Source organism: Drosophila bipectinata, chromosome 4 (genome assembly GCF_030179905.1).
Source record: "Drosophila bipectinata strain 14024-0381.07 chromosome 4, DbipHiC1v2, whole genome shotgun sequence".
NCBI lineage: Eukaryota > Metazoa > Arthropoda > Insecta > Diptera > Drosophilidae > Drosophila > Drosophila bipectinata.
In genome coordinates this window covers 13,288,995-13,361,083 of record NC_091740.1, presented here as the reverse complement: position 1 = coordinate 13,361,083, position 72,089 = coordinate 13,288,995, and the positions used below count along the sequence as shown (strand labels likewise).

The 72,089-nt window shown below is 40.8% G+C and overlaps 1 protein-coding gene and 1 long non-coding RNA gene across 10 annotated transcripts; both read right to left on the bottom strand.

Moving 5' to 3' along the window:
* Window positions 1-40,845: 40,845 nt before the first annotated feature.
* Window positions 40,846-43,817, bottom strand: LOC108128726 (uncharacterized). The gene is made up of 4 exons (XR_011443513.1): window positions 43,007-43,817; window positions 42,866-42,944; window positions 41,095-42,727; window positions 40,846-41,035 (listed from the first exon to the last, which is right to left on the bottom strand). It is a non-coding gene; the product is annotated as an uncharacterized lncRNA (long non-coding RNA).
* An 8,873-nt stretch (window positions 43,818-52,690) lies between these two features.
* On the bottom strand, window positions 52,691-65,422 carry Mitf (transcription factor Mitf). 9 transcript variants are annotated; one of them, XM_043213324.2, is made up of 10 exons: window positions 65,091-65,415; window positions 60,172-60,493; window positions 59,992-60,111; window positions 59,654-59,921; window positions 59,493-59,596; window positions 54,851-54,871; window positions 54,618-54,777; window positions 54,315-54,556; window positions 53,431-53,598; window positions 52,691-53,373 (listed from the first exon to the last, which is right to left on the bottom strand). In XM_043213324.2, the coding sequence occupies exons 1-10, from the start codon at window positions 65,261-65,263 to the stop codon at window positions 52,804-52,806; spliced, it is 2,148 nt and encodes a 715-aa protein (XP_043069259.1). In that variant the 5' UTR covers window positions 65,264-65,415; the 3' UTR covers window positions 52,691-52,803. The 9 variants fall into 9 exon arrangements, 8 of the variants coding, with proteins under 8 accessions (XP_043069259.1, XP_017088573.1, XP_043069258.1 ...); XM_017233084.3 differs by having other exon boundaries at window positions 59,493-59,921; XM_043213323.2 differs by having other exon boundaries at window positions 59,493-59,879; window positions 65,091-65,413.
* Between the last annotated feature and the right edge of the window lie 6,667 nt (window positions 65,423-72,089).

Sequence of the window (72,089 nt, the reverse complement as noted above, 5' to 3'; positions counted from 1 at the left end):
GCCGACAACTTAGAGATGCCTCTGTAGTTGGCAGCCTCGGACTTTTTCCCCTTTTTATGTAGGGGAATTATAAATGATTCCTTCCACTTAAGGGGAAAAATCGAGGTTTCCAAAGATAAGTTGAAAAGTCTTAGAAGAGGTTTGCACAGAGCCCTGGCGCAGTATTTTAGCACACAGCTTGGTACTCCATCGGGGCCTGGCGAATAAATGGGTTTGACCCTTAAAAGACCAGATAATAAGTTGTTCTCAGAAAAAGACGGACAGAAAATAAGATTTGCTGCTTGAATGTTATATGCGTAAGGCTGATCAGTCAATTTAGGAGGAGAATAAGTTGTTTGAAAAAATTCTGCGAATAGATCGGCAATGGCCTGATCCGAAGTCGCAGAAGAATTTTCAAACGTAAGCAGGGGTGAAAAAGATACGTGTATACGCTTAGTGTTTACAAAATTATAAAACTGCTTTGGATCCTGAGTAAATTGTATCCAGCAGCGGTCAATATAATTCCTATAACATTCAGCGTTATGCACGGTAAAATTCGACCGAGCTAGTAGGTATCTTGAGAAATCAACACTACTGCAGGTTTTTTTATATTTAAGTAAAAGCTTATATTTTTTATTTTTTTGGTTAGTGAGGCACCTTGTAAACCACGGAGAATTTGTTCCTGTTCCAAGGCACACATGAGTCAAAAAATGTATTTAAAGTACAATAAAATTTTTCTAAAGTGACATTAAGATACGTGCACGCCAGAATATCAGACCAGTCAAATGTATCGATAAGGCTATTAAGTTTCTGAAAATCAGCTTTACGGAAACAGCGAATCTTATTTACCACGCTCGGAGACATCTGATCGATACCAGGAGTGGTTTCGATTGAGACCTCCAGCGTGGGGTGATATGGATCCTCTGTGGTTGAAAGGGGAAAAGCTCTGGAGAGAGCAGTACAATCAGGATCAGATACAAAACATAAGTCTAAAAGCCTACCTAGCGAATTTTTAACATGATTGATCTGACCTAGGGACATGTCAAACATGCCCGCGGTGAAGTCATGGTAAGTTATAAGTGACAAAGATGGTGAGTTATCGACGTTGGACCACTTTAATTCTGGGATATTAAAGTCGCCCACCGCTACGAGTTAATCACGATCCGTCATAAGATTAGAGACGTATCGAATAGCGGACAAATGCTGCCAATATGTGGGCGGTTCAGACATAGGAGGTATATATGAACATGTAATGTATAAAGCTTTCACTGACATAGTGATTTTAACGCAAATAAATTCTATGTCACCAAACTCTTGGGATTTCACCTCTTCAGAAGCAAAAATAGAGTCTACCGAAATGAGGACTCCACCTCCTCTTCGCTGAGATCGATCCCGTCTAAAAGTGGTGTACTTACTTGGGAAAATATATATAGCTTGGGGGATATAGCTTGGGGAGTTTGCTACGTAGCCCCCTAGTATTCTGATAGGTAAGAGTTAGTGAGGAAACTAGTTTTTTGGGTTAGTGGCCAAAGAAGAGGTGGAGGGTTGGTCAGTGGTTCCGATATTGGGAAGTCGGGAGTGAGACTGGTTTATTAACTTTTTTTCACGAAACTAGGCTGATGTTCTTGGACGAAAAGATTCTCTGGCCAAAAACTGGGAGAACAAATCGTCTTAAATATCAGTGCGGGCACACGAATCTTGAAAGAAGACGTGCGCCTTGTATAATTATATTTAAATTTAGTTATGTCCTCCACCTTTATATCGGCTTTTGTTTTGGCTTTGATATAAGCCGAGATATCAATCTCTGAAGTATCAGGGGCAAGCCGAGAAACAAATATATGTTTCGATGGAGGATTCACCTGTAAGGGTTTTGGTGTCGCAGGTACAAGAACTGCAGCATCAGTCGGTGCCGGTGGTCCGGACTGTGGAATACCCTTTTGGGTGACCCTAATGGGGGTTTCGTTCCCTAGGACCTGTGGCATCACTTGAAGGGATGCCATGGCGGACATATCGGACAATTGCTCATTATCCCTGAGAAATTCTGACGAATTTTTCTCAGTTAAGGCCCTTGGGGTGGCCAGAGATATAAGCGGCTGCATTAATGTCGGCTGAGCAGGCTGAGGAGGATCAGAAACAGCGGATTTCTTACGCTTAGGGGACTCATTTAGCAGCTGAAGGCCACTAAATTGAGTGTCAAGCGCACAGAGCTGGTCATTGATTATACGAAAACCAGTGATCAGCTCTTTAAATCCATTTTTGGTCTGTCTCATGAACGACCTCATTTCGCCTTGCACAGCACGACAATTTTCGCAACAATAATGTATCCCAGACCTACGGGAAATGGCATCCGAAACTGATGCAGTGAAACCGGCACACTTGGCATGTACGACGTTCTCACATAGCCAGCAATGGATGGCAGGCTGGGATGAGGAAATTGTCTTGTTACAAGACTTAATGGCACAGACCAGTTTAAATTCCATTTTATTTATTTATTTATTTTTTTTTTATTTAATAAAACAAAAATTTATGTTTAAAAAGTGAAAAAACACTATACCTTGAATAGAGCTTTGAATAGTGCAAAAGAGAAATGCAGAAATAGAGATAAGCCGGGAAAGAAGCAGAGCTGAACTATGCTTGGAATAGAATTTAGACAAATTATTAATTCGACTCCAAATATACCACAGCACTCGCGAAGCGATACGGTTTAGGCTTTAAGATTGTTAAAATTCACAAGTTTTAATTCACAAAGTATGTAAACACCGGTTTACCAATATTTGTCATAAACGCAGTGCGCACAAAAAAAACACGACCGTTCGCTTTAAAGAAAGAGAGGGAAGTGTGGAACTCCAGCTTCGATGGTGTAGTCGTCCGAAGTAGCTGCGTTGCATCTCTCTGAGAATACCCTAGTGTAGAGGTATGATTCCAGTAGCTTGTGGGCGTTTTAATTTTGTGCATGAGTCCGATGAGCCAAACTCGGTCAAAAGCTTGAGATACGTCGAGGAAAATAGCGCTGCAGTATTCTCGCTGTTCGAAGGCTGAGCGTATTTCGGAAGTTAAGTTGTTCACTTGTTCGATGGTTCCGTGGTTTCTTCGGAAGCCAAATTGGTGTGCCGTGATAATATTGCAAGCTTCCATATGTGGTTTTATGCGAGTTAACAAGCATTTTTCAAACAATTTAGACAAACAAGATAGAAGGCTTATTGGTCTGTATGATGAGGGGATCATTATAATTGTTATGTTTGCGACTGCATTCTCTCGTGCGGCGATCTCGTTCGACTGAACGATTATAATAACCCCCAGTACTAATTGTTACTTCCATTTTCATTACTGAAATATATTGAATAAATTTAATATATGCTTGCGCATACATAAAATTGGCGACGAGGATGGGATTCTAATCCCTGAGCGTAAGCTAATTAAATTCAACAATTATCGTACAGGGAGAAAGAGAGACGGAATTGACGGTGACGAGTATTTACCGTACGTCCAATTGCGGTAGTCGTATTATTCTTGAAGCAAGCACATGGATAAGCGCCGAACTGTCGGTCAAGCTGAGAAAAGCTCCGGCGAAGAGGTAAAACAAGAAATAAGTGATAATCAATCAACTCCACGAGGGAGTCTCGCTGAGAGCGGCTGTACAGTTGAGCCAAATACTACGGCCAGTACGGATAAGCGGAAAGCGGTTTTCCAAACTTGCGGAGTCGCCATGGCGGGAGTTGGAACTCTGGAACCTTTCGACTTGCTAACCCCTGGGAAATGGAAGGCGTATCGAGATCGCTTCGAGCTGTACCTTTTAGCGAATGGCGTGGACCAGAACCGGAAGAAGGCGGCGTTTCTTACTCTAGCGGGCGCACCCCTTTATGAGTTACTAGTGTCTTTAGCATCACCCAGGCAAGTCAGTGATTTGGAATTAACAGAAGTCTATGATATATTAACCAGTCACTTGGCACCACGCCAATCGGAGATTGCTGCATTCTACCATTTCCACATGCGTGATCAGCAACCCGACGAGTCCGTCGGTAACTACATGGCCACATTAAGAAACCTGGCGGTAGGGTGCAATTTCAGACAGATGCTGGATCGCATGTTGCGGGACCGATTTGTATGTGGCATGCGCGACGAAGGTCTTCAGCGAAGCCTACTAGCCGACCCAGAATTGACGGTGCAGCGGGCCATGGAACGAGCCGTCACTAGTGAAGCAGCCGCTGCGAGTGCGTTGTCGATTCGAGGCGACAATATCCGACGCCTCGAGTCTTCGAGCACCGAGTCCATCCACGGAATAAGTTCGAGTTGTGCGGGTTGTGGGGGTCGGCACGTCCGTAAGAAGTGCCCGTTCCGCAACGCCACTTGTCATTCCTGTGGTCGAACTGGCCACATACGTAGGGTATGCCGCAGTAACAGTCAAGCTGGGTCAACAAAATTTTCATCTCCTACGCCCAGTAATATGCGTAACAACAGGCCATCGCACGGACGCGTTCATCAAATAGTTCCGGTGGTCAGCCCCAAGAAATCTGTGGCCGTGGTCATCAACGGTCGATCATGCCAGTTCGAAGTTGATTCCGGGTCGCCCGTCACCATCATGAAGGAGTCTTCATATCGATACATCTGGCCAAACGGTAATCCCGATCTCGTCAAGTGCCACCTAAGTCAAGTAAAGCTAAGCGACTATCAACGTAACCCCATTCCGGTCAAGGGAATCACAGACACGTCAATCCACTACAACAATCGCCGTATCTGCAATCTGCCATTGGTCGTCACGTCCGGCACCGGGTCAAACCTTCTAGGATGCAACTGGTTTGAACCCCTCGGAATCCGCATAGAAGGCATTCATGGCGTGCAGTGCGGAAATGATATCGCGGAAATTCTAAGAAAATTCGACCATTTGTTTTCATCAGAACTTGGCCGGTATACGGGGCCGCCAGTGGCCCTCAAAGTGGACCAGGAAGTTCTGCCGGTCAGACTACCACCGCGTCGAATTCCTTACGCACTCCTCAAGCCATATGAAGAAGAATTGGACCGTCTCTGTGCCCAAGGAATACTTGAGCCTGTAGAGTACTCTGAGTGGGCCACTCCGACTGTCCCCATAGTCAAGAATGATGGTTCCATTCGAATTTGTGGAGATTATAAGTCTACGCTTAACAGAGCGGTACAACCGCACTGCCATCAAATTCCTGCAATCAACACGCTATTAGCTTCGATAGAAGGAGGCTCAATTTTCGCAAAAATATATTTGTCCCAAGCGTATCAACAATTGGTAGTAGACGAGAAATCAGCTTTGATGCAAACAATCGCTACTCACAAAGGAGCATTTAAGGTAACAAGACTACAATTCGGAATTTCAGCTGCCCCAGGAATATTCCAAAGCTGCATTGAAAGAATACTGCAAAATATACCGGGCGTCCTTCCGTATTTTGACGATATTGTAATTATGGGTAAATCAGAAGAAGAACTTGCGAGTAGATTAGGCGAAGTTCTAGCCCGTATGGACCAGGCAGGATTACGTCTGCGCAAGGACAAATGTCAGTTTGGGGCATCTTCCATCGAATTTCTTGGATTCAAAGTTGACGCTCTCGGCATTAGGCCATCAGCCGACAAAGTTAGAGCCATCCATGAGGCGCCACCACCAAAAGAGAAAAAACAGTTGCAAGCGTTTCTGGGACTGACCAATTTTTATCACTCAATTTTGCCCCAGAAAGCCACCATTGCGGAGCCATTACATAAACTTCTAGACAAGAACGTACAATGGACATGGCGTCCAGAGCACCAAAAAGCATTCGCAGAACTAAAGAATCTGATCGCATCGGATGCGGTCCTAATTCATTACTCTCCGGACCGCCCACTGATCTTAACATGCGATGCGTCACCATACGGGTTAGGAGCAGTGCTTAGCCACGAAATAGAAGACGGAACACAGAAACCGATTGCGTTTTACTCTCGCACGCTGTCAAAGGCAGAGAGGAACTACTCCCAGATCGACAGAGAAGCGGTATCCTTAGTCGCAGGTGTCAAAAAATTCCATAACTATTTATATGGAAGAAAGTTCACGTTTATTACAGATCATCGCCCACTGCTTGGAATTTTTGCGACAGAAAAGCCAATCCCTCAAATTATTTCCAACCCGATGATGCGTCGAGCAATTTTTTTGAGAGCGTATAAATTCAAGTTGATTCATCAGCCGGGAACAAAAATAAGTAATGCAGATTTCCAAAGCCGCTGCCCAACGTCGGATATACACTATGAGCCTAGAACGGAAGAAGTTTTCATGATCGAATGGGCAACTGGTCCCACTGTCACCGCGAACACCCTAGCTACCAACACGTCTAAGGATTGCAGCCTCATAAAGGTGCTCAACTGGGTGTTAAGGGGATGGAGTAGTGCTAAAGTTCAGCGTAATGATGACCTGTAACCTTTCTTCGTTCGGGGAAACGAACTGACCAGTAATCAAGGAATATTATTTTGGGGTAATCGAACAGTTATTCCCTTGACGGACAGGCAGGAAATTCTCTCTGCGTTGCACGCGCACCATCCCGAAATCGTTAGAATGAAGGCTTTAGCCCGCAGTTACGTCTGGTGGCCCGGTCTGGATGCAGATATCGAGAAGGCGGTGAGTCAATGTTTAGCGTGCCAACATACGAGAAATTCCCCCCCACGATCGGACGTACATCACTGGGAGTCTGCCAAGAAACCATGGTCCCGCCTGCACATTGATTTTGCCGGACCTTTCCGAGGGAACACGTTTGTGTTAGTCGTCGACTCTTTTACCAAGTGGCTTGAAGTCTGCCTCGTAAAATCGACATCCGCGTCAGCTGCAATCACCTTCCTTCGGCAACTGTTCGCCACCCATGGCATTCCGGATGAAATCGTGTCCGACAACGGAACTGCTTTCACGTCCGAGGAGTTTATGTTGTTTATAAAAAACAATCGGATCCGTCATATCCGATCCGCGCCGTTCCACCCTGCAACCAACGGACGGGCTGAACGAATGGTTCAAACCACGAAAAGTTACCTGAAGAAACTAGATCGTCAAACAGATGTCAACTTAGCGTTAGCTCATTTCTTGTTTGATCAGCACACTACGCCCCATTCCGCTACGAAGCATTCGCCAGCGGAGTTACTATTCAATAGGGAGCTCCAGACATTCTTTGACAAATTAAGTCCAGGCGAAAGATCATATGGTAAGATCGGCGATGCCCAAACTAAAAAGTCTTTTGTTACAGGCAGCCCTGTTTGGGTCCGAAACTATGCAAGCGGTCCCAAGTGGCTTGAGGGCCACGTCTCGAAGCGAACGGGACCGATTTCCTATTCGGTGTATCTCGAGGACGACCGAACAGTCAGGCGACATCTGGATCAGCTGCGATTGCGCAGTTCTTCGCAGCAGCCAACACCAGAGCAGACAGCATCACCAACTTGCTGTTCCACTCCAACCCCAACTGACGCAGTAGCTGGCGGATCCTCAACTCCAGCTGGGCCACAGCGCTTGCCTGAGCAAGACGGGACTGAAGGACCGCCACGCAGATCGGCCCGTGACCGTCGTCGGCCCCAGTTCTACGATCCGTCTGGGTGTTAATGGGTGTTATGTATGCGACTGCATTCTCTCGTGCGGCGACTTCGTTCGACTGAAGTCAGTCTTCACTCAATCGTGAGCCACTGCAGATCGAGCTGCAGTCACGGCCATCCATCATTCCCCGTCATTATAATAACCCCCAGTACTAATTGTTACTTCCATTTTCATTACTGAAATATATTGAATAAATTTAATATATGCTTGCGCATACATAAAACTAATGATGGATTTCTTCCACTTTTTTGGGAAATAGCCAAGAATAATGATTCCATTAAATAGTTTTCAGACGACCTCTATAGCGCATTTTGGAAGTTTGATCAGCATCTTTGGGGTCAATAGGTCACCACCGGAGCCTTTTTTGTTTTTAGCCCTTTTATGACTTTGTCGATTTTGTTCGGCCGGAATGAAGGTGCAGCTGGCTGAGGGGAGGACTCTGGCTGAATTACTGGCAGGAGGAATGAATTTGAGGCTGGGTTTGGCTGGAAGACACTTTGGAGATGTGTGGCGAATGTTTCAGCTCGGTCTTCGTCGCTGCGAACCCAGCATCCCGAAGAGTTTCAATTGGGTCGCTACACAATTGGGCGCAAGTACCTCCACAGGGCGTACTTTGTGCTTGTTGGCGAGAGATTCTGGATGTAGCAGCTGTGCATTTTCTTCCTGTTGGTGAAGAGTCTGGTCGAGTGATCGGGTTGCTTCCTTAAGGCGTTGTTTTGAAGCTGGTGATCTGCTGTTTTGACAATCACGACGTGTGTGCCTCTTTTCTCGCACGAGCTGTTCGATTTGCTGATTAGATTTGAAGTGTTTGTTTCGGTCTACTTCTTTCCCATGAGGAGTAGAGATTTTAGCTGCCGCAACGAGTACTTCTTCCAGGGCGCTCGTAGTGTAGTCGATGTCCGATTCCATGTAAAATTTCGGGGCGAGTTCTATGTGGGCACTCACGTCCTTTTTGTATTTTAGCCAGTTCGTTTTTGGCGTCGTCAGGCTGAAGGGGTGTTCGGTTATTTCTAGGCTTTGAAGCGTTAGAAGCACAGGCGAGTGGTCTGATAATAAGAGCGAGACTGCTTTGGCACTTATTAGATTCCGAAGTATGTTTTTTGTCACCAAAATCAATACGGTCTGGGAGCTTTCTTGAGTCTGTTGGCCAGTATGTGGGACTTCCAGGGGAAACGTAGTCCAGTTTATTTTTCACATTTATAATTGCATTGTACAATTGCCTTCCTTTGGGAGTCACTAGACGTGATCCCCAGTGCGTATGTTTGGCGTTATAGTCTCCTGCGGCTATAAAACGATCCCCAAGTGAATTGTAGAAGTCCATAAATTGTCCTTCCGAAATTGAGAAACGAGGAAGGCAGTAAACGGCAGCGATTGAAAGGATTTCGTTGCTTGACTGAATTTGTATCGATATGGCCTGCAAGAAGTTTGTCGCAAACCTTTTGTGAAAATGGTGCTTAATGCGTTCTCCGATTAGAACTCTAGTTTCGCCGTGGCCTTTTCCATCTGGATGATCTGTGCGGTAGATTGTGTAGCCTCTTATTTGAAAGTTGTCTTTGCTTGTAAGATGTGTTTCCACCAGTAGCATAATGTCAATATGGTTTTCGGTCAAGAATTGTGACATTTCAAGTTTATGCCGTGAGACACCATTGGCGTTCCACATTGATATTCGTAGAGCCTGCATAGATTATTTAGACTGTTGCGCTAGGAGCAGCTGTATCACCATGTTCAGCTGCTCGTTTTAACAAGGTTTTAAACAAGCGTTTGCATGGTCGTTTTCATGAATGACATAAGCTCCATCATACTTTGTTGGAGGGTAAGCATCATAGTATCCGTTTTGCTGTGTGGCTGTCCTGGGGTCTGTTGAGCGCTTTGAGAGTTAGCCTGAATTGGAATTTCCCTTCCAGATCGTAGAGCATCGGCATAGGAGAAGACGTTGGTGGTGTTTAGTGAATGAGGATCTCGCAGCTTTGGTGAAGAAGACTTCTGGCGCAGTTTTTGACGCAATGTATGCATTCTTTGGATTTTTGTTGCGCGTTGCGATCGCTTGACGCTTGACTCTTTAACTCCTTATACACCATACATCCTCTATAGTTTGCGAACGGGACCGATTTCCTATTCGGTGTATCTCGAGGACGACCGAACAGTCAGGCGACATCTGGATCAGCTGCGATTGCGCAGTTCTTCGCAGCAGCCAACACCAGAGCAGACAGCATCACCAACTTGCTGTTCCACTCCAACCCCAACTGACGCAGTAGCTGGCGGATCCTCAACTCCAGCTGGGCCACAGCGCTTGCCTGAGCAAGACGGGACTGAAGGACCGCCACGCAGATCGGCCCGTGACCGTCGTCGGCCCCAGTTCTACGATCCGTCTGGGTGTTAATGGTAATGCAGATCGAGCTGCAGTCACGGCCATCCATCATTCCCCGTCATTATAATAACCCCCAGTACTAATTGTTACTTCCATTTTCATTACTGAAATATATTGAATAAATTTAATATATGCTTGCGCATACATAAAACTAATGATGGATTTCTTCCACTTTTTTGGGAAATAGCCAAGAATAATGATTCCATTAAATAGTTTTCAGACGACCTCTATAGCGCATTTTGGAAGTTTGATCAGCATCTTTGGGGTCAATAGGTCACCACCGGAGCCTTTTTTGTTTTTAGCCCTTTTATGACTTTGTCGATTTTGTTCGGCCGGAATGAAGGTGCAGCTGGCTGAGGGGAGGACTCTGGCTGAATTACTGGCAGGAGGAATGAATTTGAGGCTGGGTTTGGCTGGAAGACACTTTGGAGATGTGTGGCGAATGTTTCAGCTCGGTCTTCGTCGCTGCGAACCCAGCATCCCGAAGAGTTTCAATTGGGTCGCTACACAATTGGGCGCAAGTACCTCCACAGGGCGTACTTTGTGCTTGTTGGCGAGAGATTCTGGATGTAGCAGCTGTGCATTTTCTTCCTGTTGGTGAAGAGTCTGGTCGAGTGATCGGGTTGCTTCCTTAAGGCGTTGTTTTGAAGCTGGTGATCTGCTGTTTTGACAATCACGACGTGTGTGCCTCTTTTCTCGCACGAGCTGTTCGATTTGCTGATTAGATTTGAAGTGTTTGTTTCGGTCTACTTCTTTCCCATGAGGAGTAGAGATTTTAGCTGCCGCAACGAGTACTTCTTCCAGGGCGCTCGTAGTGTAGTCGATGTCCGATTCCATGTAAAATTTCGGGGCGAGTTCTATGTGGGCACTCACGTCCTTTTTGTATTTTAGCCAGTTCGTTTTTGGCGTCGTCAGGCTGAAGGGGTGTTCGGTTATTTCTAGGCTTTGAAGCGTTAGAAGCACAGGCGAGTGGTCTGATAATAAGAGCGAGACTGCTTTGGCACTTATTAGATTCCGAAGTATGTTTTTTGTCACCAAAATCAATACGGTCTGGGAGCTTTCTTGAGTCTGTTGGCCAGTATGTGGGACTTCCAGGGGAAACGTAGTCCAGTTTATTTTTCACATTTATAATTGCATTGTACAATTGCCTTCCTTTGGGAGTCACTAGACGTGATCCCCAGTGCGTATGTTTGGCGTTATAGTCTCCTGCGGCTATAAAACGATCCCCAAGTGAATTGTAGAAGTCCATAAATTGTCCTTCCGAAATTGAGAAACGAGGAAGGCAGTAAACGGCAGCGATTGAAAGGATTTCGTTGCTTGACTGAATTTGTATCGATATGGCCTGCAAGAAGTTTGTCGCAAACCTTTTGTGAAAATGGTGCTTAATGCGTTCTCCGATTAGAACTCTAGTTTCGCCGTGGCCTTTTCCATCTGGATGATCTGTGCGGTAGATTGTGTAGCCTCTTATTTGAAAGTTGTCTTTGCTTGTAAGATGTGTTTCCACCAGTAGCATAATGTCAATATGGTTTTCGGTCAAGAATTGTGCCATTTCAAGTTTATGCCGTGAGACACCATTGGCGTTCCACATTGATATTCGTAGAGCCTGCATAGATTATTTAGACTGTTGCGCTAGGAGCAGCTGTATCACCATGTTCAGCTGCTCGTTTTAACAAGGTTTTAAACAAGCGTTTGCATGGTCGTTTTCATGAATGACATAAGCTCCATCATACTTTGTTGGAGGGTAAGCATCATAGTATCCGTTTTGCTGTGTGGCTGTCCTGGGGTCTGTTGAGCGCTTTGAGAGTTAGCCTGAATTGGAATTTCCCTTCCAGATCGTAGAGCATCGGCATAGGAGAAGACGTTGGTGGTGTTTAGTGAATGAGGATCTCGCAGCTTTGGTGAAGAAGACTTCTGGCGCAGTTTTTGACGCAATGTATGCATTCTTTGGATTTTTGTTGCGCGTTGCGATCGCTTGACGCTTGACTCTTTAACTCCTTATACACCATACATCCTCTATAGTTTGCCGTATGTTTGCCTCCGCAGTTTCCACATTTCTTCAGGGTACTGTCTTTGTTTTTAGTGCAGTGCAGGAGCGTTGCGTTTATGTGGCTCTTCAACAGTGATTTTCCGATGCAAAAGATATTGCAGGTTGTAGATTGGGTGGACTTCGTTCTTCTTCAGCGACCTGCTTTCTGGCTCGAGCTTGACCTTGAGGGGTTGTGGCTTTTTATCTTTATTTAGAATGTTAATAACATTCTTGGCGGCGAAGCCCTTTTTTTTAAGTGCGGTTTTTATTTCCGCGGAGGTAACATCGGGTTCGATTCCCTTTACTACCACTTGTAGGTTTTACTGCTTTTCACCTGGTAAGTGTAATAGTTTTTCTGTTCATTGTCCAGATATTTGGACACGGTTCGGAAGTGCTCTTCAGATTTGGTTGGCACCTTTGTTTCAGGGATGTTCCCTTGGATAAGAGGAACAACATGAAAGTGTTCACCGTTCCCGATCAACGATGCAATTTTGTTGACAAGGGCACATGAGCTTTTCTCCCTAATATAGATTGGAGGGGGCTTGGGTTTTTTTGCGGTGTCTGGGGCTGGTTGGTTTTCCTCAACCTCTGCCAGTAGGGCAAATCTGTTAGTAGTGGATCTGTCTGGTTCTTTGTCGATCTCAGGGACACGGTTAATTTTTGTTTTATTGCCTGCCGGATTACTCTGCGGGCTAAGCTTGCGCTTAATTTGGATGTAGCGATCCATTGCAGTCCGTGTGGCCGTGGCCGCTTAGGCACTTTCCGAAGTTGTTGTTTTTGTACTTGCTGTAGTCGTTGACGTCGCGGTACTTTGAATTGCAGTGGTTGTCGCTGTGATTGCAGAAATTGTAGCACTGCTAGTTGTTGCTGGTTGCTAAATTTGTTTCCGATATTGGAGGGGGGCTTTACACTGCGAACTCCATGAAGCGGGAGTCGGAGTGATCAGAGCGGGTGAGCAAGACCGTGCCCTTTGGGTTTCAGCGGTCAGTAAAGTCGGGTTGCTCATAATCGACGCTTTTTCCACTTCGGTATCGCGAGTTGAAAAGTAAGAGTAGAAGCCGTTTTTTTAATTCACTAAACATCTACGCTCGTTCTTTTGATCGTTGCTCAATGAGCTCATTGGGTGGCACTTATTTTTTTAAAACAATGCACTAGTTTTGGTTTAGCACATCATAACTGTTATAAAAAGTTTGTCTATTGCTTTTAATAAATTGTAGTTCAGCGTCTTTTCGCTTTATGTTGCAGATTTCCCGGAGCTCGGGCAAGGCACGTCCGCTCAGTTCGGTAGTTCCATAAAAGTACCGAAATATGTCGCGCAATATTTGAACGCGGGAAATTTTCGTCTCGGCTAGTGCTCATCTTCTTTTCATGAAATAGTGCAGAGATGTGCACGCCGTGGTTCAATTTGCTCACACTGCTCAAACCTTTATCTTTTTTCGGAGGCGCCAGCAAGTCGTGCCAGATGTTCGGTTCTCGCGATCACCGAATCGTGAAGATTTACAAAAACAACGACACTGACTTTTGGCGCAGGTAGCAAGCACATCGCCGCGATCTCGAGTTTGCAAAAACACAATCCAAGGGACCGAACTCGCAAATCGTACCAAAAACAAGAACAATCGCTCGGGGTTGTTGCTTTATTTTTTTTCTGGCTAAGCTGTTACCCAAACCGTTAGATCTTGTGCCCATCTCTGTGCCCAGTGCGTCGCGTGACTTTAGCCAAATCGTGTCTCTACTTGGCAAGGCAACAGAGCAGTTCGACGATAGGTCAATAGGTCAATAGGTCACCACCGGAGCCTTTTTTGGTTTTAGCCCTTTTATGACTTTGTCGATTTTGTTCGGCCGGAATGAAGGTGCAGCTGGCTGAGGGGAGGACTCTGGCTGAATTACTGGCAGGAGGAATGAATTTGAGGCTGGGTTTGGCTGGAAGACACTTTGGAGATGTGTGGCGAATGTTTCAGCTCGGTCTTCGTCGCTGCGAACCCAGCATCCCGAAGAGTTTCAATTGGGGCGCTACACAATTGGGCGCAAGTACCTCCACAGGGCGTACTTTGTGCTTGTTGGCGAGAGATTCTGGATGTAGCAGCTGTGCATTTTCTTCCTGTTGGTGAAGAGTCTGGTCGAGTGATCGGGTTGCTTCCTTAAGGCGTTGTTTTGAAGCTGGTGATCTGCTGTTTTGACAATCACGACGTGTGTGCCTCTTTTCTCGCACGAGCTGTTCGATTTGCTGATTAGATTTGAAGTGTTTGTTTCGGTCTACTTCTTTCCCATGAGGAGTAGAGATTTTAGCTGCCGCAACGAGTACTTCTTCCAGGGCGCTCGTAGTGTAGTCGATGTCCGATTCCATGTTAAATTCCGGGGCGAGTTCTATGTGGGCACTCACGTCCTTTTTGTATTTTAGCCAGTTCGTTTTTGGCATCGTCAGGCTGAAGGGGTGTTCGGTTATTTCTAGGCTTTGAAGCGTTAGAAGCACAGGCGAGTGGTCTGATGATAAGAGCGAGACTGCTTTGGCACTTATTAGATTCCGAAGTATGTTTTTTGTCACCAAAATCAATACGGTCTGGGAGCTTTCTTGAGTCTGTTGGCCAGTATGTGGGACTTCCAGGGGAAACGCAGTCCAGTTTATTTTTCACATTTATAATTGCATTGTACAATTGCCTTCCTTTGGGAGTCACTAGACGTGATCCCCAGTGCGTATTTTTGGCGTTATAGTCTCCTGCGGCTATAAAACGATCCCCAAGTGAATTGTAGAAGTCCATAAATTGTCCTTCCGAAATTGAGAAACGAGGAAGGCAGTAAACGGCAGCGATTGAAAGGATTTCGTTGCTTGACTGAATTTGTATCGATATGGCCTGCAAGAAGTTTGTCGCAAACCTTTTGTGAAAATGGTGCTTAATGCGTTCTCCGATTAGAACTCTAGTTTCGCCGTGGCCTTTTCCATCTGGATGATCTGTGCGGTAGATTGTGTAGCCTCTTATTTGAAAGTTGTCTTTGCTTGTAAGATGTGTTTCCACCAGTAGCATAATGTCAATATGGTTTTCGGTCAAGAATTGTGACATTTCAAGTTTATGCCGTGAGACACCATTGGCGTTCCACATTGATATTCGTAGAGCCTGCATAGATTATTTAGACTGTTGCGCTAGGAGCAGCTGTATCACCATGTTCAGCTGCTCGTTTTAACAAGGTTTTAAACAAGCGTTTGCATGGTCGTTTTCATGAATGACATAAGCTCCATCATACTTTGTTGGAGGGTAAGCATCATAGTTTCCGTTTTGCTGTGTGGCTGTCCTGGGGTCTGTTGAGCGCTTTGAGAGTTAGCCTGAATTGGAATTTCCCTTCCAGATCGTAGAGCATCGGCATAGGAGAAGACGTTGGTGGTGTTTAGTGAATGAGGATCTCGCAGCTTTGGTGAAGAAGACTTCTGGCGCAGTTTTTGACGCAATGTATGCATTCTTTGGATTTTTGTTGCGCGTTGCGATCGCTTGACGCTTGACTCTTTAACTCCTTATACACCATACATCCTCTATAGTTTGCCGTATGTTTGCCTCCGCAGTTTCCATATTTCTTCAGGGTACTGTCTTTGTTTTTAGTGCAGTGCAGGAGCGTTGCGTTTATGTGGCTCTTCAACAGTGATTTTCCGATGCAAAAGATATTGCAGGTTGTAGATTGGGTGGACTTCGTTCTTCTTCAGCGACCTGCTTTCTGGCTCGAGCTTGACCTTGAGGGGTTGTGGCTTTTTATCTTTATTTAGAATGTTAATAACATTCTTGGCGGCGAAGCCCTTTTTTTTAAGTGCGGTTTTTATTTCCGCGGAGGTAACATCGGGTTCGATTCCCTTTACTACCACTTGTAGGTTTTACTGCTTTTCACCTGGTAAGTGTAATAGTTTTTCTGTTCATTGTCCAGATATTTGGACACGGTTCGGAAGTGCTCTTCAGTTTTGGTTGGCACCTTTGTTTCAGGGATGTTCCCTTGGATAAGAGGAACAACATGAAAGTGTTCACCGTTCCCGATCAACGATGCAATTTTGTTGACAAGGGCACATGAGCTTTTCTCCCTAATATAGATTGGAGGGGGCTTGGGTTTTTTTGCGGTGTCTGGGGCTGGTTGGTTTTCCTCAACCTCTGCCAGTAGGGCAAATCTGTTAGTAGTGGATCTGTCTGGTTCTTTGTCGATCTCAGGGACACGGTTAATTTTTGTTTTATTGCCTGCCGGATTACTCTGCGGGCTAAGCTTGCGCTTAATTTGGATGTAGCGATCCATTGCAGTCCGTGTGGCCGTGGCCGCTTAGGCACTTTCCGAAGTTGTTGTTTTTGTACTTGCTGTAGTCGTTGACGTCGCGGTACTTTGAATTGCAGTGGTTGTCGCTGTGATTGCAGAAATTGTAGCACTGCTAGTTGTTGCTGGTTGCTAAATTTGTTTCCGATATTGGAGGGGGGCTTTACACTGCGAACTCCATGAAGCGGGAGTCGGAGTGATCAGAGCGGGTGAGCAAGACCGTGCCCTTTGGGTTTCAGCGGTCAGTAAAGTCGGGTTGCTCATAATCGACGCTTTTTCCACTTCGGTATCGCGAGTTGAAAAGTAAGAGTAGAAGCCGTTTTTTTAATTCACTAAACATCTACGCTCGTTCTTTTGATCGTTGCTCAATGAGCTCATTGGGTGGCACTTATTTTTTTAAAACAATGCACTAGTTTTGGTTTAGCACATCATAACTGTTATAAAAAGTTTGTCTATTGCTTTTAATAAATTGTAGTTCAGCGTCTTTTCGCTTTATGTTGCAGATTTCCCGGAGCTCGGGCAAGGCACGTCCGCTCAGTTCGGTAGTTCCATAAAAGTACCGAAATATGTCGCGCAATATTTGAACGCGGGAAATTTTCGTCTCGGCTAGTGCTCATCTTCTTTTCATGAAATAGTGCAGAGATGTGCACGCCGTGGTTCAATTTGCTCACACTGCTCAAACCTTTATCTTTTTTCGGAGGCGCCAGCAAGTCGTGCCAGATGTTCGGTTCTCGCGATCACCGAATCGTGAAGATTTACAAAAACAACGACACTGACTTTTGGCGCAGGTAGCAAGCACATCGCCGCGATCTCGAGTTTGCAAAAACACAATCCAAGGGACCGAACTCGCAAATCGTACCAAAAACAAGAACAATCGCTCGGGGTTGTTGCTTTATTTTTTTTCTGGCTAAGCTGTTACCCAAACCGTTAGATCTTGTGCCCATCTCTGTGCCCAGTGCGTCGCGTGACTTTAGCCAAATCGTGTCTCTACTTGGCAAGGCAACAGAGCAGTTCGACGATAGGTCAATAGGTCAATAGGTCATCCCCGGAGCCTTTTTTGGTTTTAGCCCTTTTATGACTTTGTCGATTTTGTTCGGCCGGAATGAAGGTGCAGCTGGCTGAGGGGAGGACTCTGGCTGAATTACTGGCAGGAGGAATGAATTTGAGGCTGGGTTTGGCTGGAAGACACTTTGGAGATGTGTGGCGAATGTTTCAGCTCGGTCTTCGTCGCTGCGAACCCAGCATCCCGAAGAGTTTCAATTGGGGCGCTACACAATTGGGCGCAAGTACCTCCACAGGGCGTACTTTGTGCTTGTTGGCGAGAGATTCTGGATGTAGCAGCTGTGCATTTTCTTCCTGTTGGTGAAGAGTCTGGTCGAGTGATCGGGTTGCTTCCTTAAGGCGTTGTTTTGAAGCTGGTGATCTGCTGTTTTGACAATCACGACGTGTGTGCCTCTTTTCTCGCACGAGCTGTTCGATTTGCTGATTAGATTTGAAGTGTTTGTTTCGTTCTACTTCTTTCCCATGAGGAGTAGAGATTTTAGCTGCCGCAACGAGTACTTCTTCCAGGGCGCTCGTAGTGTAGTCGATGTCCGATTCCATGTTAAATTCCGGGGCGAGTTCTATGTGGGCACTCACGTCCTTTTTGTATTTTAGCCAGTTCGTTTTTGGCATCGTCAGGCTGAAGGGGTGTTCGGTTATTTCTAGGCTTTGAAGCGTTAGAAGCACAGGCGAGTGGTCTGATGATAAGAGCGAGACTGCTTTGGCACTTATTAGATTCCGAAGTATGTTTTTTGTCACCAAAATCAATACGGTCTGGGAGCTTTCTTGAGTCTGTTGGCCAGTATGTGGGACTTCCAGGGGAAACGCAGTCCAGTTTATTTTTCACATTTATAATTGCATTGTACAATTGCCTTCCTTTGGGAGTCACTAGACGTGATCCCCAGTGCGTATTTTTGGCGTTATAGTCTCCTGCGGCTATAAAACGATCCCCAAGTGAATTGTAGAAGTCCATAAATTGTCCTTCCGAAATTGAGAAACGAGGAAGGCAGTAAACGGCAGCGATTGAAAGGATTTCGTTGCTTGACTGAATTTGTATCGATATGGCCTGCAAGAAGTTTGTCGCAAACCTTTTGTGAAAATGGTGCTTAATGCGTTCTCCGATTAGAACTCTAGTTTCGCCGTGGCCTTTTCCATCTGGATGATCTGTGCGGTAGATTGTGTAGCCTCTTATTTGAAAGTTGTCTTTGCTTGTAAGATGTGTTTCCACCAGTAGCATAATGTCAATATGGTTTTCGGTCAAGAATTGTGACATTTCAAGTTTATGCCGTGAGACACCATTGGCGTTCCACATTGATATTCGTAGAGCCTGCATAGATTATTTAGACTGTTGCGCTAGGAGCAGCTGTATCACCATGTTCAGCTGCTCGTTTTAACAAGGTTTTAAACAAGCGTTTGCATGGTCGTTTTCATGAATGACATAAGCTCCATCATACTTTGTTGGAGGGTAAGCATCATAGTTTCCGTTTTGCTGTGTGGCTGTCCTGGGGTCTGTTGAGCGCTTTGAGAGTTAGCCTGAATTGGAATTTCCCTTCCAGATCGTAGAGCATCGGCATAGGAGAAGACGTTGGTGGTGTTTAGTGAATGAGGATCTCGCAGCTTTGGTGAAGAAGACTTCTGGCGCAGTTTTTGACGCAATGTATGCATTCTTTGGATTTTTGTTGCGCGTTGCGATCGCTTGACGCTTGACTCTTTAACTCCTTATACACCATACATCCTCTATAGTTTGCCGTATGTTTGCCTCCGCAGTTTCCATATTTCTTCAGGGTACTGTCTTTGTTTTTAGTGCAGTGCAGGAGCGTTGCGTTTATGTGGCTCTTCAACAGTGATTTTCCGATGCAAAAGATATTGCAGGTTGTAGATTGGGTGGACTTCGTTCTTCTTCAGCGACCTGCTTTCTGGCTCGAGCTTGACCTTGAGGGGTTGTGGCTTTTTATCTTTATTTAGAATGTTAATAACATTCTTGGCGGCGAAGCCCTTTTTTTTAAGTGCGGTTTTTATTTCCGCGGAGGTAACATCGGGTTCGATTCCCTTTACTACCACTTGTAGGTTTTACTGCTTTTCACCTGGTAAGTGTAATAGTTTTTCTGTTCATTGTCCAGATATTTGGACACGGTTCGGAAGTGCTCTTCAGATTTGGTTGGCACCTTTGTTTCAGGGATGTTCCCTTGGATAAGAGGAACAACATGAAAGTGTTCACCGTTCCCGATCAACGATGCAATTTTGTTGACAAGGGCACATGAGCTTTTCTCCCTAATATAGATTGGAGGGGGCTTGGGTTTTTTTGCGGTGTCTGGGGCTGGTTGGTTTTCCTCAACCTCTGCCAGTAGGGCAAATCTGTTAGTAGTGGATCTGTCTGGTTCTTTGTCGATCTCAGGGACACGGTTAATTTTTGTTTTATTGCCTGCCGGATTACTCTGCGGGCTAAGCTTGCGCTTAATTTGGATGTAGCGATCCATTGCAGTCCGTGTGGCCGTGGCCGCTTAGGCACTTTCCGAAGTTGTTGTTTTTGTACTTGCTGTAGTCGTTGACGTCGCGGTACTTTGAATTGCAGTGGTTGTCGCTGTGATTGCAGAAATTGTAGCACTGCTAGTTGTTGCTGGTTGCTAAATTTGTTTCCGATATTGGAGGGGGGCTTTACACTGCGAACTCCATGAAGCGGGAGTCGGAGTGATCAGAGCGGGTGAGCAAGACCGTGCCCTTTGGGTTTCAGCGGTCAGTAAAGTCGGGTTGCTCATAATCGACGCTTTTTCCACTTCGGTATCGCGAGTTGAAAAGTAAGAGTAGAAGCCGTTTTTTTAATTCACTAAACATCTACGCTCGTTCTTTTGATCGTTGCTCAATGAGCTCATTGGGTGGCACTTATTTTTTTAAAACAATGCACTAGTTTTGGTTTAGCACATCATAACTGTTATAAAAAGTTTGTCTATTGCTTTTAATAAATTGTAGTTCAGCGTCTTTTCGCTTTATGTTGCAGATTTCCCGGAGCTCGGGCAAGGCACGTCCGCTCAGTTCGGTAGTTCCATAAAAGTACCGAAATATGTCGCGCAATATTTGAACGCGGGAAATTTTCGTCTCGGCTAGTGCTCATCTTCTTTTCATGAAATAGTGCAGAGATGTGCACGCCGTGGTTCAATTTGCTCACACTGCTCAAACCTTTATCTTTTTTCGGAGGCGCCAGCAAGTCGTGCCAGATGTTCGGTTCTCGCGATCACCGAATCGTGAAGATTTACAAAAACAACGACACTGACTTTTGGCGCAGGTAGCAAGCACATCGCCGCGATCTCGAGTTTGCAAAAACACAATCCAAGGGACCGAACTCGCAAATCGTACCAAAAACAAGAACAATCGCTCGGGGTTGTTGCTTTATTTTTTTTCTGGCTAAGCTGTTACCCAAACCGTTAGATCTTGTGCCCATCTCTGTGCCCAGTGCGTCGCGTGACTTTAGCCAAATCGTGTCTCTACTTGGCAAGGCAACAGAGCAGTTCGACGATAGGTCAATAGGTCAATAGGTCACCACCGGAGCCTTTTTTGGTTTTAGCCCTTTTATGACTTTGTCGATTTTGTTCGGCCGGAATGAAGGTGCAGCTGGCTGAGGGGAGGACTCTGGCTGAATTACTGGCAGGAGGAATGAATTTGAGGCTGGGTTTGGCTGGAAGACACTTTGGAGATGTGTGGCGAATGTTTCAGCTCGGTCTTCGTCGCTGCGAACCCAGCATCCCGAAGAGTTTCAATTGGGGCGCTACACAATTGGGCGCAAGTACCTCCACAGGGCGTACTTTGTGCTTGTTGGCGAGAGATTCTGGATGTAGCAGCTGTGCATTTTCTTCCTGTTGGTGAAGAGTCTGGTCGAGTGATCGGGTTGCTTCCTTAAGGCGTTGTTTTGAAGCTGGTGATCTGCTGTTTTGACAATCACGACGTGTGTGCCTCTTTTCTCGCACGAGCTGTTCGATTTGCTGATTAGATTTGAAGTGTTTGTTTCGGTCTACTTCTTTCCCATGAGGAGTAGAGATTTTAGCTGCCGCAACGAGTACTTCTTCCAGGGCGCTCGTAGTGTAGTCGATGTCCGATTCCATGTTAAATTCCGGGGCGAGTTCTATGTGGGCACTCACGTCCTTTTTGTATTTTAGCCAGTTCGTTTTTGGCATCGTCAGGCTGAAGGGGTGTTCGGTTATTTCTAGGCTTTGAAGCGTTAGAAGCACAGGCGAGTGGTCTGATGATAAGAGCGAGACTGCTTTGGCACTTATTAGATTCCGAAGTATGTTTTTTGTCACCAAAATCAATACGGTCTGGGAGCTTTCTTGAGTCTGTTGGCCAGTATGTGGGACTTCCAGGGGAAACGCAGTCCAGTTTATTTTTCACATTTATAATTGCATTGTACAATTGCCTTCCTTTGGGAGTCACTAGACGTGATCCCCAGTGCGTATTTTTGGCGTTATAGTCTCCTGCGGCTATAAAACGATCCCCAAGTGAATTGTAGAAGTCCATAAATTGTCCTTCCGAAATTGAGAAACGAGGAAGGCAGTAAACGGCAGCGATTGAAAGGATTTCGTTGCTTGACTGAATTTGTATCGATATGGCCTGCAAGAAGTTTGTCGCAAACCTTTTGTGAAAATGGTGCTTAATGCGTTCTCCGATTAGAACTCTAGTTTCGCCGTGGCCTTTTCCATCTGGATGATCTGTGCGGTAGATTGTGTAGCCTCTTATTTGAAAGTTGTCTTTGCTTGTAAGATGTGTTTCCACCAGTAGCATAATGTCAATATGGTTTTCGGTCAAGAATTGTGACATTTCAAGTTTATGCCGTGAGACACCATTGGCGTTCCACATTGATATTCGTAGAGCCTGCATAGATTATTTAGACTGTTGCGCTAGGAGCAGCTGTATCACCATGTTCAGCTGCTCGTTTTAACAAGGTTTTAAACAAGCGTTTGCATGGTCGTTTTCATGAATGACATAAGCTCCATCATACTTTGTTGGAGGGTAAGCATCATAGTTTCCGTTTTGCTGTGTGGCTGTCCTGGGGTCTGTTGAGCGCTTTGAGAGTTAGCCTGAATTGGAATTTCCCTTCCAGATCGTAGAGCATCGGCATAGGAGAAGACGTTGGTGGTGTTTAGTGAATGAGGATCTCGCAGCTTTGGTGAAGAAGACTTCTGGCGCAGTTTTTGACGCAATGTATGCATTCTTTGGATTTTTGTTGCGCGTTGCGATCGCTTGACGCTTGACTCTTTAACTCCTTATACACCATACATCCTCTATAGTTTGCCGTATGTTTGCCTCCGCAGTTTCCACATTTCTTCAGGGTACTGTCTTTGTTTTTAGTGCAGTGCAGGAGCGTTGCGTTTATGTGGCTCTTCAACAGTGATTTTCCGATGCAAAAGATATTGCAGGTTGTAGATTGGGTGGACTTCGTTCTTCTTCAGCGACCTGCTTTCTGGCTCGAGCTTGACCTTGAGGGGTTGTGGCTTTTTATCTTTATTTAGAATGTTAATAACATTCTTGGCGGCGAAGCCCTTTTTTTTAAGTGCGGTTTTTATTTCCGCGGAGGTAACATCGGGTTCGATTCCCTTTACTACCACTTGTAGGTTTTACTGCTTTTCACCTGGTAAGTGTAATAGTTTTTCTGTTCATTGTCCAGATATTTGGACACGGTTCGGAAGTGCTCTTCAGATTTGGTTGGCACCTTTGTTTCAGGGATGTTCCCTTGGATAAGAGGAACAACATGAAAGTGTTCACCGTTCCCGATCAACGATGCAATTTTGTTGACAAGGGCACATGAGCTTTTCTCCCTAATATAGATTGGAGGGGGCTTGGGTTTTTTTGCGGTGTCTGGGGCTGGTTGGTTTTCCTCAACCTCTGCCAGTAGGGCAAATCTGTTAGTAGTGGATCTGTCTGGTTCTTTGTCGATCTCAGGGACACGGTTAATTTTTGTTTTATTGCCTGCCGGATTACTCTGCGGGCTAAGCTTGCGCTTAATTTGGATGTAGCGATCCATTGCAGTCCGTGTGGCCGTGGCCGCTTAGGCACTTTCCGAAGTTGTTGTTTTTGTACTTGCTGTAGTCGTTGACGTCGCGGTACTTTGAATTGCAGTGGTTGTCGCTGTGATTGCAGAAATTGTAGCACTGCTAGTTGTTGCTGGTTGCTAAATTTGTTTCCGATATTGGAGGGGGGCTTTACACTGCGAACTCCATGAAGCGGGAGTCGGAGTGATCAGAGCGGGTGAGCAAGACCGTGCCCTTTGGGTTTCAGCGGTCAGTAAAGTCGGGTTGCTCATAATCGACGCTTTTTCCACTTCGGTATCGCGAGTTGAAAAGTAAGAGTAGAAGCCGTTTTTTTAATTCACTAAACATCTACGCTCGTTCTTTTGATCGTTGCTCAATGAGCTCATTGGGTGGCACTTATTTTTTTAAAACAATGCACTAGTTTTGGTTTAGCACATCATAACTGTTATAAAAAGTTTGTCTATTGCTTTTAATAAATTGTAGTTCAGCGTCTTTTCGCTTTATGTTGCAGATTTCCCGGAGCTCGGGCAAGGCACGTCCGCTCAGTTCGGTAGTTCCATAAAAGTACCGAAATATGTCGCGCAATATTTGAACGCGGGAAATTTTCGTCTCGGCTAGTGCTCATCTTCTTTTCATGAAATAGTGCAGAGATGTGCACGCCGTGGTTCAATTTGCTCACACTGCTCAAACCTTTATCTTTTTTCGAAGGCGCCAGCAAGTCGTGCCAGATGTTCGGTTCTCGCGATCACCGAATCGTGAAGATTTACAAAAACAACGACACTGACTTTTGGCGCAGGTAGCAAGCACATCGCCGCGATCTCGAGTTTGCAAAAACACAATCCAAGGGACCGAACTCGCAAATCGTACCAAAAACAAGAACAATCGCTCGGGGTTGTTGCTTTATTTTTTTTCTGGCTAAGCTGTTACCCAAACCGTTAGATCTTGTGCCCATCTCTGTGCCCAGTGCGTCGCGTGACTTTAGCCAAATCGTGTCTCTACTTGGCAAGGCAACAGAGCAGTTCGACGATAGGTCAATAGGTCAATAGGTCACCACCGGAGCCTTTTTTGGTTTTAGCCCTTTTATGACTTTGTCGATTTTGTTCGGCCGGAATGAAGGTGCAGCTGGCTGAGGGGAGGACTCTGGCTGAATTACTGGCAGGAGGAATGAATTTGAGGCTGGGTTTGGCTGGAAGACACTTTGGAGATGTGTGGCGAATGTTTCAGCTCGGTCTTCGTCGCTGCGAACCCAGCATCCCGAAGAGTTTCAATTGGGGCGCTACACAATTGGGCGCAAGTACCTCCACAGGGCGTACTTTGTGCTTGTTGGCGAGAGATTCTGGATGTAGCAGCTGTGCATTTTCTTCCTGTTGGTGAAGAGTCTGGTCGAGTGATCGGGTTGCTTCCTTAAGGCGTTGTTTTGAAGCTGGTGATCTGCTGTTTTGACAATCACGACGTGTGTGCCTCTTTTCTCGCACGAGCTGTTCGATTTGCTGATTAGATTTGAAGTGTTTGTTTCGGTCTACTTCTTTCCCATGAGGAGTAGAGATTTTAGCTGCCGCAACGAGTACTTCTTCCAGGGCGCTCGTAGTGTAGTCGATGTCCGATTCCATGTTAAATTCCGGGGCGAGTTCTATGTGGGCACTCACGTCCTTTTTGTATTTTAGCCAGTTCGTTTTTGGCATCGTCAGGCTGAAGGGGTGTTCGGTTATTTCTAGGCTTTGAAGCGTTAGAAGCACAGGCGAGTGGTCTGATGATAAGAGCGAGACTGCTTTGGCACTTATTAGATTCCGAAGTATGTTTTTTGTCACCAAAATCAATACGGTCTGGGAGCTTTCTTGAGTCTGTTGGCCAGTATGTGGGACTTCCAGGGGAAACGCAGTCCAGTTTATTTTTCACATTTATAATTGCATTGTACAATTGCCTTCCTTTGGGAGTCACTAGACGTGATCCCCAGTGCGTATGTTTGGCGTTATAGTCTCCTGCGGCTATAAAACGATCCCCAAGTGAATTGTAGAAGTCCATAAATTGTCCTTCCGAAATTGAGAAACGAGGAAGGCAGTAAACGGCAGCGATTGAAAGGATTTCGTTGCTTGACTGAATTTGTATCGATATGGCCTGCAAGAAGTTTGTCGCAAACCTTTTGTGAAAATGGTGCTTAATGCGTTCTCCGATTAGAACTCTAGTTTCGCCGTGGCCTTTTCCATCTGGATGATCTGTGCGGTAGATTGTGTAGCCTCTTATTTGAAAGTTGTCTTTGCTTGTAAGATGTGTTTCCACCAGTAGCATAATGTCAATATGGTTTTCGGTCAAGAATTGTGACATTTCAAGTTTATGCCGTGAGACACCATTGGCGTTCCACATTGATATTCGTAGAGCCTGCATAGATTATTTAGACTGTTGCGCTAGGAGCAGCTGTATCACCATGTTCAGCTGCTCGTTTTAACAAGGTTTTAAACAAGCGTTTGCATGGTCGTTTTCATGAATGACATAAGCTCCATCATACTTTGTTGGAGGGTAAGCATCATAGTTTCCGTTTTGCTGTGTGGCTGTCCTGGGGTCTGTTGAGCGCTTTGAGAGTTAGCCTGAATTGGAATTTCCCTTCCAGATCGTAGAGCATCGGCATAGGAGAAGACGTTGGTGGTGTTTAGTGAATGAGGATCTCGCAGCTTTGGTGAAGAAGACTTCTGGCGCAGTTTTTGACGCAATGTATGCATTCTTTGGATTTTTGTTGCGCGTTGCGATCGCTTGACGCTTGACTCTTTAACTCCTTATACACCATACATCCTCTATAGTTTGCCGTATGTTTGCCTCCGCAGTTTCCATATTTCTTCAGGGTACTGTCTTTGTTTTTAGTGCAGTGCAGGAGCGTTGCGTTTATGTGGCTCTTCAACAGTGATTTTCCGATGCAAAAGATATTGCAGGTTGTAGATTGGGTGGACTTCGTTCTTCTTCAGCGACCTGCTTTCTGGCTCGAGCTTGACCTTGAGGGGTTGTGGCTTTTTATCTTTATTTAGAATGTTAATAACATTCTTGGCGGCGAAGCCCTTTTTTTTAAGTGCGGTTTTTATTTCCGCGGAGGTAACATCGGGTTCGATTCCCTTTACTACCACTTGTAGGTTTTACTGCTTTTCACCTGGTAAGTGTAATAGTTTTTCTGTTCATTGTCCAGATATTTGGACACGGTTCGGAAGTGCTCTTCAGATTTGGTTGGCACCTTTGTTTCAGGGATGTTCCCTTGGATAAGAGGAACAACATGAAAGTGTTCACCGTTCCCGATCAACGATGCAATTTTGTTGACAAGGGCACATGAGCTTTTCTCCCTAATATAGATTGGAGGGGGCTTGGGTTTTTTTGCGGTGTCTGGGGCTGGTTGGTTTTCCTCAACCTCTGCCAGTAGGGCAAATCTGTTAGTAGTGGATCTGTCTGGTTCTTTGTCGATCTCAGGGACACGGTTAATTTTTGTTTTATTGCCTGCCGGATTACTCTGCGGGCTAAGCTTGCGCTTAATTTGGATGTAGCGATCCATTGCAGTCCGTGTGGCCGTGGCCGCTTAGGCACTTTCCGAAGTTGTTGTTTTTGTACTTGCTGTAGTCGTTGACGTCGCGGTACTTTGAATTGCAGTGGTTGTCGCTGTGATTGCAGAAATTGTAGCACTGCTAGTTGTTGCTGGTTGCTAAATTTGTTTCCGATATTGGAGGGGGGCTTTACACTGCGAACTCCATGAAGCGGGAGTCGGAGTGATCAGAGCGGGTGAGCAAGACCGTGCCCTTTGGGTTTCAGCGGTCAGTAAAGTCGGGTTGCTCATAATCGACGCTTTTTTCACTTCGGTATCGCGAGTTGAAAAGTAAGAGTAGAAGCCGTTTTTTTAATTCACTAAACATCTACGCTCGTTCTTTTGATCGTTGCTCAATGAGCTCATTGGGTGGCACTTATTTTTTTAAAACAATGCACTAGTTTTGGTTTAGCACATCATAACTGTTATAAAAAGTTTGTCTATTGCTTTAAATAAATTGTAGTTCAGCGTCTTTTCGCTTTATGTTGCAGATTTCCCGGAGCTCGGGCAAGGCACGTCCGCTCAGTTCGGTAGTTCCATAAAAGTACCGAAATATGTCGCGCAATATTTGAACGCGGGAAATTTTCGTCTCGGCTAGTGCTCATCTTCTTTTCATGAAATAGTGCAGAGATGTGCACGCCGTGGTTCAATTTGCTCACACTGCTCAAACCTTTATCTTTTTTCGGAGGCGCCAGCAAGTCGTGCCAGATGTTCGGTTCTCGCGATCACCGAATCGTGAAGATTTACAAAAACAACGACACTGACTTTTGGCGCAGGTAGCAAGCACATCGCCGCGATCTCGAGTTTGCAAAAACACAATCCAAGGGACCGAACTCGCAAATCGTACCAAAAACAAGAACAATCGCTCGGGGTTGTTGCTTTATTTTTTTTCTGGCTAAGCTGTTACCCAAACCGTTAGATCTTGTGCCCATCTCTGTGCCCAGTGCGTCGCGTGACTTTAGCCAAATCGTGTCTCTACTTGGCAAGGCAACAGAGCAGTTCGACGAGCTTGCACATATAACTGAAGCGGCGGCTCAGCCAACGCAACCCCCTCACTAGCCCAATTGCCTCTATATCTACAATTGCATTATTTTTTTTGGGCGACGTTATAATAATATAGTATATAGTATAAGACAATTCTTCAGAGACTCTGAGTTCGAGACCGAACGGCCGGCCAGACTTTCTATACCCGAAACGCTAGCGCACGGCTGCAAATATGGCTTCAGCAAGGAACATATGAGGCCGATACAGGCGGCCGTTAACCATGCCGTTCGGGAAGCCACCTTTGAAAGCCAGATAATGTCAAATGTGACGAGCCCCTAGAGGCCGTTAAGGGCCTGCCCGAATTTCGGCAGACGAAATTGGCTTTCCAATTGTTTTTCCAACTTGTGAGCACGCAAAGCATAACTGCCCATGTGAAAAAACAATGATTTTCTAAATTTATGCCGCAAACACTTGTGACTGGCTTTGGCTTTCTGACTTGTTAATTATCATTGCGAACGCAAGGTGAACTAGAAATTGCAATCGTTTGAAGTCAAACAAAAGATCTTTCAAATTCAATGGTATTCAAGGAATACAAGACTTTTAACCGAAAGTCGAGTACTGTAGCAAAGACGCAGTGGATTCAAATTACGCAATATCATAATAACTGTACCAACTTTTAGTTGCAAGTTATGTGGAGGAAATACTGGTATTTATGGGGGCTTAGTGCGCACCACAGATTTTTAAACGAATGGTCCACAAAAATCGATACCAATAATATCGTAAACCTGATGCCCTTCACTCTCTTCTTCGACAGATCATTACATGCTCTTCCGGGCTTAGCCCGGAAACATCTCACACACCTGTTGACGGTCCTGTTCACGGTTTGTCATCTCCCGATTGGCCAATATTGGGATCGAATCATGGCTTAACAGTTCCTTGCACTACCCACAAAAACATTCGGCTTGCAGCATTTTGATCGTGCAATGTAATTCCTTCATGCCGAATTTGCCTACCGAATTTGTATACGTAAGCTAACACTCGCTGCAAAGCCGGAAATAAATTCGGGTACTTCGAACTCGCAACGATGTCCACATAAGAGGATTTTATCAAACAACTAAGGCCCGACATTCTATGCTGGGCTTATCAGGAATTACGGAAGCATGCCAGCTTTACTGAGGGAGGGAGGATAAAGGAGGAGGAGGAAGCAAAACTTTCCCTTGGAAAGGATTTCATCAAATTGCTCCCTCGTGTTGGATGCTTCTTCCGTAGACTTGCTACCAGAGATGAGGTCATCTAGATAGAAATCACGCTGCAAGATCTCGGTGACCATATTCAGCTTACATGTCAGGAGCTCATCCTGAGATGATTATCACCAGAGCATACATTGGAGGTAGCTGTCAGCTGAAGACATTCTGTCACAACAATACATTTTAAAAATGTCCCCTGGTAAAGCGACAGGATAAAAACAAAATTTTAGAAGAATGTAAAATAGTTTGGGTAGATGACCTGGTCCGGCCGTGGAAACATCATTTACCGAGGATACCGATATTGTAGCAGCGAAACCATCAAACACCACACTAAGCTGGCTTATTGAGCTATCCTCCTTCAACATGAAAGGTAGGACGCATAAGGTAGAAAATACTTGCAAAGCATTTTTTTTTTTTATAGCTTTGCTTTTATTTATTGAATCTACTCTTAATTTTGAGACTAACAATAAGTTGACGAATCTTAACATTAATATTTAACTAACAGTATGCTAAGACTGCATTCTGGTTGCGCGTCCCTCAGGTCGGTCGCCTGGTGGGTAAGTCATTGCGACGAAGGCGTGATTGTTTGCTCAACCTTGTTAGACCTCTCGCCAGGTGGTTAGGGTGCACCGATAGCTTGGTTAAGTACTTTACCTTCTGTTCTGCGATCGCTTCTTTGACTGGTAGAATGTTAATGTCGCGGTGTATGTTCTCTCCATGTGAGTCTTCTGTCGAGATGTACTCCTAGGTATGTTACTTCGTTTGCTTGTGGGAGTAGAGTGTTGTTTAATGTTATCGGCGGGCAGTTTTGCCTGTTCAGAGTGAACGTAACATGCTTGCATTTTAGTTCGTTCACTTTAATTCGCCAGTCTGACAGCCATTTTTCGACATCGACCATATGATGAGCTAGCTGCGCAGTTGCTTGAATCGGGCATTTTGAGCGGCTAAGAATAGCTGTGTCATCGGCAAACGTGGATGTTGTTAGACGTGTGCTTGTCGGGATATCTGCTGTGTAGAGGACATATAATATTGGCCCTAGCACGCTGCCTTGAGGAACTCTAGCTCCAACAGTGTAATCATCGGATATAGCGGTGTTGCACCTCACGACAAATTTTCTGTCGTGAAGGTAAGACTCCAAAATCTTGTGGGTGCTGTAGGGGAGCATTGTCTTGATCTTGTACATTAGACCTTCCAGCCAGACTCTATCGAATGCTTGAGAGACATCTAAAAATATGGCAGTACAGCACTCTTGTTTTTCGAACGCGTTCCGAATTCCGGATGTTATCCGGTTGACCTGCTCAATTGTTCCATGCTTTTCACGAAACCCAAATTGGTTTGACGGGATTCCTTCCTGGATTCTCAGGTATGTGTTTATCCGAGTCATTAGGCATTTTTCAAAGAGTTTAGATAGGCAAGAGAGTAGGCTTATAGGTCTATACGACGTGGGGATAGTGTGGTCTTTTCCCGGCTTTGCTATCATTATTATAATTGACTTTTTCCATCTCACTGGAAAGTGGCCAAGTTTTGCGATGGCATTAAATAGCTGGGTGAGAGTGCAAACGGCACAGTATGGGAGCTCAATGATCATTTTGGGAGTTATGAGGTCGCAGCCCGGGGATTTTTTCGGATTCAGTTGTCGTTTGATGATGTTAACGATTTCGTTTGGGCGAAACTTAATCGGCTCATGTTGAGGCTGGGGCTCATCTGATAGAGTCGGCAAAGTAAACCCATTGGTGGCAGGATTTGGTTGGAAGACATTTTTAAGGTGTTTGGCAAACGTGCTGGCTCTGTCTGCGTCGCTGCGCGCCCACCCGCCTGTGGAATTTCTAATAGGCATCACGGTTTCTTTCGGTGAGCTCAGAGTTGGGTGAGCTCTCCATAGTGAGTGTTTCGTATTGTTAGTTGAAAATTGCTCTATGTAGCGGCGGTGGACATACGTTTCTTCTTGCTGAAGAGCTTGATCAAGTTGACGTGAAGCATGTTGGAAGCGTTGCTTAGCAGATGGCGATCTGTGACATTGCCATTCTCGACGTAAGCGTCGCTTTTCGAGGAGTAGCTGTTCGATTTGAAGATTTGTCTTCTTTTGAATGCATTGAATTATTGAAACTCGAGCTGCAGAGACGAGTACAGACTCCAGTGAATTAACAAAACTGTCTACGTTGGCTTCGTCGCTGAGGTGAGGAATTAGCTCAATGTGTGAGCTAATATACTACCTGTACTTAACCCAATTGGTTTTATGCGAGGTCAGTTTTGATGATTGATTCCATGTTCCTGGGTGTTGGAGTAGAGTAAAAAGGACAGGCGAGTGATCAGATGAAAGATCCGAAAGGCATTCGGCGCTTTTCATATTTTTAGATGTGCCTTACCATCTGGATTATTTGTTTCATAGAATGAATATCCTCGTAGTTGGAAATTGTATCTGTTTGTAAGATGTGTTTCTGAAAGCAGCATTACGTCGATTTGATTGTCTAGTAGGAATTGCGCTAACTGGAGCTTATGATGCGAAAAGCCGTTAGCGTTTCACGTAGATATTCTGAGAGAAGTCATTATTTGGATTTTTGTGAAACCAGCATTTGTATTAATAGATTTTGGTTTCGCATCAGATCTTGCATAGTTTCACGCATAAGCAACATAAGCTCCGTAAGGCTTTGTTGTAGACTGCATATTATAGCTTTAAAGTTACTTTTTGGCTACTCCGGCGGTTGATGCTGCTGAGCCGTGTTCGGTTCTTGGTGTGCTGATTGCGGCAGTGAGCTTTTTGAGGCTGGGGTAGCCAGTCCTGATTTTAAATTTAAGGGTCCTAGTGAGGATCTGGCTGCAGTCGAGAACAAGACTTCAGGGTTTGACCTGGAGGCTATCAACTGTTTATTTTGAGTGCGGGCAGTAATTCCCCTCTGGTGGATGCGAACTGGGCAACTACTATAGTTAGCAGTGTGATTTTCACCGCAGTTGCCGCACTTTTTCAACTTGCGGTCATCTTTGCTCGCTGGGCAGTGTGCGGAGTCATGAATCTCACCACAAACTACACACACCGGGAGCAGTTTACAGTAAGACCTGGTAAGGCCATATTCTTGGCAGTTCGCACAGTGGACCGGGCCACTGCGTTTGTGCGGCTCCTCAACTTTAATTCTGCGGTGCAGCAGGAACTGAAGATTGTATATAGGGTGCACTTCGTATTTCTTTAGGGGCTTAATTTGTGGTTCGAGCTCAACCTTAAAGAGTGGCTGCGGCTTTCTATCCCTGTTTGGGATATTGAACACTGTCTTAGCCTTAAATCCCTTCTCTTGTAGCGCTTTTGTTATCTCTTCGGGCTCTATGCCCTTAAGTACGACTTGCAAGCCCTTGCTGCTTTTTAGCTGATACGTGTAAAAGTTCTTTTTTTTTGGCGGTGAGGTATTTCGATAATACTCTGTAATTATCTTCAGACTTCGTTTGAAATGTTGTTTCCTGGATGTTGCCCTTTACGAGTGGTATTATGTGGAAGTTGTCCTTGCCAATGAGCTCTATAATTTTGTTGACAAGAACGTTGGAACTTTTTTCTCGTATGTAAATTGGCGGGGGCTTAGGCTTCCTTTTTTCGACTTCTGTAGATTCGGCTTCATCCTCATAGTCTGCCAAGATTTTAAAACGGTTTGAGTTCGTGGGCGTTTCTATTACAGCTATGTTAGCATTGCCACGGGTTATTTTGCGTTGAGAGTTTAGGGGGCTCAGCTTCCTTTTGATTTGGATGTAGCGATCCGTACCAGTCTGCACAGCCGGCTTAATATTTTCTTTGTTTTTGTTCTCCTTTTCGGGCAGCACAGCGGCAGAAGTATCAATGTTTGCGCTGCTAACTGATAACGTCGTTAAACGCGCTGTTGTTGCAGTTGCGGCTGCAGAGACATCGATAGTAGCGAGGGGAAGCAAGAACGCGCTCTCTCGCTCTCTACGTTTAAGAACTCGGTCAAATTTGGGGTGATTGTGTGCGAAAGTCGTTTAGACTCATTGCAATCGAGGTTTAGTTTGTTCGAGTTGTAAATGTTATGTTTTATATTAATTAATTAATTAATCTAAATAAACATTAGCGATTTCATCGCTGAAAGCGTATTTTCGCGTTGTTGTTGATTTACAGAACCAGTCACTGCACTTTTTTGATATTATTGAATACTTTTTCCAGGAGCACAATAAATACGCGTCTGCATGCGACGACGATGCCATTTCGAATATCTTATAGCTGACATAAAAATGAAAGATCGGAAATGACCCAACTTTTGTGGTTTTAATTAATTTAAGTTATTAATTAAATGCCGCTAGCGAGGCCGAATCGACCACTGTGCCTCCCTCCCCAATGTGACACATCGTGATCTAAAACCTTTATTTAAAATTGAATTTTTTTAAATTCCCATCACTTTCTGAAACTTTCCATCACTTTCTGAAAAAAAAGGCCGTTGTCACTTTGAAACGGTAGAAAACGGTTCGGTAAAATTGTGAATATAGGCCTCTGTGGTTGTGGACAACACTGTGTGTCATGGCATTTAAGGGGACCTTCACCTGGATTTGGCCGAAAATGAAACAAAATTTGAGAATGGATTGCGGGAAAATGAAAAGACATACGAACTTGAGCTTTTGAACTTTGATTCGTTGTTTATTTACGATTAGGGTTGTTGGTTTTTGAAAAAATATCGTATTGATGATATTTGCTGTGAAAAAAAATATCAATCGATAATATTCAGAAATATCACCCAACCAAAATCGATATATCGAGTATTTTCGATATTTTTTATAGTCAGCTAAATTTGAAAAAAGGTTATTTTTAAATTTAAAAAAAGGTTTTAATATGTGTTTTCATCCGCCATGAACTGCAAATAAGACATATTTTTTTATTTAAAAAGTGAATTGAAAAAACAACAAATATTTATACCCACTCTCAAGCAACTTTTATTTAAGTTCTTTGAAATAAAAAATAACAAAATTATTAAGGACATTGTATTCAAATTTATTTATAAAAAAAACTTAATACAAAAAAAAAAGTTTCATGGAATTCATGGAATATGTACTTAATAATGCTAATTACTTAATTCTCTTATTTAATGCTCTTAATTACTCTTAATTACAAAATAAATCTTTCTTCAATGATTTAAAAAAAACTCTTTCGGTTATATGCTGGTCTGTCATTCGACTACGGGAGTCACAGACAATACATTTAATGGCAGAAGCCAACCGTTCAGATGGAACCGAACTTCCAGGCGTGATAAGAAAACTTAAAGCAACCTTCGCTAGCATCGGCATCGTTGAAATTTGTGAGTTCCAGAATTCCAACGGATTTGTCTCCCAACTACAAAATGGCATACTCAAGTAAACCTGCATTTCCTTTCTTTCGCAACAAATATCGGAGAACACCAACTCAAAAATATTATTATCGACTATTTTTGCCAGAAAAATATCACGATAATAATATTTTTTTAAGAGAAAATATATCGATATATCGATATCTTGATATATTTCCGACATCCCTATTTACGATAAAAAAAAGTATTCGATATTTAGGAAATTCAAAATGGCGCCTTCAAAATGGATATAAATTATTAAAATTTATGAAATTTCCTATGGCTTATACCTAACGACAATCAATTTTGATGAAAATAAGCCAATTTTATGGGCGTTTGAAAAAAAAATATACTTTCAAACGCTTCTTGAATGAAGAAAATCGGATCAATAGAACGAGCCCTGTGCTTGACATGAGTTCAGAAACCATGTTTTCGAGAAAAACGCGTTTAAAGTTTTTAGAAACTTTGCTTTTAGATAGCTTTCTTGTTATCATGGGTATGTTTGAAACGCTCTAGCTCAAGAAATACGCGTCGTATCAAAATATCCTTTGGTACATATATTCTAGACCAGAGGTCGGCACGGCCCTATCTCGGGGGCATAGGAAATTTCTCTGCCCGAGCTCTGCCACACACACACAGTATAAATGTGTGAAACGTCATGCTCACAGCCTACTTTCTTCTATTCGTTACTAACACTAATGCGGTAAAATCATATCAATGTATTGGGGTGCCGACCACTGTTCTAGACATATAGAACTTTCATTTTATGTAAAAAAAAAAAATCGATTTTTTTAATAAAATTCAGGTGAAGGTCCCCTTAACAATTTACAAGAAATACTGACTCGAGCGAGCGTGATTGACTTGCTAATGCTGAGATTTTCGTTGCAGGTCGCATTCTGAGATTTCAGAATTTTCTGGAGACACATATTCGCTCACTCAGGGAAATTGTCAATGACAGTATTTGACCAAATTTCTGCAAGAGACTCCCCAAGAGGCAAATGCGAAATTTTCCCGTTTTTTTTTGCCATCAACTGTTTTCCCACTGTTATTTAAATGACTTCCATAATATTCATGAGGAAAAATGACTCCAGCTAATTCTTTACTCAAAGGTGCCATTCGCCTTTCAACTCTGTTGAATGCACTTCGTCCTGGTACATTTCACGCAAAAAACAAGAAAGCAAAGCTAACTTCGGGCGGAGCCGAAGTTGATATACCCTTGCAGTTAAAACCGGATATTTATCGCAAACATCGGATATAGTTGGCCGATCCTTATGATTACATCATAATAAAACCAATTAATTACAATAAAAAATCGAAAAAAAAGTCCCAAGCATCTATCTTCAAAAATACGAAAGTTGATATTTCTACCAAATACCATTTCCGATCGTTCAGTTATATGGCAGCTATAGGATATAGTCGTCCGATCCTAATGAAATTTCGTAGGTCGGATTAACTGACCAACAATATAATCTGTACCAAGTTCCAGCTTTCTATCTTCCAGCTTTCTAAAAACACGAAAGTTGGGTCATTTCCGATCGTTCAGTTATATGGCAGCTATAGGATATAGTCGGCCGATCCTTATGAAATTTGGCATGTCGTAATGTTTTGCCAAAAATAGCTCTCATGTCAAATTTGAATTTGACTCTAAAAACACAAAAGTTATACCATTTCCGATCAATCAGTTATATGGCAGCTATAGGATATAGTCGGCCGATCCGGGCCGTTCCGACTTATATACTGCGTGCAAAGGAAAGAAGGGTGTGTGCAAAGTTTCAAGACGATAGCTTTAAAACTGAGAGACTAGTTTGCGTAGAAACAGACAGACGGACAGACAGACGGACAGACGGACATGCTCATATCAACTCAGGAGGTGATCCTGGTCAAGAATATATATACTTTATAGGTTTGGAGATGTCTCCTTCACTGCGTTGCACACTTTAGGACAAAATTATAATACCCTCTGCAAGGGTATAAAAATGCATCCAAATTATGTTTAACAAAGTGATGAATTCCTGTTGCCACATCGAGGGTTCTCGTCAGGTCCCCCATTTACAGTTCATATAACAACGGGTTTCACGAAACTAACTTTAGCCTTAGCCATGCTGTCGAACTCTGACAAGGACAACATTTTTTCAAAATCTAGAACATGAGATAGGGCCGTCGATGAAGAGTGTTTTCCAGATCTTACACCTACATTAGTGGGTCCTGAGTAGCTGACTGCTTTCGAATTTTCAAATGCATTTTTTTCTATTTGAATGCCAGCGTAGACTGATGGAATGAGCTTATGGGATGGTGCAACTAACCAATCGGGGTCTGGCAGGCGTATCGAATACTATCGAAAAATAGCATTAAAGCATAGAAAAGTTAAACGAACAAAGAAAATTTAAAAACTGGATATTTTGATAAGTTACCTGTTATACCAATTGGGATTCGTGCTTTATCGTCTTGGCTGAGAAAAAAAACTTCTCTTGGCCCCAGGAAAGATGCCACTTCTTCTAGATGGTGAAGAGTTGCACTTGCAAATGTTGCATCACTATGACTTTTATGTAGATCGGTTTGTGCCTTTGCTAATTTTACAGGTACAGTATTTACGTGTCTTTTTCCTTCGGAGGTGTTACTTCTTTTCGGCAACAATCTTAAATACCTGACTATCATCCAAATCGTTATGGATAGTTTCAAAAGTCTCTTGCTTGATTTTGCAAATCGAGAGTATTTTTGTCAGGAAATGCTGCTTTGTACTTTGAAAATAAATCTTGGTATAATTTATTTTTATCCATTGTAGAGGCTGAAAAAGGTACATTGTCAAGTTTATAAATATATATTTTTTGAATTTTTAGTAAAATAATAAATTAATAAAATACTTACAATAATATAACCTGCAAAATACTAGTCAAATGAAAACAGGAACGTTCGTGGTGTATTACCTGGACATGTACTGCATTTGTGTAACATGAGTCATTCATATGGCTTTATGCCATCCATAAACTTTTTGCAACCGATAAATTGTAACATGAATTACTAATCACTCAATCAATTCATCGAAACCAATGAAAATCAATTTGTCAGCTGTTGTTGTTGATGTACATACATAAATGTAGATTTAATATGGCTATGTTAAACTTCGAAAAGAAATAGAGATGGCAGCAATGCCAAAATATATATTTTTTTTTTTTTTTAAACGTGGCTTGTATTGCTTAAATCTTTTCTTCCTGAGCTTAACAAGAGGTGTATCAAATCTTATATTTTTAACTTAACTTACAGTCATATTGACTGATACAGAGTTAGACGGCCCTAAAAATCGATTGCTGAGTTGGGAGGTCGTTGCGTCTTAGGCGGGATACGCTAGAAGCCCTAGTCGATCCCCGAGCGAGAAAATTTGGGTACAAATGATAGTTCTTAAGATTTTTGATTGTGCGCGGTGTATGATGTCTATGTTGCTGCTGCTCGGGTTCCCCCACAGCTGTGCGCCATACATCTAGAATGGCTTTAGGACTGAGTTGTACAGTAGTAACTTGTAGACCAGGCACATTGGCTATCGTGAGTTTATGATCCAGTGGAGGCTGCTGGCTTTCAGGTTTAGGTGCATCTTCTTGCATTCGATGTGCTTACGCCAGGTAAGTCGTCTATCAAGGTGGACGCCAAGGTACGTTACGTCGTTAGCTTGAGGGATCTGCATACCGTTAAGTAAAAGCGGAGGGCATGTTTGTCTATTAAGAGTAAACGTTATATTTTTACACTCTTGTTCGTTTATTTTAATAAGCCAGTCGGACAGTCACCTTTCCACTATTATAAGATGATTATCCAGTTGGGTTGTTGCCTGCGTTAGGAATCTGGAGCGACTAAGGATAGAGGTATCGGCGGCGAACGTTGACGTTATTAGTTGTGCGCTCGTAGGAATATACGCAGTATACAAAACATATAGACACGGGCCGAGTGCGCTTCCTTTTTGTTTTACCGGTCTTTCAGAATTTGGAAATGGCTTGTGCATCAATAAGAGCATCAGCTAGCATTCCTGTATTCATCATAAAGCTTAGAGGCCCAGACGACCGAGGGGCGCTCAAGAAACGATTTGTTAGTAAATATTAAGCTATTTCTCAATTATTAAGCTAGGAGGAGTTAGTAAGAAAATTTAAAATTCTATATTTTAAATTTGAGGGACAGGAAAGAGATGTTATAGAGTAGAGACCATTGTAGTTCGAACATAATACCCTAAAAGGATCATGCAGTGCATATGTCGAACTACAACGGCTAAGGAACAGAGGACTAAAGTTTCGAGTCCTTCTATTAGGAATGTTAAATTTTAAGCGTTTTAGTAAATGCTGGCTAACTACATACGTAGATACGTAGAATACGTAGCTTGCAGAGGGCAAGAACGATAAAAAGACATATGCTTGCATTTTGATCCATTAAGTATTAGATCATTAGCTAAACACCATTCTTGAAAGTTATCAAGGTCAGACTGAAGACTGCATTGGGCAGAGATGTTTATGTACTGAAGACAAAGCTTTACATCATCTGCATACATGAGTACTAGAGAGTTCGTTATAGCAGGGGCCAAGTCATTTATAAAAAGCGTGAATAATAGCGGGCCAAGATGACTTCCTTGAGGGACGCCAGATGTAGCACGGACCAGACGGGACTGTATGTTTTTAAATAAGACTCATTGTGTCCTTCCATCTAGGTAGCTGGAGATCCACGTTAAGAGGTCTATAGGAAAACCCAGCATATTCAGTTTACTCAACAAGAGTGAGTGATTTTCAACAAGAGAAATTCTTACGAATTTTTCTCAGTTCTAGCCCTTGGGGTGGCCAGAGATATAAGCGGCTGCATTAATGTCGGCTGAGCAGGCTGAGGCAGATCGGAAACAGCGGATTTCTTACGGATGGCAGGCTGGGATGAGGAAATTGTCTTGTTACAAGACTTAATAGCACAGACAAGTTTAAATTCCATATTTTTTAATAAATAAAAAAAATTTATGTATAAAAAGTTAAAAAACACTATACCGTGAACCACTGTACCAAATAGGAAGCCGAAGCGGGAGCTTTGGAGAGTGCAAAGAAGAAATGCAGAAATACAGATAAGACGAGGAAGAAGCAGAGCTGAGCTATGCTTGGAATATAATTTAGACAAATTATTAATTCAACTCCAAATATACCACAGCACTCGCGAAGCGATACGGTTTAGGCTTTAAGATTCTTAAGATTCACAAGATTTAATTCACAAGTATGTAAACACCGGTTTGCCACTATTTATCATAAACGCAGTGCGCACAAAAATCACGACCGTTCGCTTAAGAGAAAGAGAGGGAAGTGATTAATTAATCAATATAAACATTAGCGATCTCATCGCTGAAAGCATTTTTTCTCGTTGTTGTTGATTTACGAAACCAGTCGCTGCACTTTTTTGATATTGTTGAATACTTTTTTTTTCCCGGAGCACAATACATACACGTCTGCATGCGACGCCGATTCGCGATCGAACTTGCAAAGCATAAAAGCATTAATGCCTGCTTGTAAGACTCTCCCAGGACATCGAAGCTGCATTTAGCTGCAAGACTGACAGAATAATTCCCGAGCAAAAGTTTAAGAGAAATGAGCCGCGCAATCAAGCTCTTTCTTTGATGCCTTTCAGGCCTCGATCGACACAATTTTCGACTTCCCAGAATTGATGCAGAAGCACGTCGAGCCGCTCATTCATCGTATCCTGGGCTTGACTTTATTGTGAAGCCTCCGTAGCTATAAGACCTCCGCTAAAAGTAGCCCCTTATGTGCGGCTAAAGATGGTGCAAAATCCAGCAATAATAAAGCACGCATATGAGAATTGAACTTGACGGATAGTTATCTTAACCTTGCAAGCTAAAATCTCATTTACATGAACCTGAAGAATGAATCGGCGATTGTTAAGCCTTTTATTTAACAAAATTCCAATTACGTCAATTCCAGTGACCGAACAGTTCGAGGGCGAAATGCTGCAAACAAGATCTCAGGCGCTGCAGCTTTTCTGCTGATGAAAGTACGATTGGAACACCAGCCACTTAGAATAACCTCCGCTAAGTTGGCGGGGAACAAGTTGAAGCGCTGAATCACCTCCTGGTCAATGGTGAACCTAGCCTCCCTCGCTAAGTCATTAAATTTATAGCGCAGCTGGCTTGTTTCCAACTTACCCTGTCACACATTTAGTATAGCCTCGGAAAGCCCCTCAACAAATTTTAAGGAAGCCTGCAAGCCCACCAGATCTTTAAAAAGTACATACGCATTCTGGCTCAAAAACCTGTAGCCTTCCAGAAGAAGCTTAGTCCACAGTTTACAAGAAAGGGTTATTCATGTTTATACCCTAGCAGAGGGTGCAACGCATTGAAGGAGACATCTCCGTAGAGCTGGAAAACAATCGATGTCTGGGACCATCGATGTTTTCGATGTTTTTGAAAGTAAACATCGATGAAACATCGATGTTTTCAGTTAAAACACAAAAATAACAATTAACAAGTTTTTATTTTTTGAGATCACTATTCTTGTTTAGGAACAACAGTTTATCGACTATGTTTGGTTTCAGAGCGCATCTCCTGTCGGACACGATCTATCCAGCTTTGCTGAATGCTCGTTCTGAAGCGCAAGAAGATGATGGCACGCATAACACCTTTTTAGCCAGCATTGCTAAGGCCGTGGTATCCTTTGTATGCTCCTAAAATAAAGAGAAAATATTTTTTACACCCATGCTACATATATTTAATTTTTTATTACCTTCCAATATTCAAGTGGATTTGCTTCTTCTGCTTCATGCGATACTTCAAAATATTGGCGGAGAATTATAATAGCGTGAGCTTTGTTAGATTTCACCTTGCCTTCCAGTTTCTTGCTCATAAACGAGAAGCGTTTTTGTTGTGGTGGTGCTGGCTGTGGACAGTTTTTGATAAGTATGTAGACACTTCCAGCTCCAAGGTTTTTGCTGCCTGCTCAGCATTTGATGGCTGCAGGAATCCATCCTTTTTGAACCGTGGGTCCAACAAGCCTTGTTGCTGTTCGCGTCTCATACGGTGAAAACCGTTCTGGCATTCGGACCTTGAGATAATCCACTACTTGTTTCGCCTCTGGAGATATGAACGATCCCATTTCCGACACTTTTTGGCGCAACTCGCAGCATGTTGGGATATTAAGTGATATAGTCACTTTCGTATCTCCAGAAATGGATACCGTTGCATCCTGAAATGCATTCAGTATCTCAACCAATTTAGGAGAGTGATTTCGTCTGCGGTAAACGGCGGTAGTGACTTTGGAGTTTTTAAAAGAACCTTTGAGATGGATTCGTTTGTCTCCAGGATACGCTGAATCATGAAAAGCGCACTATTCCAGCTGATAGTATCAGCAATGTTAATAGCTGAATGGTTTGTAGGGGAAGCTAGTTGATTTGTTGACAAAATTTTTGATGCAAGCTCAAAAGATGTGGTTACATAATGACAGGTAATTGTTAAATATGATTCATTTGCTCTTGATGTCCAGCCATCTATTGTCAATGCGACGCTTTCTATATGCTCTAAATCTGGTTTTAAAGTATCTTTTAAATTGTTGTATTCATTTTTTAACAGTACGTTTCGCAAGTGAGTCTTACTAGGCATTTTGTAACGTGGATCAAGCTCATGAATCAACCGGCGTCTTTGTCGGTAACTATGCAAAAGAATTTCCCTAGTAAGCCCCATTCAGCTACAACATTACTGATAGTATCAGCAATGTTAATAGCTGAATGGTTTGTAGGGGAAGCTAGTTGATTTGTTGACAAAATTTTTGATGCAAGCTCAAAAGATGTGGTTACATAATGACAGGTAATTGTTAAATATGATTCATTTGCTCTTGATGTCCAGCCATCTATTGTCAATGCGACGCTTTCTATATGCTCTAAATCTGGTTTTAAAGTATCTTTTAAATTGTTGTATTCATTTTTTAACAGTACGTTTCGCAAGTGAGTCTTACTAGGCATTTTGTAACGTGGATCAAGCTCATGAATCAACCTTTTTAACCTTACATTATTAACCACATTTAATGGCAAGACATCGGACGCGACCATATTTAATACAAGCTTGTCAATACGTTTTTTTTTCTGACTTATTTAAGTAAAGGGTGTCACGCTCTAGGAACTTTGTCAAACTTTTTTCCTTTTCTAGAGGTTGCTCTTTTAGTAGCGCAGGATGAATACGCTTCAGGGTATCCATGGGGTTAGTGGTATTTCCACCAGTTTTGTACTGCTTACCGCACTGGTTGCAAATCGCCGTATTGCTATCTTTGCATTTTTTAAATACCTGCCAAACCATCGATGTTTCTCTTTTGCGCTTTGTTGCATGCTGTCCATCGTCGTCATTTTCTTTATTGCTAGTTGATGTTACTAAAATAATAAAAATAAAAACAGCATGCAATGAGTATATGCATAAATACCGGCCTTTTCAATGCGTTTGCATACCAATACATACGCATGAATACATTTTCACTTGTATGCAAAGAGTAATTTTGAAACAATACTTACTTTTCACAAACTTGTCCATTTTGTAGCACCACGCCTACAACGAACACCACCACTTGCTTGCGAGGTATTCAAATTTTCACTACATGTGATTAAATATTTAATATAATTAAAATAATGCACCACAAAACCCACTTTACTTACACGTTGTCCTCAATGCACAGAATTAATGAATGAATAGTGGCCAACGAACCATCGATGTTGAGAAAATTTCAAAAACATCGATGGTATCGATAGTTCCATCGATTGTTTTCCAGCTCTACATCTCCGACCCTATAAAGTATATATATTCTTGATCAGAATCATCTCCTGGGTTGATATGAGCATGACCGTCTGTCTGTTTCTACGCGAACTAGTCTCTCAGTTTTAAAGCTATCGTCTTGAAACTTTGGACACACCCTTCTTTCCTTTGCACGCAGTATATAAGTCGGAACAGCCGGATCGGCCGACTAAATCATACAGCTGCCATATAACAGATTGCTCGCAAAGTTATAACACGACACGAGAGCTATTTTTGGCATTAAAACATTACGACATTTTGGCATTAAAACATTACGACGTGCCAAATTTCATAGGGATCGGCCGACTATATCTTATAGCTGCCATATAACTGAACGATGACCCAATTAAAATGACCCAATTTTCGTTTTTTTGAAGATAGAAAACTGAAACTTAGTACAGATTTTTTTTTTGGTCAGTTAATTTAAGCAAATTTCATTAGGATCGGCCGACTATATACTATAGCTGCCATATAACTAAACGATCGGAAATGGTATTTGATAGAAATATCAACTCTCGTATTTTTGAAGATAGAAGGTTGGGAGTTTTTTTTTAGATTTTTTATTTTAATTATTTGGTTTTATTATGATGTAATCATAAGGACCGGCCAACTATATCCGATGCTTGCGATATTTATCCGGCTTTAACTGCAAGGGTATATCAACTTCGGCTCCGCCCGAAGTTAGCTTTCCTTTCTTGTTTAATATTATTTTCGATTTATTTTATTTAAGGCGCGGCGACTTTTGACACTATATAAAGAGACTGGAACACTTTGTTGCAGTGTTTACATTATCCAAAGTCCCAGTCATAAACCCTAAGTGGCCGAAATATGAACCGATCGTTATGGCTTAGCCCGCACACAGAAAGTGCTAGAGTCAGCATAATCGTAACAAACGGTCAGCATATGCATACCCCTCGCGCCTCCACTTGAGAGCGCATAACAACGTATATTATTATATTCCTTTATACATAAGTACATAGCCGTCTCTCTGCCGCCGCCTGCGAGCAGCGCTGCTACGAGACTTAGCCTTACTTAGACTTAAGAAATATTGTAAAAGAACAGAGACACTTTGATCGTTGGAGCGGCACCTCAGCTGCTCCTTCTAAATAAAAATCCAACTAAAACTAATCCCCTGGAGTTATCCTATGACATGGCGACCGTGACAGCGATGGAAGGACATCTAAGGATTAAAAGGATATACCAACAAGGATATACCCAGGAGGATACATATAGTCAAAAAAAAATGGATAAACTGGAAAATGCAAAATAAATCGACAAAAAAATGAAATCTGAGTGAGTAGAGTGAAAGCAATGGGCAATCGCGGAGGAGTTGCGAAAAAAATGAAAAAAAGAGTAGCACACCTAAAGTGGCTACTCTACGTAAACACTCCACCTCCCGCGTGGGCTACGGCCCAAAAACTTCAAACAGAACTAGATTTTCTGAAAGAAGAATTAATAAGCAACAAGAATAAAATCCCAAAAATTGCCACCACTCACTCAGTACCTATAAAGAAAATTAATGAAAAATAACAAAGCCTCCACCACCAAAGCCATTACGGAAACTAAAAAAGACGTGCCCGAAGGATTACCCTGGACCACTGGACAGCTCCCACTGCAACCACACCTGTGCGAGGACCAGCACCGGTAACGCCTGAGTCCAAAAGGCCCCGGGCAGCAGCAGCAGCAGCAGCAAACAGAGTGCGGAAATACGCCACCTCCTGCGCCACCGAGGGAACGTCAGCGTAGCCAAACCGGCGACGACCAGCTGACGTGGAAAAAAAAAAGGAAATCAACTGAGGAGAAACATTTTTTTTAACCCATGCACTGCGTTGCATAATTTTTTTGATTGCACTGCGATGCATATTTTTTTTATATAATATAATATTTTTTTGAAAAATTGAGCGGAACCTCTTTTGCACCATTTGAAAGTATGGCCCGTATAGCTGTACAAATAATAGGTAGGAAAAAATGTTAGATAAAAACTTATATTTAAAAAAAAATTTTTTTAACTTAAAGGAAAAAATAGCATAAATTCCTAAAATTTATTTAAAATTCTAATTCCTTTCTAATGAAAAAAAAAATTATAAATAAAAAATCCTAAAATTTATGAAACATTTTAATACCCTTTTAATGAGAAGTAATAGCATAAGTAAAACAGATCAAATAAATGATTCTGACTATTACTTCCCAGAAAAATTAAGTAAAAGTACAAAATATGTCTCAGAGAAAACGTACAAGTCTCTAACTCAGAATAAACCCATTCAAAAGAATACGGTTAGGAAGCACGTTGAAATATTAGTAGAGTGCTTTAATGAAGCGCGTATGCTAATACATGATCATAGGGAAAGATTAAATCAAGATCATTGGTCACAGGTATCGAAACTTTTGATACGACTACAATCTAATTTAATATTTATTAAACAAAAGTTCAGTTTAGAAATATCATTACCAACCGTTCTAAACACTCCAATAGCAGTTGACACTGCACCTGACTCGGAATCAACAGAAACGAAAGAATCTGAGTCAGAAGAGCTTCCCAAAGTAAACCCCAAAATGGAAGATTAAGATTTAAATAATCTTACTATTCCGGCGGTATACACTGATCTGGATAACTCTACAGATTCAGATACTTCGAGTGTCATAGAATACAAAATAGATAAATCCATCACAATGGCACAGTCAAATATTGATTTTATTAATACAGCATCTAAGCTTATACCAGTTTTTGATGGTAAGGCTGAAAATTTAACAAGTTTCATTGATGCTTTACAAATAATACAATCAATAAAAGGCGAGCACGAAGAATTAGCTATTTCCATTATTAAAACAAAGCTAAAAGGTGTCGCCAGGAATCTAATCGGTAATGAAACTACAATTACTGAGGTGATTTCCAGACTAAGAAGCAACGTCAAAGGCGAAACTGTTGAGGTATTATCAGCGAAGCTGATGAATCTACAGCAGCGCAATAAAACTGCTAACCAATACACACAAGAAATTGAGCAGATGACGAAAGCTTTAGAAGGTGCATATATATCAGATGGTTTATCTTTAGAGCTAGCCAGGAATTATTCCATGCAGCATGCAGTCAAAGCAATGACTAAAAACTGCACAATCGATAAGGTAAAACTTATCATGCAAGCTGGAACATTCAGTACGATGAACGAAGCCGTTTCCAAATTTGTTAATAGTTGCACTGAAGCAACTGGGCAGTCAAACACTGTCCTATATTATAAGAATTATCCACAGCGCAGATCAAATCGCGGACGTGGCAGTTATAGAGGTAGTTTTCGTGGTAATCACAATAACTACAACAACGGTAATTATAACAACAATTATCAGAATAACAATATTTATCAGAATAACAATAGAGGGCGAGGCCCATATAGAGGAAACTATAGAGGCAGTGGTAACTCAAACCGAGGCCACAATAGCAATAACCAAGGCAATGTAAGAATGACACAAAATAATAACCAAAACACATCGGAAAACTCCCAAAACCCTTTAAATATTCAACAATAAATGAAGTGAGAGTTCACACCATTAATCTCAGCCAAAATATATTCGTTTCATTTTTTAATGTAGCTACAGGGAAAGAACTTATATTTTTAATAGACACAGGTGCAGACATTTCCATTCTAAAAGAAACTTCGGATAATTTCCGAAACATCCAAAATGATTACATCATAGACATAAAAGGCATAAGTCAAGAAATAATAAAATCCAAAGGTTTAGTTTCTGTAGAGATACAGACCACCAACTACATAATTCCACACGATTTTTATATTCTAAATTCACATTTCCCAGTTCCATGCGATGGAATAATAGGCATCGACTTTATCAAAAAATAAAACTGTCAATTAGACTTCAAGCCATCTGAAGATTGGCTTATAATTAGACCCAATAATTTAAAATTCCCAATTAAAGTACCAATAGCTCATAGTTCTGGCAATAATTCAATACTTCTGCCAGCAAGATCCCAAGTTATTCGGAAAATTGAACTTAATTCAACAGCAGACAGTGTATTAATTCCAAATCAGGAAATTCAACATGGTATTTACGTTGCAAATACCACAGCAACATCCAATAATGCCTTCATAAGACTATTAAACACAACAAATACCGACCAAGTAGTGAGTACAGATAATCTAACATATGAATCACTTTCGAACTACGATGTAGTCAACACAAATCCAGACAATAGAAAAAAATCCGTACTATCACAACTATCAAAAAACTTCCCTCCTCAGTTCAAGTCTCAGCTTACTAGCCTATGCACCCAGTATAGCGATATATTCGGATTGGAAACCGAATCAATAACCACAAATAATTTTTACAAACAGAAACTGAGATTAAAAGATGATGAACCAGTTTATATAAAGAACTATCGAAGCCCACATAGTCAGGTGAATGAAATACAAAAACAAGTAGAAAAATTAATCTCAGACGGGATTGTCGAACCGTCAGTATCCGAATATAATAGCCCATTGTTACTTGTTCCTAAGAAATCATCCCCCGGATCAAATGCAAAGAAATGGCGATTAGTAATTGACTATCGCCAGATTAATAAAAAATTACTATCTGATAAATTCCCATTACCTAGAATTGATGATATTTTAGATCAACTAGGTCGAGCAAAATACTTTTCATGTCTTGACTTAATGTCAGGATTCCATCAAATTGAACTAGAAAAAGGTTCAAGAGATACAACGATTTTTTCAACGAGCAACGGCTCATATCGCTTCACGCGATTACCCTTCGGATTAAAAATAGCTCCTAATTTGTTTCAGAGAATGATGACTATTGCGTTCTCTGGTCTAGATCCTTCTCAAGCGTTTATTTATATGGATGACTTAATAGTAATCGGTTGTTCCGAAAAACATATGCTTAAAAACTTAACAGATGTTTTTGAGAAATGTAGGAAATTCAACCTAAAGCTACATCCAGAAAAATGTTCATTTTTTATGCATGAAGTGACTTTTCTAGGTCATAAATGCACTGATAAAGGAATACTTCCAGATGACAAGAAATACGATGTCATTATGAACTACCCAGTTCCGCACGACGCGGACAGTGCTAGACGTTTTGTAGCATTCTGTAACTATTATAGACGCTTTATAAAAAATTTCGCCGATTATTCACGGCACATAACAAGATTATGTAAAAAGAATGTTCCTTTTAAATGGACGGATGAGTGTGAAAATGCATTCCAATACTTAAAAACAAAGCTTATGGAACCTACCTTGCTACAATACCCAGATTTCACTAAAGAATTCTGCATAATAACAGATGCAGGTAAGCAAGCATGTGGAGCGGTTTTAACTCAAAATCATAATGGTCTCCAACTTCCCATTGCATACGCATCAAGAGCATTTACAAAAGGTGAAAGTAACAAATGTACTACTGAGCAGGAATTAGCTGCAATTCACTGGGCGATATTATATTTTAGACCATATACATATATATGGAACACATTTCTTAATAAGAACAGACCATAGACCTTTAATATACCTTTTCTCAATGACCAACCCCAGTTCTAAACTGACACGTATGAGGCTCGAACTAGAAGAATACGACTTTACAGTCGAATATTTAAAGGGAAAAGATAATCATGTAGCTGATGCGTTAGTGACCTTGCAAAGTAGTGACCTTGCAGATAAAAAATATGTTATGTTTATTTAAACAAGGCAGAAAAATTACTGCAAGATACGATGTTAGCGATTTATATACTAATGGAGTTATTGATTTAGATCAATTTTTCCAAAGGCTTGAAATGCAAGCCGGTATACATAAAATCAGCCAACTCAAAGTGGCACCGTGGGAAAATATCTTTGAATATACTTCAATAGATAAATTTAAATTAATGGGCAATAAAATATTGAAAACATTAAGAGTAGCGCTACTCAACCCGGTGACCCAAATAACAAATTTAAAAGAAAAAGAAGCAATTTTGTCTACATTTCATGATGATTCAATTCAAGGAGGTCATACTGACATATCAAAAACTTTGGCCAAAGTAAAAAGACACTATTACTGGAAAAGCATGTCTACAGATATAACTGAGTACGTAAGAAAATGTCAAAAATGCCAGAAATCAAAAATAACTAAACACACAAAGACCCCTTCAACAATTACAGACACACCAATAAATGCATTCGACAGAGTGATAGTGGACACTATTGGTCCACTGCCAAACCAGAAAATGGCAATGAGTATGCAGTCACTTTAATATGTGATTTAACTAAGTATTTAGTTGCCATACCTGTTCCGAATAAAAACGCCAATACTGTCGCTAAAGCAATCTTTTATCCTGAAATACGGTCCAATGAAGACGTTCATTACGGACATGGGAACAGAATATAAGAATTCAATTTAGACGATTTGTGCAAATATTTAAATATTGAAAATATTACATCCACAGCACACCACCACCAGACAGTTGGAACAATAGAAAGAAGTCATAGAACTTTCAATGAATACATACGATCTTACATATCGGCTGATAAAACTGATTGGGACGTATGGCTTCAATATTTTGTCTTCTGATTCAACACGACCCCCTCTATGGCACATACATATTGTCCATACGAGCTAGTATTCGGTAAAACAAGTAATTTGCCAAAACATTTTAATAGCATAGATAGTGTAGAAGCACTATATAATATAGATGACTATGCTAAGGAGAGTAAGTATAGATTAGAAGTAGCCTATAAAAGAGCTAGAGTTATGTTAGAAGCAAATAAGAATAGAAATAAACTACTATACGATCATAAAGTAAGGGATATAGATATATCAGTAGGTGACAAAGTTTTATTAAAAAACGAGACAGGTCATAAGTTAGATCCTAAATATACAGATCCGTATATAGTAACGGAAATAGGAGATAGAGATAAAATAGTAATAAAAAATGATAAACATAAAAAACATACAGTTCATAAGGATAGATTAAAAATCTTTATTTCATAAATTGCACTTTGTATGGCCATACAAAGACACACATACATAGATAAATAAATACACATATTCTTTTAATAATTTCATTTTCTATGATTCTCACAACATAAAACAAAAAAAAGTAAAAAACAAGAAAGGAAAGCTAACTTCGGGCGGAGCCGAAGTTTATATACCCTTGCAGTTAAAACCGGATATATATCGCAAACATCGGATATAGTTGGCCGATCCTTATGGTAATAGGAATATATACTCCAATTTATTACAATACAAAATCTAAAAAAAGTCCCAAGCTTCTATCTTCAAAAATACGAAAGTTGATATTTCTACCAAATACCATTTCCGATCGTTCAGTTATATGGCAGCTATAGGATATAGTCGGCCGATCCTAATGAAATTTGGTAGGTTGGATCAACTGACCAAAAATAGAGTCTGTACTAAATTCCAGCTTTCTATCTTCAAAAACACGAAAGTTGGGTCATTTCCGATCGTTCAGTTATATGACAGCTATAGGATATAGTCGGCCGATCCTTATGAAATTTGGCATGTCGTATTATTTTGCCAAAAATAGCTCTCACCTAAAATTTGAACTTTCTAACTCTAAAAATACCAAAGTTATACCATTTCCGATCAATCAGTTATATGGCAGCTATAGGATATAGTCGGCCGATCCGGGCCGTTCCGACTTATATACTGCGTGCAAAGGAAAGAAGGGTGTGTGCAAAGTTTCAAGACGATAGCTTTAAAACTGAGAGACTAGTTTGCGTAGAAACAGACAGACGGACAGACAGACAGACGGACAGACGGACAGACGGACATGCTCATATCAACTCAGGAGGTGATCCTGATCAAGAATATATATACTTTATAGGGTCGGAGATGTCTCCTTCACTGCGTTGCACACTTTTGGACAAAATTATAATACCCTCTGCAAGGGTATAACAAGAAAGGAAAGCTAACTTCGGGCGGAGCCGAAGTTTATATACCCTTGCAGTTAAAACCGGATATATATCGCAAACATCGGATATAGTTGGCCGATCCTTATCTGAATAGGAATATATAATCCAATTTATTACAATACAAAATCTAAAAAAAGTCCCAAACTTCTATCTTCGAAAATACGAAAGTTGATATTTCTACCAAATACCATTTCCGATCGTTCAGTTATATGGCAGCTATGAGATATAGTCGGCCGATCCTAATGAAATGCGGTAGGTTGGATTAACTGACAAAAAATAGAAAGCTGTATTAAATTCCAGCTTTCTATCTTCAAAAACACGAAAGTTGGGTCATTTCCGATCGTTCAGTTATATGGCAGCTATAGGATATAGTCGGCCGATCCTTATGAAATTTGGCATGACGTAATGTTTTGCCAAAAATAGCTCTCATGTCAAATTTGAACTCTCTAACTCTAAAAACACAAAAGTTATACCATTTCCGATCAATCAGTTATATGGCAGCTATAGGATATAGTCGGCCGATCCGGGCCGTTCCGACTTATATACTGCGTGCAAAGGAAAGAAGGGTGTGTGCAAAGTTTCAAGACGATAGCTTTAAAACTGAGAGACTAGTTCGCGTAGAAACAGACAGACGGACAGACAGACGGACAGACAGACGGACAGACGGACATGCTCATATCAACTCAGGAGGTGATCCTGATCAAGAATATATATACTTTATAGGGTCGGAGATGTCTCCTTCACTGCGTTGCACACTTTTGACCAAAATTATAATACCCTCTGCAAGGGTATAAAAAAATGTATTAATTAGAAATTTTTATTATAAAAATAACTTCATTATATTACGTTATTTTTCAAAAGGAGGGAGATGTAGTATGCACATATATTGAATACCCACTGTACCGAGAGTACTTAAAGGGTGCGCACTGTAACACTTTGTTGCAGTGTTTACATTATCCAAAGTCCCGGTCATAAACCCTAAGTGGCCGAAATATGAACCGATCGTTATGGCTTAGCCCACACACAGAAAGTGTCAGCATAATCGTAACAAACGGTCAGCATATGCATACCCCTCGCGCCTCCACTTGAGAGCGCATAACAACGTATATTATTATATTCCTTTATACATAAGTACATAGCCGTCTCTCTGCCGCCGCCTGCGAGCAGCGCTGCTACGAGACTTAGCCTTACTTAAACTTAAGAAATATTGTAAAAGAACAGAGACACTTTGATCGTTGGAGCGGCACCTCAGCTGCTCCTTCTAAATAAAAATCCAACTAAAACTAATCCCCTAAAGTTATCCTATGACACAGCATCTTATACTTACACGCTTCAAATGTAATGTTCCTCGAAGATTTACCCCTTGTAGTTTGGCATATGCCTAGCACGATCCCTTTAGGGTTCTATATCTTCGCTTTGCTTTAATTCTATCTTTAAAATTTAATCGTAATCTTCAATACATCTCTTTACTCTCGGATCTTTTCCCGCAATTCGAGCCGTTCGTTACGCGGCTTCGTTACTCCTTTCGGTCGGTTGGGCGACAGGTAGGCTATACATATGGAGCGGGAAGCCGCTGAATGAATGATTTATTCGACACATTGGATGCAGATGGGTTGATTAGAACCATAAAACAAAAACATGTTTTGAGCATTAAATTTACAGTTTTAATTTGTTCTCTACAAACCACAAAGTTAATGTAAGTGTATCGATTTGAGTTTTACTCAAATAATAAAGACTAAATAATATATTTTTGATTATAAATCAATGTCTAATGTATCAGGTGTTAGAAGCATGGGTTCACAGTGCCCGTCTTCTACTAAGGAAGAAAGTGATTCGGTTATCATGATGCCGTCCATATTAGCTGAATTTTGGTGACCATCATCTACTGCATCATGAGAAGCCGACAGTAATGACTCATGATGGGAACCACAATGGCCGAGAGCACTAAAATCTGAACTTTGAATTGCATCAGATAATCTAAACATGTCCCGTGTATCGGATCGTTGACAATGACTGAAATTGACCTCGTTTGGATTCAGCTGTTGGTGTGAACAAAATGACTTTGTACAATTAATATTGCAGTAGTTATCAGCAACAATATCAGTCTTTCCGTTAAAGACGTACGTATTTGGGTCTGAAACACCCATTTTTTCAAAATTTGCACTATGCAACTTTTTTGTGCTTGGGGATTGCGAAGCCGAAAGCATATGACTATGTGAACACAACATCGGGTCTCCACCTTGTACTGGATGCTTACAGTCTTCCATTAGTTCGTCAATCTGAATAATTCCACCGTTAGAATCGCTCTTCTTAGGATCTTTTAGCTGAAAAGAAACAAAAAAAAATTGGTAAAAAGTAAGAAATTCTACCTAACGACATACTTTTTTCTCGCCAATCAAGTCATCCAAGAGTGATCGACGACTTTGAGAAACGGTTCGTGATGAACTAGTGTCCTTTACATATGCGTTAGCTTGTGTAGGTGCAGATACCGAAGTTAAATGGTAGTCCGTTAAAATAATACCATGAGTTTTAGCCTGTGTTTCCAGCTCCTTAACGTGAATGTTTAAATAATAATAAAGGATAAAATGAAAAAAAAGAAAGGAAAGCTAACTTCGGGCCGAGCCGAAGTTGATATACCCTTGCAGTTAAAACCGGATATATATCGCAAACATCGGATATAGTTGGCCGATCCTTATGATTACATCATAATAAAACCAATTAATTAAAATAAAAAATCTAAAAAAAAGTCCCAAGCTTCTATCTTCAAAAATACGAAAGTTGATATTTCTACCAAATACCATTCCCGATCGTTCAGTTATATGGCAGCTATAGGATATAGTCGTCCGATCCTAAATGAAACTTGGCCGATCCTAATGAAATCAACTGACCAAAAATAAAATTTGTACTAAGTTTCAGCTTTCTATCTTAAAAAACACCAAAGTTGTACTATTACCGATCAGTCAGTTATATGGCAGCTATAAGATATAGTCGGCCGATCCGAACCGTTCTGACTTATATACTGCGTGCAATGGAAAGAAGGGTGTGTTCACAGTTTCAAGACGATAGACTAGTTCGCGTAGAAACGGACAGACAGACGGACAGACGGACATGCTCATATCAACTCAGGAGGTGATCCTGATCAAGAATATATATACTTTATAGGGTCGGAGATGTCTCCTTCACTGCGTTGCACACTTTTGGACAAAATTATAATACCCTCTGCATGGGTACAATAATGATAAAATTCATGGACGTCTTTATTTACCCTTATTCGTAGCATAAGTTTTCTATTCTGAATTTCCATTTGACGCTGACGGATTTCATTTTGCTTTAAGCGTGAAACCTCATGTTTTAAACATTTTATATAATCAACTGATGATTTTAATATAGTCCCTTTGTTTGGACGAATATCACGTACAACCTCGTAAAACGCTTCGCTCCCTTTTGGAAGTAAAGTTCCCAGCTCTTTTATTCGGTCGTTGATATTAAAACGGCGCCTACGCTCAACTGTAAATCAACAAATGTTAGGTAATCTTCAAGTGTAAATAGTGAAATATTTTTATCATACTCATATTGTGGTTATCCTTTTTTTGACGATCTTTTGCTATCGCATTTATTTCTGCATCAGTTAAACTTTGTGGTTCTTGCTTTATTGATAATTCAGAATTAAAGCCTTTATCGAAATTAAACGAATCACTTTGCAGTATGTCATCAAACAGATCATCTGGCTAAAAAAAATAAAATTTTTCTACTTAGTGTCTTTTCCAACCCCAAAAACTCAATAATAACTGTGATACTTACATCACTTTCGAACGATGGAAGCTGAAAACAAAAATGTATTAATACAACATAGCGAGAACCAAAGGTTTTGCCGAAATTAATGTGTAATAACCTTTAAAGATTTTGAAAAGCTTCACATTCTAAAGTCATTACACAAATTAAACATGAAATTCTACGTATGTATACCCCGTTACTTAAATACTTAAATACTTAAATAGGTACTTAAATACAAAATATTTACAGAAAAATTTGTTCATGGCATTACAAAGGAACTTAGGTTTGAGCCTTCAGCCCTTAAAAGCAAATCAAAAATCAATTGTATAACAAACGTCTACTTTTATTTTTCCGTTTGATTTTTCGTTATAAATGATTACATACAGGAGTGCCACATAAAACACTATTTATTTGGTAAAATGACAAGCTTCAAGCCAGTGGTGCCCACACAAATACACTCACATGTACACTCATTGACTGTCGTTTTTTACAGCGGTGAAGTGTTGGTGTGCAGGCAGAGCAGGGCAGAGAAATTTTCAACTTCGGTTGAGAGTGTTTTGGGCACCTCGGTTCCAAACCAATGTATATTTTATTTTTAAAGGAAGTTTTGTCACAAATTTAACTCAAATAAGAAGTTTATAGATCATTCAAACTTTTCATTGGACCCAAAAGCACCCATTAAAGAGAAATTTGAGTGGAATGTGTGGCACCCCGAATAAATTTGTGTTTTCAAGTTTTAGGCGTTTTAAATAAAGAAGCTTTTGTTCAATTTATCAATTTAAAATTAGAATTTGACAATTATCAAATTGGAAACTGTTTGAACGGAACGGAATTTTTTGAACGGAAAAGTGGTGTTATTTGGAGTAATGTAAATTCTAGGAATGAATGAAGAAATCTTCACCTTCAAATGGTCTCGTTAATATTAATGCATCCACCAGTTATTGTATCTACTCACTCACTCACTCTATTTCAAAATGTCTACTTCCGGAAAATCTGACCGACAATAATTTAAATACCAAAATCATCTGTGACGTCACTCCGTTGTTTATTTTTTGAAGTCAAGTTTTATCGCGATTTTAATACTTTGTTTAACTACGAAAACGAGAGGACGTGTTTGACGCAAGCTCCGGGAAAACTTAAAGAAAGTGTAAAAGAATCACAGTTAATTAAACCAAAAATGTGGAATAAAAAAAATATGCAAAAAACGCTGAACCACAAATAAGTAAAAGAAATAATCTAACTTGGCTTATTAAAAATTGGATCATAATTGTTTTAACTAAATAAGTGTCATCAATGCTTAATGAGCAAAAACAAAACATAAACAAGAAAGGACGGCTGTAGTCGAGTTTCCCGACTATATTATACCCGGTACTCATCTATACAACCCACAAATTAACTAACGTTTAATCTAACTAACTAACTTAACTAACTAACTAATCTAACTAACGAAGAGAGAGATGGGACGATGAAATAAATTGCGAAGAGAAGAGTATTTACAAGCAAAAAGGTAAGGTATGGATCCTAAGCAACAAATTTTTCGCTTGGGAAAAACAACAACTTCAGCCCCTTTACGGCCACATTGACAGTTCAGTAGAGGAGCAGACTAAAAATTCTTTAACTCTTTTAAAAATTATGTGATTTAACGGATTTTTTATTTGTAGGTGTAGATTAGTTATTGGAACAGTTTGGCATCAAAATATTTTCCAAAAACATTAAGGAACTGGCACTACAAAGTGATGTCAGGAGAAAGTACGAGTGGCAAAATTTTGACACAAACTTGATCAGCGCTAATTTCATATGAGTCCAAGTTTCAAATCGAATAGTCTTCGAGATTGACGAGTTCAAAATTTCAAAAAGTTTTTTAAAAAACCTTCCCGTACTGACGTTAATTAAATTTGCGATTGTTGGGGGCGAGAGGTGGCGTGGCAAAAATGTTGAAACAAATTTGAACTGCGTGAACATTATAGGAATCTCCATGCCAAATCGTATAGCTCTATCTCTTATTACAAGTTACAAGTTTTTTCTTCGTTTTTTGTCTTTAATGAAGTTTTGGCACACTTTAAAAGGGTATACCATTTTTTGTTGGATTGTGAAGGAAGCAAATACTACACTACAATCATGGACCAGCCACTGGTAAAAGGAAGAGGGAGTAGAGCGAAAAGTGCTTTTAAAAAGAGTTTTAAGCATTGTAAAAACCGTTTGGATAATTGTATTGTATGACAGGAGAGAGACAGACAGGAGACAGGAATATGGGATTTTTGAAGACAATAAAATTGATAAGTAAATAAATATTTAGTAAAAATTAAAATTTTAAATCTTTTAAGCTTAAATGCTTGAGTAAATCCTGTTATAAAATTAGTAGAAAATTGTATTTTTGTCAGCAATGATAATTGGTTGCTTTTCCCATTACTGAGCACTTGTTACTCGTAGACAACAAGCGTTTTTTATTTTAACTTGTAGGTATTACAACGACCGCATAAAGTACATTCTTGATCAACATCAACATCCGAGTCGATATAGTCAAGTCTGTCTGGTCCTATGAACGTGTCTGTCTTTAAGATTTTAAAAGATAGAGCTGTAAAATGTTGCATGAAACTGCCTCGAAAATCGCATATTCCAAATCCGACTCTGCAGGAAAGAATTATAAAATTACCTGTTCCCCAGCATTGCATTCGCAGCCGCCTACAAGAAAGACAAAAAATTGGATGCTATCAGTGTGATGGTGATGGCTCACAATACATTACAATTTGAGTCAATTGAATATTAAAATACTAAAATAATTGTAATAACATATATAAGGCAATGGCTGAATTTTTTTCGAAGCGCCTTTTGTTGAATTATAAAAAAGATTTATGTGTTTAAAAAAGTTGTGCCTCAGAGCAATGAAAATGAATGTAGATGACGTTCAGAAGCACGACTTCTTTGCTCTTGATTCATTGGCAAGTCATCAGTAAAAAAAATTGAGGATGGTGGAAATCAAAGGTAAAAGTCCTAGCCTCGAGGCAGGATGAGCGGTGAAGGGGAAAGCTGACGCGCCTTAGCGGACCTGAGAAAGCAGAGATGACGTGGAACGTAATGGTTCTTGGAAACTGCGGTAGGGCAGAAACGAACTGAAACCAACGGTCCCTCGAGGAGCAGCGTGGCTGGTCTAGCGGGCTCGGAGGTGCAAGGAGTGGAGCACGGCACAAAGCGTAGTGGTCCCTGGAAGACCGCCGGAGCCCCGCATAGGAACAGCAGAGTTCCGTGGCCGGGAGAGGCGAGGGGACACGGACGATGACCCGCCAACGGGAGTGTGGCGTGCTGCTGGAAAGCTGGATAAAGGTAAGTAGCAGAATCAAGAAGGATTAACAAAGCGACACTGGTCGAGTCTTTTGGCCGCCTTTGGAGAGTTACAGTGTTAGAGAGATATGGCTATTAGTGTTGAGCTAAAGACCGCTCTTGAAGAGTCTGACAGCCCCGAGAAACTAAAATGCGAAGATAAAACCGATACGAGTGAAGAAGGACCTGTGCCAGGACGGTTCCACTCAAGCCCAGGGTACAAGAGTCGAGTTGGGCCTTTTCCCAACTACGTCAGATAGTCTTTCTATCTGAAACAAGGAGTGGGCGGATCGAGAACTCAATAATCCGATCGGGGCACCGCGGACACCAGTCAAGAGACTCCTGATCCAGGAGTGACGCCCTGGTGTTAAGGAGGCGCGACGACTAGTAATTGGCCCGTCACGGACAGGTCAGTATCTGGCGACGGAGCAGCAGCAGAGAACAAGCAGCTCTGTGACTAGCCGCGGCATATGTTGAGAACCAAAAAGGCATGTCCCTAACAGAGTTATTATGAATATACATTATTGGGTAATGGGTAAATTTTAATTGGGTAAATTTTGTTATACCAATTTGTTACCAATTTGTTATACTCTTTATATAAATTCTAATAAAAAAAAGTACTTTTTTTCAAAATAATATATATGTATGTAAATAATTAATAAAATATTTGCAAAATAATTGATTAACGAAATAACACAAACATTTTTTTTGCTCAGTAAATGCCCTGCACTCCTTTTTTTGCTGCTTACGAACACACTAAAGATTGCTCTAGATTGCTTAGCTGCTCTAGATTGACTTGATATCAACACATAATTTTTGTAACTTAATAACAACCAGCTCTTACAAGCTACCGCTTACCCCTTCCACTCGATTACAAAGTTATATTCTTTGCACGCAGTAAATAAGTAGGAGCGGTTGAAGGTCATGCGAAATAACTTAAAGATTGATAATGACATAATTTTTATGGTTGTGCATAAGAAAGCTTGGAACTGCTTAAAAATTTAAGCAATAAATTTAATTTATATAGTATTCCAAATCGGTCGGATAGTAAATTGGGTATAGTAGCTATAAAACCTTAAATGGGTTGGATTTATACGGTGGTAAGAATAAAACGTGTTGAAGTTGTGCCTCCCAAAAATAATTTCATAACTCCTTTTCAAGCCTAACCAGGTGGACATGCTTATTGCTTAATTTCTTGTTACTATAAAAAAAATATGACTTCAACACGATGGGACCGTTGCGTCAAAAATTTCTGCACTTATTCCTAGTTGAAAACTGGACATAATCTCGCTTGGCATTTTTGAAGCTATTTACTGCTTTGTGTTTAAAAACCTAAAATTTGTATACATACCTCTGAAGCACTCGTAGCTACGGAACTTAGACTTGGAGATAAGGGCGCAGAATTCGATTGCAATGAGCTTGCAGTACTCGAAATTCGTGACGAGTTATTTATTCCTGAAGAAACTCGATTGTTTATGGAAGAATTTAAGCAAGAATTTGTTTTGACAAGACTTAAGTGTGTTTTGGGATTAACTACTGGGGATTCATCCGGTCCTTGCGTAATATTTCCTAATGAAAGCGGTTCCGAAATATTACTACTATCATTTGTGGAAAAACATCCACCAAACGGTGATATTTTCATAGAATCATTCGAATTGACTATTCTATTCTCAGGCGTATCACATCGAAAACGGTTTGGTATCTCCACTGTTAAGCTTGAATTTTCCACAGATGAGGTCTGTAAATTACGAGAAGATGTCATGAAAACTGCAGCTTTTATCTGTTTATTTTAAATAAAATCACTTATTTTATATAAAAAAAGAAAACATATATATATAAAGAAAACATACTTCACTATTATGGCAGCTCCAAATAGATGGTCTAAAAGATTCACTCAGATATTGCCTTACTTGGTTTTTTTGCTTCTGAATAACATGATATCTGGTCGGGTTTTCAAGCACCGTACTAACCTAGAATTAGGTTTTTAACTTATTATGGAGTTCAAGTTCAAACCCTGCAGTTGTTATTACCTGCAGTACTTGGGGTGGTACATCTACACCAATGCTTTGAAGAGGAACTTTAAGTTTGACTGGACTTGACGGTTCCATTATTCGTTCCTTTTGAACTAAATTTGTAATATGATCGAAACTTGATCCACTATTACTACCAGTACTGATTAGCTCAGACTCGTTCCTTCTTAGTCCATTAGCAAATATAACGTTCATTTTTTGATTTGGCGAATCTAACACCTGTTGCTGCATTAAAACTTGTTGTTGCTGTTGGTGTTGTTCCCGTTGCAATTGTAACTTAAGTTGAGTTCGGGAAGTAGGTGTAGCATTTTTAAAACTTGGTCTGTTAATAAAAAAAATACAAATTATTAAAGGTTTGTAGCCAACATGTATCAAAACTGACTGGGCCAATCCAAAAAGTCAGTATACCTACCCACCCGAAAGTGGAGGTAAGCCCACTATGCGCGGCTCGGTAGTATCAGCGAGGGTTATATCGCCTAAATCTACAATGCTCGGGTCCATTTCCAGTATCATTTCCAAATCTTTATCTATACCAACTGTAACCCGAATATTTTTTTTAGCTTCATCATCACTTAAAAGATCTTTTGATGAAGGGTATAAATTGTATGTATCATAATTATGACTCTCATTTTTTAAAGATGGTTCCTCGCCGATTTCAATGGCAGCTAAAGAACTGCACTGCGACATCTTTAAAGTCTGAACCCTTCTTAGAATGTCTGTAAACTCCATGGAACTTGTATCCGATGATGGCTGGACTAATTTTGTAAAATCCGTTTCAATTCTTTCCAATGAAGAGAATGGTCCATAGCCCATTGAAATAAGTCGTACTCGGTTTTTATCTTCCATTTTTTTTTTTATATTTCCATTTTACCCCAGTATGAAAATATTTTATTGGAGAATGTTGTTATATATTAAGTAGTTTTCAGTCGTAAATATACAATACAAACAAAATCAGACATAGACGCATGTTTTGTAAGATCAAAAAATAAGGTTTCGAAAATTTTAATTGCTCCTGATTGAGTATGAAACAAAACAAAAAGAATGTTTGGCTTATATTTATGTATTTTGTTTGTAACTCCAATTTTGAGTTTTAAATTTAATTTAAAAAAATGCAAAACTTTTCTTTTTTTGTTAGGGATTATTTAAAATTATTTCATTCTGAGCGTAACAATTTTATTTACTTGTACACCACCTAACACATGTTTTCTTTGAAAATATAAATGTGTGTGTGCAAAAATGTATTAATGTGTAAATATGTAATAGTATTGTATTAAAATAGGGTGGCCATAATAATGAAGCGATTATCCGATTTATAGGTTTTCTACGGCGCCTACGGCGGAAGCTTCGATACCCTTGTGCAGTACCATAGTTTATTACCCATTATAAATCCTTTTAATTTTCAATTATTCTTTCAAATGATCTACATTAAGTCTAATTGTAAATTTATAAATTTTTTGTTTATTTAAGACTATTGTCTCGTTATGCGTATTTAGCGTAACTTTAAATATTCAAAATAACATAACAATAGTAACCCTAAAAACAAATATTCTACAAGAATTTGTATCTGTGTTTGTATGTATGTATGTATATTTATAATTTATATATTTATGCAAGGTAAATTATTTTTAACTATGGACAATTATGAGTTGTCCTAATATAATAAATATTATTTATTGATTAATACATTGTTTTCTATCCTTTTTTTTTAATAAGAAAATTGAGCAAAAATATATTTTTTTATTATCGATACCGAAAAATATTAAAACCACATAATAAAAACTAATAAAAAATACGCTTGAACGTACGATTGTTTTTTTATTTCTAAGTTTTGGTGTCATATTTGCCACCGGGCGGAACCGAAATTAATATACCCTTGGATATATAGCTAAAACCGGATATACATCGCAATCATCGGATGTAAGTAGTTGGCCGATCCTTATGAGAATATCATAATATCATAAACCAATTTATTACAATAAAAAATCTAAAAAAAAGCTTCTATCTTCAAAAATACCAAAGTTGATAATTTTACCAAATATGTACCGGTATATCCGAGGCAATTTCCCATCCTAAGCTATAGGCGGCCGATCGTTATGAAATTGGGTAGGTCGGATCAACTGACCAAAAATGGACAAAGTTCCAACTTGCTATCTTCAAAAACACGAAAGTTGGGTCATTTCCGATTGTTCAGTTATATGGCAGCTATAGGATATAGTCGGCCGATCCTTATGAAATTTGGTATATCGTATTATTTTACCAAAAATAGCATTCATGCAAAATTTGAACTTTCTTCATATGTCATATCAAACTTATGAGAATATCATAATAAAAATAATTAATTACAATAAAAAATCTGAAAAAAATCCCAAACTTCTATCTTCAAAAATACAAATGTGGGTATTTTCGCCAAACACCATTTTCGATCGTTCAGTTATATGGCAGCTATAAGATATAGTTGGCCGATCACTATGCAATTAGGTAGGCCGGATCAACTGACCAAAAATATAATCTATACAAAGTTCCAACTTTCTATTCTCAAAAACACGAAAGTTGCGTCATTTCCATAGATATATGGAAGCTATAGAGGCAGCTACGGTATACATAGTATATAGCCAATACTTATGAAATTTGGTGGGTCGTATTATTTTTTAAAAAGTAGCATTCGTACAAAACTCGAACTCTTTAACTCTAAAAACACAGGAGTTATAGCATTTCCGATCAATCAGTTATATGGCAACTATAGGATATAGTCGGTCGATCCGGGCCGTTCCGACCTATATACTGCGTGCAAAGGAAAGAAGGGTGTTTGCAAATTTTCAAGACGATAGCTTTAAAAGTGAGAGAGAGTTTACGTAGAAACAGAGAGACGGACGGACTCAGGAGGTATCCTCCTGAGGTATTGATATCAACTCAGGAGGTGATCCTGATCAAGAATATATAGACTTTACAGGGTCGGAGATGGTTTCTTCACTGCGTTGCACACTTTTGACCAAAATTATAATACCCTCTACATTAAAATTTTCTAGAAATAGCTAAAGAAATACAAAACTGTTAAAAAATTTATATTTCTTATGTTATGTATTCTTGTGTTGTGTTATTTTTAAATGGTTTTTATTAAAATAATACAGAAATATTATCAATATCGATGGTGTCCTCGACCGAATCTTAATGTTTATCTGATTCAGACATAATTTTTAAATATTTTGTTGGCAATGTGTATTTAAAACAACACGTCCCCCTTCTGTTGAGTCCATATCTGTAAATCAGTGGCCGGCACTTAATACAATGATATGGTTCTAAAGTATTACTATTAATGACGATTATTAATGAAATTTCCTATGCCCCTAGAATAGGGCCCTGCCGACCATTGCTGTAAATGAAAATTCATTTCATTAGTATCAATCTTAGAATTTTATTTGAATAGCATTTAGAGTTTCAAATGCATTCTATTTCTCATTTTACTTTTAACTAGCTGCGTTCGACCAAGGTAGACTCATTATATTGAGTGCAAAGGTGCTAAGGGGGCGAATGTGTTGACTCCTCTGGTATCTCTGGACTCAAAAACTTCAGCCAAAACTTTTGTGTTTTATTTTACATTATACAAAATAAGAAAACTTTCTCATAACAGAGTTTTTTTTTCACTTTTCTTGAGTGAACCTCAAAATAGAAGAACCATCTTAAAAGAGCTGTTTCGGTACTATTTAAAAAGTGCCAGCAGTAGCTAGATTTCTAGCTAATAGCATTTCACAAAGAGCTAAACCTAGAAATAAAATAGCTAAAATAGCAACAATGGTTATAAGGATCAATTTCGAAGAAAAAAAATATGTAAACATACATACATATGTATGAATGTACATATGTTTGTACATTTCAAAATGTTTTGTTTTCTTTAATACATTAACTATTGTATGTATATACATATGTATATAAACGACATGTACACGATGTATGAAGAAATTTTATAGTCAAATAATGTAAATCTCTACATATTTACATACATACATAAGTGTCTAAGTGATGAAGTGACCAACCAATTAGTTGCGTTTTAAAATATGTAACCTAATATATATTATAAATTTAAAAATTCATTAAATATCTCTGACGTTTTAGGAAAGTGTTTAAGGTCATGTATGTACATATATACAAACAGATTTATGTACAATACCGATAGAAATTGATTTGAAGATCGACATCATGTCGATCGTACGATCGTACGTATGTATGTACATAGATACATACGTATCTGAAAAGTAGATACATATCGACCTCTTTTTAGCGAAACGATCGTTATTATCCTCTAACCTAAACATATGTACATATACCATACGTATATACATTTATATGTACATATGTACGTATTTACGTATGCATACACTTTGGAAAGTCAGATTGTTTTGTGTTATCAATATTTTTTAACTAAAAATTTTAAGATGAATCATTTTTGTATTTTAAATAAAAGATATCTATGTTTTCTTTATAAATGAAAAACATGTATATTTAAATAATTTCGAGAAATAAATTTTCCACTTGAATGTACACAGCTAAAATCATAATAAATGCAGATGCATGCATATGCCGTACAAACATACATATGTATGTATGTACATGTGTATGTGCATATATGTACATATATTTAGCTATTGTTCATTTCACTCATACATTCATAAATATTGTCTGATAAGATACAAAATTTGCGTTAATCATATATCAAATAATATCGTGTTGATTGTGTATGTATTTATATACATATGTAACATGTAGTATGTACTATGTAGCCTGTGTTCATAATAAATATGTAAATTTTCTTTTAAAATTATTAATTTTGAGTTGTATTTAAATGTTCAATGTAAAAATATGTATGATATACATACATAGATATTTATGTTGGTTCATGTAAATATATGTTTGTATGTACTCACACTTCGTCTGATCGAATAGAACGAGATGACTTTAACTCGTAAAATTCGACATTTTCCGAACTTCCTGCCACAGTTATATTAGGTAGTAATTCCATACTTTCGTTATCATTTAGTAAACTTATGTTTAAATCAAACTCCATATCAAAGCCTAAATCTATTCCAGACTCTGTCATGTTTGCTTCGATTGCCACAATTAAGTTATAATAAGTTAAAATTCATAAAATATGTTTATTCTACACGCATCTGTGTCATCACAACCGACCTACAGATGGATCTAAAAACGAGTGCACAAAGTTTCATAACTCTGTTAGAGCTTTCAATTGCTGGCAGTGAAAAAATGTCGGTAGAGATCGTGACTACGTAACGTATTGATGTATGTAAGCGTGTACGTAAGAATAAACGTAAGTAAAAACTCAATTTTTTTTTAAATATTTTTTATTGAAACAAATAAACCATTAATAATAGGTATTTGTTAATAGTATTTATATTGCTTAAATTAAACTATATTACTGTTACATTTACTAACAAGAAAGGAAAGCTAACTTCGGGCGGAGCCGAAGTTGATATACCCTTGCACTTAAAACCGGATATATATCGCCAACATCGAATATAGTTGGCCGATCCTTATGAGAATATCATAATAAAACCAATTAATTATAATAAAATATCTAAAAAAAAGTAGCAAGCTTCTATCTTAAAAAATACCAAAGTATTTCTACAAAATACCATTTCCGATCGTTCAGTTATATGGCAGTGATAGGATATAGTCGGCCGATGCTTATGAAATTTGGTAGGTTAGATCAACTAACCAAAAATAGAATTTGTACTAAGTTCCAGTTGATCCAACCTACTAAATTTCATAAGGATCGGCCGAAAAATACAATTTGTACTAAGTATTTAACGCATTATGAATTACTTCGTAAAACGAATCCGTATTAACTTTAATTGTGTTTATAGATGAAAGAAAATTCCAATCGATTTCAGCCAAATGATTGCAAAGGAGAATAAAATCCGTTTTCCTAAACCATTTGAAACGCGGTGGAATATTAAAAGCCAGCATCATTATGACTGACACAGAAGATGTCACAATAGAATGTGTTATGAATGGGGTTAAGTTAGAGTAGTGCAAATCAGTTAAGCCATCGATAAAGTCGTTATAGCAACTAGAAAGCAGGCAATTATCATCCCCAGACGGGATTGAAGAAATGAGGGGAAGGTTGAAATCTTCCATGATTGGGATTAAATTAGAGTCATTGACCAACGAATAGACTTAACGAACTTAAGGTGGTGAAAATATACGATATCTGCATCCATAGGATGAATGTAGGAACAGGTCAGGAAAATATGAGAAGTTTTTAAAGTAAAAACAGTTAAAAGTTTTACCGCAATGAATTCTATTCAGAACTCATTCGAGAAACGATAAGTTCAGCAGGGTTCAGCATCATTAACAGCAATAAGGACACCGCCTGCATAAGATGGACGATCCAAAATTGGGAACAAAAACTGCATAATCAAAAACAGAGAAATTATGCCAAGTTTCAAAATTAAAAAAAGCACTCTTTGTAAAAAATGGCTCAATTTACCCAGAATACTTAAAACGTTTTTAAAGAGTCAAAGAGTCAAATATGGCCTTACGGGGAGCAACCGCCCTCAGCGTAAGCCCAGAAGATTTAACTTCAGGCGCCACAGCATTTAGAGGCCATGAAGACAGCACAGCATGTAAGTTGTCCAACGATGGAGGCTCCAAGATGATTGGAGGCTCCAGGTTTGAGATCGGTACACTAATCGTTTCTTGCAAGGGATCAATATTAGAGTGCCCTGCTGAAAGGCTCATCATGTAACTTAGTACTGAAACGACTTCAGTAAGTATACAAGTAGGCGATGGTAAAATATTTGACGTTGCAAATGCATCGACCGCATGGGAGGTAGGGGTACCCAATAGATAAGTAGTCAGCAGGTTATTGTTAGGCATTTTTCTTCTTGAAGATTCCTTTAAGGGCAAGGAATTGCTCGTTAAGGGTCAGGAATTGCTTGCGAATCAAGGAAAGCATTTCTAGTCTGCTTCATAAAATTCCGCATCTCTGACCCGATTTTTTTGCAAGCGATGCAAGACCACATCAGGGCAATCTTCTTATTGATAAGATTACTTATCCGAACACTGTGTCATCTCCAGTACATTTAATATATGAGCAGTTGTTGCAAAGCAAGCAAGACAGGTATGAGACACCCGATATGGATTCATCGAATTCAAATTTTTTGCTGTGCAAATTCGACTCCTTGTTGACGGATTGCTGACCACTGTAGTAGAGTATAAAGTTAGGCACTCTCTTGTAGCCAAGAGTAGCCGTTTAGATGAGATGTGAGAGATGACGTTACAAAAGAGATGTGCAACAAAGGCTAGGCGTCGTGAAAAAAAAAAACCCCCCCGGTAACTACGATGTAACGGTTTACGTCAAGAGAGAACAGCTCAGAGAGAGTTTTTGTTATAGAATATTGTTAAAGAGCAAAAGAAATAACTATAAACGATTAATTGTATATATAAGAAAAAAATAGTTCAATTAACTTAATAGTCAAATATATTTTGAGAATTAATCATTATATTTCCATTTGTCGCGAAAAGAGAACATTTTAATTCTAAGATCGCCAGATTCTAAGGCAATCTGGCTGAAGCGATCAAAGAAATACGTCCGGATAAGACAAAGTTAGGCACAGACGAACATCCTCAACCAATTTGGACGATCAACTTGATTATCTTCTCCGCCAATCCTGGAAGCTGGAAACCTGAACTGATCCGATCGTTCAGGCTACTGAGAAGCCCACTTCGCCATGCACTACGTCCGTCTTGAATAAGGTGGATATTCGGTTCGCCTTCCAATCAAGTAGGCCTTGCGTCGGTTCCGTTCGCTTGAGCGCAAACTGGATCGTAATCCAAATTTAAGGACCCGATATGCTTCGTTCATCAAGGAACACTTAGCCCTGGGTCATGTGTCTCTGGTGCCGCAGGAAGTGCGTGGTAAGTGCCAGTATTTTCTTCCCCTGCGTTTTTCAGTATTTTTTTCTGCGTCCTGAAGGAAGACAGTTTCACTACTAAGCTAAGGGTTGTGTTTTGTTAGTTGTGTTAGCATATATTTTATATAAATAGGATAAATCTTATACTTTTAAAACTCTTCTACCCATCCAATCCCCTTAAAACAAGAAAGGAAAGCTAACTTCGGGCGGAGCCAAAGTTAATATAGCCTTGCAGTTTAAACCGGATATATATCGCAAACATCGGTTATGAACTGAAAGCATCGTTTTATTGTTTGTTAAAAAAATAAAAAGAAAAATTTAAATTTTTTTTCCAACCACCAAAAAAATATAAAACCACTCTTATTTACTTAATCTTGCGGCCATTCTCGGGCAAAACCAACTTAATGGGCTGGCAAAACCCTCCCAGTTCCATCAAAATCAAGCCGCCTTCGAAAAAGAAAGCCTATTCTAATTTTCAAGATGTCGATTCCAGCGACTCCGAGCATGGAGAAATGAAGCGGAAGTCTGCTAAAAAACCCATTATGGAAGACGAACCTACCACCAGCGAAGCAGCCAGAGCTGCACTTAAAGCTAATATTGAAAAAAATTATTATGCAATTCTTTCTGATTTAGACGATGAAGATCGTGTCAGCGACATGGAGGTTGACGTTATGAAGAAAAAAGATGATAAGAAAACCAAGCAATCTGCGGTAAAAACGGCGAAAATCATCAAACCGCCCCCAATTTTTATCCCGGACGTATCCAGCATCAAGGGCCTTTCCAAAGACATTTCCCACCTCTTAGGCGGGGATGTTGAAGTGACCTACAAAGCAAGCACTAACAACACAATTCGCGTCATGACTCCAGATAAGGATACTTACTCAACTCTGAAAAAGTTCCTGAGCGAAAATAACCATCGATACCACACATTCCAGCCCCGAGACGAGCGCGCTTATCGGATCGTCGTTAAAGGCCTCCACTTCTCCACCGACCCGGAGGATATTAAGGTGGGTTTCAGCAGCCATGGACACAAAGTCAGGGATATACACAATCCTATGCAAAAAGGTACAAAGAAGCCACTAAACATTTTCTTTATTAACCTCGAGCCAGCCAAAAACAATAAGGAGGCCTTTCAAGTCAAGCGGCTATGCAGCACGGTGGTTACGGTTGAGCCACCAAAAAAATTCGACGATGTGCCCCAATGCCATCGCTGCCAGGGCTTCGGTCACACGAAACGGTACTGCCATCTGGAGTACAGATGCGTAAAGTGTGGAGATAGGCACCCATCGTCCGAATGCACCAAAATTGCCAGTGAACCAGCAGTCTGCCTCCACTGCGACGGATCACATGCGGCCTCTTACAAGGGCTGTCCAGCCTACAAAAAGGCAAAGAGCACGTTCGCCCCCAAGCAGGCTGCACCAAGACGCCAGCAACCTCAATTCAGCAAAATTAACCCTAACATCAGCTATGCTAGCGCAGTCAAAAACGGAGCACCACAGTTTGACTCCAACCCCAATCCCGATCCCAGTCTTTCAAGTAATCCAATGGACGCCCTAACGGCTAGGATGGAATCTATGTTTGAGCGCATGATGGAGAAGGTCTTGAGCCAAATAGCCCAAATGATGGCCACCGTTTGCAAATCCTTATGCATACGCAATTAAATATAACCATATGGAATGCTAACGGCCTGGTAAAAAGAAGGCCAGAGGTCGAGCTATATTGCAAGACCCTCCAAGCAGACGTTCTCCTCATATCAGAAACGCATTTTACCAACAGATCATACTTGACTATTAGAGGATACGACCTCATTGCCGCTAACCACCCGAACGGTAGAGGTCGCGGGGGCGCGGCCATCCTTATTCGCAGCTGCATCAAGTATGAGGCACTTCCAGCCATGTGCGAAGACTGGGTTCAATGTGCCCAAATTAAAATCTCCACTACCAACGGTGACATAACAATCGCCGCAGCATATTGCCCCCCCAGGCACAACATCCACGAACAGGAATTCGGCTTGCTACTGGATTGCCTCGGCCCCAAGTTCATAATCGGAGGGGACTTTAATGCTAAACACCCCTGGTGGGGCTCCAGGATTACGAACCCAAAGGGCTCGGCCCTATACAGGCAGATTCAGTCCCGAATCTTGAGCTGTCACGCAACCGGTGCACCCACATACTGGCCTACGGATCCCCACAAAATCCCTGATGTGCTAGACTTCGCCATCTCCGGAGGACTGGATTCTGCCGGAATTCAAGCGAGAGAAGTAGAAGACCTCTTCTCGGACCACAGCGCCTTTGCCGTGTCACTTTTCACCCCAGCCTTGCTCAGGTCAGCCCGCAAAAAGCTGATCTACAAGACAACAGACGTTGACAAGTACCAATCCTACCTGAACAACGTTACCGACCCCAGCCCGACACTTGACTCCCCGGTTGACATCGACACCGTTGTAGAAGAGTTAACAGCCCATATTCAGGTGGCAGCTTCTGAAGCAGCACCAAGGCCCTCCAACCGCCCAAGAGCCACTGACAGGGACATCCATTTTTGGAGCCCAGAAGTCGAAGAACTCAAACTTGAAAAGCGACGACTCCGAAGAGTGTGGATGCTCTCAAGGAATCCTTTGGACAAAACCGCCTTCAATAGAGCGACCAAATGTCTGACAGAAACTCTGGCAAGACTAAGGAAGCAGGCCTTTGACGGGTTCGTCGAACAACTTGAGCCAGGCGACCCTCAACATAACTTATGGCGAGTCACCAAATCTATCAGACAGCCGCTGAAAAGGATCCCACCTGTACAAAGAACCGACGGCAGCTGGTGCAGATCGGAGATGGACAGGGCCAACGCTTTCGCCGAACACCTCGAAGGTGTCTTTACGCCTTTCGATCGCTGCTCACCGGAGGATGCTGCTGAAACTGCCCGTCTGCTAGCCGAGCCTTCTAGGGACGCCGATCCAATACCACCAGTGACTGAGGAGGAAACAGCTGAGCTTATAACCATCATGAGCAACAACAAGGCCCCGGGCGATGATGGTATCAATGCAATTGCATTAAAAATGTTACCACCTCCAAGCATTCAGCTAATTACGAGGATCTATAATAGATGCTTGGAGATAGGGTACTTCCCGTCCACATGGAAACGTGCCCAGGTAACTATGATACCTAAGCCCGGGAAACCCGAAGCAAACCTTTCGTCCTACCGACCAATAAGTTTGTTACCAACGCTCTCCAAAATACTTGAACGAGTGTTTTTAAGCAGAGCACTGCCAGTATTTGACGAGGCTGGACTGATCCCTGACCACCAGTTTGGCTTCAGGCGGCGACACGGTACGCCAGAGCAGTGCCATCGGGTAGTGCAGTGCATCCTGGACGCGTTTGAAACCAAGAAGTACTGCATGGCCGTCATGCTGGACGTGAAGCAGGCGTTTGACCGAGTCTGGCATCCCGGTCTTCTATATAAATTAAAGTCTGGCCTACCCCGACCATACTTCCAGTTCCTAAAGTCGTTCTTGGAAGACCGTAAATTTGCTGTTAGATGTGGCGAGGCCATCTCCGGTATTAGAGAAGCTCACGCTGGTGTACCCCAAGGCAGCGTTCTTGGCCCGTTGATGTACAATGCTTACACGGCCGACCTCCCTGTTCTTCAGAGGCCTGACCTGCTCGCAGCAACCTATGCAGACGACACCGCCTTCCTTACCACCGCCGATAGCGCATTGGGGGCAGCCGATACGATGCAATTGCAGCTTGACTTGCTCAGCGACTGGCAAAAGCGATGGAACATTGCCGTCAATAATGAGAAGTCCACTGCCTCCACATTTTCTCTCTGCAAAGGCAACTGCCCTCCAGTTAACCTTAACGGCTCTCCAATCCCACAGGTAGACAATCCCAGGTACCTGGGATTCACCCTAGACAGAAGGCTCACCTGGAAGCCCCATCTGATTAAGAAGAGGAAACAGGCTATTCAAAGACTTCGATCCTTCAACTGGCTTATGGGTAGGAG

What these genes read in the sequence shown, in the direction of transcription:
- Mitf (XM_017233084.3), bottom strand. Translation starts at nt 65,263, where the DNA reads ATGACAGAGTCTGGAATAGATTTAGGCTTTGATATGGAGTTTGATTTA. An exon ending in TCTATTCGATCAGACGAAGT is followed by an intron (nt 60,494 to 65,090) that starts GTGAGTACATAC and finishes TTTTATTAACAG; the next exon opens with ACCAAGTTTTAAAAATGCTA. An exon ending in AAAGGATAACCACAATATGA is followed by an intron (nt 54,557 to 54,617) that starts GTATGATAAAAA and finishes GTTGATTTACAG; the next exon opens with TTGAGCGTAGGCGCCGTTTT.